A 69,852-nucleotide genomic window follows, 5' to 3' on the forward strand; every position below is an offset into this window, starting at 1 on the left:
GAAAGTTGACCACCAAAACAGACATTTTAAAGATGAATGGGCTGACCAATACATGTTCATTCTCCCGCAAGGCAGTACTAAACCTTTGTTGTGTCTTTTATGTGTTGAAACCGTGGTACTTCGAGGAAAAGTATCCCCAGAAGTCAGACGTTAGAGCGCGGAAAATGTCCGAGCTGAGAGCTCAGTGTGAGAGGTCTACTCGAGTCTTCACACACTCACTTACAGGCCAGCAACGTGCAAATGAATGCTCACTTAAGATTGCATGGATTTTTGCAACATAAAATAACTTTCAGTGACCGACTGTTGTGAAGGAGTGCTTGACCGCCGCTGCCGAGACGTTACTTGAAGGTTAACAAAGGGATGAATTGTGTGGAAAAAATAAAGCAAATCCCAATGTCAGCTGCAACGACAACCAGAAAATCCGAAATGTTATCAGATGACGCACTGTCACAGCTTGATGCGGCTGTTCGGAGTGCCCCATCCTTAGCCATCGATGAGTCTTCAGCTGTAAAGGATAATGCCTAGCTTTTGGTTTATGTGCGATTTTTTTCATCAAGACAAGAAAGAGATCTGTGAGGACCTGTTGGGTCTAACACCACTTGTGACACACACAAGACGAGAAGATATTTATGAGGCTATTAAGGAGATGCTGTCAAAGAGGGGGATTGAACTAACAAAGGTTGTCTCAGTCACTACAAATGGGGTATCTGTTTTGCTTACTTGAAATGTAGGCCTAGTGTACCTGTTTTGCTTACTTGACATGTAGGCCTAATGCACTTTTTATGTTTACTTGAAATGCAGGCCTAATGTACCTGTTTTGTTTACTTGAAATGTTAATATGCGTTACTTTGTCTTGTTAAAAGTAAGCTATTTGGAAATTGAAAATAAATACATCTGAAATTATAAGGAAATATGCCATGTTGATTGTATTTGACAAAAGTAGGCTATTAGGACGTGGTAGGTTAGAGGTTCGGACCTTTCTTGGAAGGATTTTTTAGTAACTGGACCCCTGCTCTATGAAATGTTGATACATCGACGGCTTGTGGTTTACCGCATTACCAGAACACGTATTGTGGTAGCACAGCGCCCTCTGCTGGCGCGTCGGATGCATGGCAAGTAAGTAAGTACGCAAGTAACTATCCATCCTCGGCGTTTTGGAAGATGATGGAACATATAGGTCGATGTAATTTTCCCCAAATTTCCCTACAAATCAATAACTCTGGAACTGGCAAGTCACATTTGGAGAAAAACAAATGGTGGCAACAAATGCGTTGTGAGCCGATCTTCAATGATTACAGGGTAGACAGTAGTTATCAGTTAGGATGGGCCAGAATTAACAATATGTGGCGCTATAAAAAGCCTTTGAAGTGCAACATACTCCATTTAATCCATTTAACATAATCCATTTCCACTAGGAAAGAAACTTCTTATAGATAGGATAGAAGATATAAATCTTTATTGTCATTGCACAGGATACATACATGGCAGTACTCTTGGTGCTTTTTAAAAATAGTTGTAAAAAGAATACAAAACAATACATTGTCCAGCTATTGTCATGAACAACTTTAAAGGTTAGCGATCCTAGCTCGGGGTCCTAGCTACGTGAACTTTGTGCTTCAGAGAACAATAAGACAATAAAAGGTCATAAAGGACTGTTAATGAACAGCTCTCTGGCCTCTGCCCCAACCTCAAGACATTTATTTCTTTATTTCATCAAGTTTAGTGGCATGGGTTTGATTTTTTAATTCTGTTTGAAAATATAATCTTTTAATATCAATCAATGTAGTCTGGGCTATAAAGAAAACATGTAGAGATAACCAAATTAAAAACGGTTAAGGACTGCTGTTGAATAAAGGGTGGATGTCTTTATGGAGGTGCTAATGATTGGGATCCATTTGAAGCATTTAGAATTCCTGAAGTCAACATTATTTCTTATTTTCCATTCTAACTCTGTATTAAGTCCTAATGTCTCAGAGCGTCCTCCTAACTTGAGTGTCGCAGGGACAACAAGATCTCTTTCAGGTCCACTTGGGGGATAGTGATCAGATCTGTTAATGATAAACCTGTAATCAGACAGTATTCATATCTTTTAATTTTTAACCTGGGATCAGAGTTCAGTCATTGGGACGGTACGGGGAGTTGGTCTCCTTCAGGATGAGAAGCCTTAGGTTGAAGAGGAATCACTTGAGGTGAGTGTTCAAAGGACCAGAGGGATCTTTTGCAGTAAGGAGAACCGTTTCAGTCACTTGACATCCAGTTCGTCGGTGGGCTGATTATCCACACATGAACCAAAGTGAGTAAAGTTATGTCATTGGTATTATTTATAGCCTCATATTCTGGGCAAGTTAATGTGTATTCAGTTTAGATAAAGTTAGAGAAGATGACTGTGTATACACATTACATACTAACTTTAATATTCTGGCATATATGAACACAGAACGCATATTACAAGATTACTTTAGGATTCTTGGGTATATTATCATATAAAATAACATTAAGTTGCCGATGATGGATAGTATTCTTAAGACATGATTGTATAGCAAAGGCCAAAGCAGCCTGTTCTAGCCTTAATGAGGATACAATGTATTGAATACAAACTTATCTTTATTGTTTGATGAGATATTGTTGTCGGGTTATGCTGATGAATGTTTATCTTTTCTAGACCTCCTGAATCTGTAGGGTACAGACCGCCTCTGGAGTTTATTAACAAAGAGTTCAGAACTAAGGAAGGATTCCGAAGAAACTTCCTGTCTAGACATCCGCTAAGATGGCTGAAGAAAACCCTCCTCCTCTCAAACATTTCCTGACTTGCAGCGTGTGCACTGAGATCTTCAAGGACCCGGTGTCTCTGAGCTGTCTCCACAGCTTCTGTTCCAGCTGTCTCCAGGACTTCTGGGCCCAAGCTAAGAACAAGAACTGTCCCGTCTGTAAGACGAAATCCTCAAAGGATGTAGTCGTTAACTTTTCCATCAAGGAGCTCGCTGACTCCTACGCTGGAAGACAGAGGTCTGCCCCCTCTGAAGAGGCCCAGGTGGTCTGCACTGAGCACATTAAGGATATCAAGTGGTTCTGTAAAGACGAGCAGAGAGCTGTGTGTCATGTGTGTGAGTTCCCTCACAACCAGGGTCACACGCTGGTTCCTCTAGAAGAACAAGTCCAGGAGCTGAAGCAGCAGCTGAGACCTGACCTCACGGCTCTACAGGCCAGGAGGAGGAGACACCAGGAGCTGGAGGAGACGTATGAGGCCATGGTTCCTCACCTCAAGGCACAGCGGGTGAAGACCGAGAGGCGGATCAGAGCAGAGTTTGAACAGCTTCACCGGTTCCTGAGAGAGGAAGAGGAGGCCAGAGTGGTGGCCCTGAGAGAGGAAGAAGAGCAGAAGAGGAAAAGGATCCTCCTGGAGAGGAAGACCCTTCAGGAGCAGATCCAGTCTCTCTCAGAGAGTCTCTCGGCTGTAGAAGCAGACCTGCAGAAGGACGGCCTGTCGTTCCTCAGCGCTTCCACGCGCTCCCGGACCAGGAGAGAAGATGGGGCAGAGGACCACCTTCAGCCCCATTATTCTGGACCCAAACACTGCAGCACGCTGGCTCTCTCTGTCTGATGATCTGACCAGCGTGAGAGTTAGCGATGTAAAGCAGAATGCTCCTAACAACCCAGAGAGTACGCTGAGGTTCTGAGTTCTGAGGGCTTCAGCTCAGGGGAACACTGCTGGGAGGTGGAGGTGGGAGACCTTCCTCTCTGGAGAATAGGTGTTGTTAAAGAGTCAGTGGGCAGGAAAGGAGAGCGTACTGGTTCACCAGATAATGGAACCTGGTGTTTACTCAATGACAGTGGAAAGTACAGTCAGGGTGCTGGTGAAACCCTGACATTGAAGAGGACTCCAGAGAGGATCAGAGTCCAGCTGGACTATGATGGAGGTGAGGTGTCCTTCTACGACCCTGAAGACATGACTCTCATCTACACCCATCAAGACACTTTCACTGACAACATCTTCCCTTGATTTAGTCTTGGAGCAGCAGGTGAAGCCCGGACCAGAGCTGTTAGAGTGTGTGGTGTCTCCTCAGGCACTCAGCTCTAGATTGACCTGTGTGTGTGTGTGTGTGTGTGTGTGTGTGTGTGTGTGTGTGTGTGTGTGTGTGTGTGTGTGTGTGTATGTGTATGTGTGTGTGTGTGTGTGTGTGTGTGTGTGTGTGTGTGTGTGTGTTTGCCTGTAGACTCTCTAAACCAGGGGTCACCAACACAGGACCCGAGGTCACCAGGGCGCCCGCGGGCCTGTTCTAAACATAGCACAACTCATTCTGGAACAACTCTTCCCACCAAGTCATTGTTGATAATTGTGAGAAATCATTAACATGATCAGTGTCTTCACATAGATTAGTAACATTGATAATAATATATAACTAAAGGCAAACTTAGCAAATGTGTTATTTCAGAAGTTTATCCAACTGGGTGCCCGTCGTATGACTCAGTACCCATGAAGCAGCTCTCAGGTTCAAAAAGGTTGGTGACCCCTGCTAGTATGTAGAAACAGGCGCGTCGTTAGAGGCTATAGCCCCGGATCTTTTGGGAATAGCCCCGGATCCTGTGCCGTCAAAACTAATAATAATAATAATAATAATGAGGAAAATAGCCCCGTAGAGTATACTTCTTCGTGGTTGCATTACCAGCAGCCATAGATGCAACATTATAGCCAGTGAAAACCGCAACATTCTGACGTGTCCATATATGGGCAGATTTAGAATAATTTGTTGCAAATTCAACGTCGGTATTCCTTCTTCTCTATGCATAGCGCATCTCGTCGATATTGCTGTTTCGTTCTGCTAGCCTTTTAGTGAGATCAGAGTGTTGAGAAGGAAAGTAATAAAATATCTTTGGTAAGATGGATATAAGAAGGGACCCGCTGTGAATTCAACCCGGTCCACTTGACATCGGGTAGGTGCATGACAGTGGTACCGTAACACTTCAATAGCCCGGGCTTTTATTTGTTTCAATCACTGAACTTTAGAACAAAACTCTTGCTAAGCAAAGATGGGAAATGCTATCAAATATAATTCACCGCGGGATGTTGTGACGGTCTAGTATGTAGAAACATAGAATCATATATGTAAATATAATATAATATATATTTATAGTATTGTGTATATATATATATATATATATATATATATATATATATATATATATATATATATATATATATATATGAGTGTAGTTTCATAGACAGTAGAGGATGGTCAGTGAAGGTCTCAGTGCAGCCTGTGGATCATTACCAGTGAGGATTTGTTGTTAGGGAGTTAGGGTTTCATTCCAGGGTTTAGGGTTTAGATTTACAGAGAAAATCAATTAGATGGGACATAATAATGAATGAATGAATTATTATGTTATTAATTATTATGAAATGGTATTATTCAGATTACTGTGTTTCCATTCCTGTCAACCAATTAAAAGTTTATTTCTTACAATAAACATGTGTCGGCCTGTTCTATGATTCATGTCTTTCATAACTCCTCCAGACGTAGTCTTCCTGACGCGTACAACAGGAAACCTTCTTCACACTTGACTCACAACCTTCGTCTCATCGGCTGAGGAAGTTTTCGGTCTCCATAGCGACGGACTAGTTTCTCTTCTCACTTACCGTTTCATGGTGCTGCTAACTGGACCTCCTTGGACCACACAGAAAATAATAAGCATAAAAAATATGAAGCTCATGATCCAATTTTATTTTATTATGCTAAACTGCATCAATAATAAACAAGCATCCACTATATCGTGTCGTGTTGCCCCCTAGTGGGCGACCCGTGCTAACACAGGGTGACGTCACCACGGGCCGCGCCCCTGTCTGCGTCTCATGTGCAGTCACATAGAAGTTATACTTTAGCCTAATATATATATATATTATTTTGTTCAATATGTAGACCCGTTCAAACCTGCACTGTGTGAGTTGGACAGAACATTGTTAGTTATTTTAAATCTAAATTAATATTTACTATCCGCACCTTTTTCTCTAAAGATTGAATCTACACATTTATCTCTCATCAAAACGTCACACTTCTGTGAGACATGTCATTACATTAAATAATGTTTACTATCATGTGTTCATTAGGCCACCCTACTCGCCATACTGTAATACCCCCTCATGGTTGCATTTGACTATTTTTTATTTTGCTTCATGTCATTTGTTTATTAACAACTTAACAGAGCAAACATGAAGTTGAAACAAGACTCATGAACTATTGTAATATATTAAATCTTTACATTCATGTAATGAAAAGGGCTTATATATAAAATGATCAAAGAGACGACTGATGGTTTAAGCTGTTCAATATTGTGCTAACTGACTCAAGAACTACAGTGATTAATAGTCATGTGGAGTGATGCAATTTCTAACAAACACAAATAGATGCAACAATTGTAAATATAAATAAGATATATATTATAAAAAACTGTGTAAACACAGTGTGCATTATTGTCAACAATCCTTCAGAAGAAGGTTACAATATCTGCAACATCAAAGCAAAAAGCATTTTTACTCATCTTTTGGTTTGTCCACCTTAGAACGGGGGGGGGGGTATGGGATCATGGTTTCCGGTCTTAGCTTGAAATTGAACCATGATTCGCAGAAGAAGCTTTTAATTTTTGCAAAGTGAAAACCAATATGGCTAAATGACTTGTTTCCATGGTTTGTGTGGTAATCCAGGCACACTCTCAAACAAGATGCATGTTTTCAGTCTGGTTCACAGGGGGCGACTGCCATGTGCGACCAGCTTAAGAGATACCTCAATTCTAAGAGAACCGCCAAGCAGAGCACACCCCTCCATAGCTCTACTCCTGCTCCAGATTGGTCTGACGACTCGGATGAAACATCCTGTGATCTATTTGGGCCGCTCAAAAGACGGAAGGTGGTAGGCGGAAGGCAGCAACCAGTGAAGGTTCTGGTGGAACTAGACGAGGAGACATGTGTATGCTAGTGATGCCTTGGTTAGCTCTGCAGCCACCTGAACCCTCACAATTTATTGACCCACTTGCAACCATTCTAATTGAGGTTACGAAGGGAAATGCATGTTACTTTGAACCCAAGTGCATGTATGTTAGGGCTGCTCGATTATGGAAAAAATCATGATCAAGATTATGTTGGTCAATATTGAAATCACGATTATTCAAACGTTGCGTGTTATGTCTCCGATTCCAAACCCAACTTCCTACGCTACAAATTTGAAAATAATCTGTTTGTGTGTGTGTGATCACACACGTGAGCTAATGCATTTATTCAACAGTGCATATGCACAATAGTTTTATTGCTGAATATCTGCTGAATAACTGTTGGAATGCGCCTTGGTCAATCATTTTACTCGGTCGGCTTTTGCATAATGACATGACACAAATATGTTGTATTTTGTGTCTGAATTCATTATTTACACCTGGACCCCTTTTATATCCTTGTTTAAGAGCTTATAGGATTGGTTGCTGCCATCAAGACGGCACTGGACAAAATACCATCGGCATGCACCAGTTCCACCCTCAGCCAGACCCTCCAACCCTCCGGGCAGATACTAGCGGTGACGACTTGGTAGGATGCGAAGACACACACTGTGACCGTACCCCGTTGCTGTTCTTCTTTAACAAATTGTTGTGTTATCACACCCTTGAAACCAAGACAATGCACAGGTACCCCACATAACTATACAGAAGTGTACTCAAGAAGTTCTTGAGTACACTTTGTACTACTTGAGCATACTCAATGGTATGCAAAATTGTAAATTATTGCAAAATTACAAACATTATTTGTTGCCATTAGAAATGCAGTGTACACTTGCATTACATTGATTTTGATTGTTACATTGATTGTATCACCAGCGTGTTTGAAGTTTACTTACTTAAAACATGTTAGTGTGTTTGTAATTGTGACCTTGTTTTAACTGGCCTCTTTGTGTTTTTAAAGACGTTTCAAATCCGCCGTCCAGGTCTCAAAACGGCTCTACAACAGAATTGGCAGCAGACGATTGTCACTTTTCACCCAGGAGCTGGCCACATTGATTTTGGAAAAGGGACCCTGGCCAAGTCTACTCTTACTGGGAAGGGGAAAAAAGGGGAGGCCAGAGATCAGCTTGACCCTGAAAAGGTTGAAGCCATCATAGGTACAGATAATCATACTACAATAGCAGGAATCTCTATGTATATGTCTGTCTCTCCGTCGATTAGCTCGACGGCTTCACACTCTGCGTTGTATTGCTCAGGACCCAAGGGATAGCGATGTTGAGTTTACATTTGTTTAAATAAGCGGTTCTCACAAAAGTTCTTAATTTACATCCAGGCGCAGTGTCACATCACGGCAACCATATGGTCAGGGAATGTGAAGTTAACATCACACGTGTTGGATTGTGGGCAGTGAAGGGGCCAGGGGGAAGTCGATCGGATCAGCTTCAGTTGGAACGCACGCTCCGATTGGGCACACGCTCCGAACGCACTAGTCTGTGTCAATGTAATACATTGTTTATCTTAAGTCTTGAATCACATGCTTCCTTCCTGTTTTCACAGACACCATGGTCAGTGAGATCCGGGCCCTGCTGTGGAGGAAATGCAACAGCGGGGGCCACGCCAAGGCTGCTCCTCAGTAACAGCTCATGTAGTAGGCTGAATATATTTTGATTTGTATAATAATATTGATTGATGCAAAAAAACGGTTTACAAGCTATTATTTTGAGTCAAAGGTATTTATTTAATGTGCTTATTTTGGTCATAAGCCATTCTCAGTATTTCCCTATTTTGTGTATCATTGTGACTTCGTTTTCTAACAGTTTACAGGATTCTATGGTGTATAACAGTACATGATTAATCTATTATCCTGTGATCAGTGTGTTTTGGTGAGCCGGCGACCAATTGCTCTAGTCTACATCCGGTCTGTAGGGGGCGCAGTGTGTTTGCTCTTCAGATCAACTCATGTTATGAGTTGTGTTATGAGATATTAAGAAGAGACACAGCGTCGTCTGAGTATTAATTCATTTAATGATCCTTTCACCCCTTTTACAGGTAAATACTGATAACAGATGGTTCACGGTCGATTATATATGTGTTGGGCATAATGGGGAATGTATTGAAGTGCATCAGCATGTTGAAATGGTCATGTTAGAGGGTTTATTCAGCTCAAAAGATGCTTGTTGAAGAACCACATGGCGGCCGGCGCCATCTTTCGCAGTACAGTGGTGCGTCGCTGCATGGCGTGTAGGCCTGGTTTACATGCATTTAATCCATTTTGGTTGTGTATAAATACAATGGGAAGGTTATGAGTAAGCTACAAGCTAAATACATTTGTCACAAGAGGAAGCTAAAAGCACTGTTGCATTTAAAAGGGATAAAAACAGTTTGAGTAATGCATTTATAATATTACAGTTAAAATGGAACAATACATGATGTTGACAGAAGCCATTGCATTTAAGAACATTTGCTGCACTTAATTATTTTGTTCTGGTATTGTAACACTTGCAGTGTTGAACCTATACATAAGTGCCTTCTTTAATGGGCTAGTGCCTTTATTAATGTTCATGAGTATGATGCCAGAGTTATAGTGTCAATGGTACGTTGTACAGTTGGTTTAATTGAGGCTACGGATATTTTCTGATGAATGTTATTTTGGAATAGTCGATGATAAAATGGAAACCGGGTTATTACAGTAGTGTTGTTGACATGATGCTGCTAAATAATTGTGAATGCATATGGAAGAATGTGAAATTGATTGTGAATGTGTTATTGCCATGGTGAATTTGTTATATAAATAGATCAACTCATGTTATGATATAATGCAATTGACTGCAAGCGTGTTTCGAATGCTAGAAATTAACTTCAGTACACTTAAAGGTTGTCAAAAGTTGTGCCATTTTAGCATAATGTTAACACTTGGAGTATATCAATAGTAGTACTTAAGGCAGGCCTATTCATACGGCGGCCCGCGGGCCACATCCGGCCCAGAAGCACCTTCTGAGTGGCCCAGCCCGTGGTCCCGCAAAAAGCGCATAGAAAAGTTAAAAAAAATAAAAAAATAAAATAAATAAATCGAACCTTGCCTTCAGAAATTCCTACAGTAGTACAGACCGTGAATGCAACACTCAGCGTAGCCTAGCAACAGGAATCTAGCATCATTCAACCCTCAATTCCGCGCGTTGTGTTTCACATGTCCATGGTCTGTCAAGAAAGTGATTGAAGGCGAGTCGTCTAATCTAATCTAACATGTCTTTGTGAACTCAAAAACGCCAAGTGGACACTGAAAACCGTCGGTTCAACCCAACCTGGAATGACAAGTATTTATTCATTTTGCCGCCGAATCCAAACGCCAAACCGATGTGTTTAATTTGTAATGAGTGTGTTGCGGTACTTGATTACAATGTGCGGAGACACCACATTGATAAACACCGGACTTTCCGCTCAAGCTTTCCCGAGGGATCTCAGGAGAGGGCTGCAAAGATGCAGAGTTTGCTGGCATCTTACAACTGGAGCTGTGCTACTATGATGCGGACATGCACGACCCAAGAGAGAGCTACATCAGCTTCCCTTCGTGTGTCATGGATCTTGGCATAAAAGAAAAGGCCATTTACAGACTCTGAAACCGTGAAAGAGTGCATGCTGGCCGTCGTGAATGAGGTTATAAATGACGACAAAGTAAAAACAAGCGTGACCTCTGCCATTACAAACGTAGCCCTGTCAGACACCTCAAATATTCGCAGGGTTCAACTTCTTGCTACTGATGTGTTCGAAACGCTTTTGGAAGACCTGAAGAAAGCTGATGACATGTCTATAGCAATAGATGAGTCCACAGATAAGACGGATACCGCCCAACTGTGCATATATGTCCGTTTTTTTGAAGGCAAATGCTTCAGAGAAGAACTGCTCAGCTTACTGCCGTTAAAAGGACACACAACAAGCGAGGTACTCTTTGAGAAGTTTTTAACTTTTTTTGAAGACAATGGCCTTGATATGAGACGTGTGTGCATGCTTGTCACTGATGGGGCTCCATCTTGACAGGAAAAGTTAATGGTTTGGCTGCACGTTGGTCCACCTCAAATGATATCCCTACACTGCATTGTGCATCAGATGGTATTGTGCGCAAAACTAAGCGGGGAGCTCAAGTTGACAACAGACAGCGTGATTGCGACAATTAATTTTATCCGCTCCACATCAAGCCTCCAACACCACTTATTCCGCATGCTGCTGTCAGAAATGTCTGCTGAGCACCATGACCTGCTTTTGCACAACGACGCCAGGTGGATGTCCAAAGGCGAAGCGCTCGAGCATTTCTGTGATCTAAGAGAGGAAATCACAGTCTTCCTCCTCCTCCGCAGCAGCAAGCATAAAAAGACCGAAATACACTTGAACCGAATGCTGGATGACAACTTCATTGGCAATGTCTGCTTTCTCAGTGACATATTCAAACACCTGAATGACTTAAATGTGGGACTACAAGGCAGAGACAAAACCGTCATTGAACTGGTGGAACAGATGCGCGCATTCCAAGTCCAACTGGATCTTTTCGGGACTGAATTGAGCAAAGGCCGAAGGTTGCATTTTCCGACGCTCTGCAAATGCATCTCATCCCCGGCACGCATTACCGCTGTGATGACAGATTTCGTTGCGAGGTTAAAAGAAAGCTTTGCTGGTCGATTGGATGGACTTGCTTTGCCAACAGAGGTGATGTGTTTTGCCAGAGACCCGTTCACTGTCGCAATAGAAGGGGCTTTATGCTTTTCCTTTGCTTTAGGGCCAAAGCAAAGGAGGTGGCCGTTCCCATTGACGAGGGGAAATTCATTCTCGAACTTGTGGACATGCGGTCATCCTCAACCATGCTACAGGAGCTGCGCACCAACGGGCCTGCCAGCTTTTGGACTGATGTCAACCCACATCAGTTCCCTAACGTCAAGAGAGTAGCAGTCCTCGTGCTAAGTATGTTTGGCTCAACATACACATGCGAATCAAGCTTCTCACACCTGAACTCAATTAAAAGCAGCTCTCGTGGCTCACTGTCTGACAGTACACTTCACGAATGCCTTCGGATTGCATTGACATCTTATGAGCCCAGAATCACTGCTCTCATTCAGAACAAAAGATGTCACATCTCCCACTGAGAACTCAGCAGTGAAACTGTTGCATATATAGCAACAAAAGGATGTGTAACTAAGTGAGTAACAAAGTCTTCATGTGTGTTAAGCTACTTAGTTATTTCTTGTTTTGGGTTTGTTTACTAAGCTTTAATATGCCTAGTTGTTTTTTTCATGCACTTTGGCACATTGATCCCAGGGGGGATATGCTTGTTTTAATATGTGACCCAAATGTTTATTTTATTTATTTAAATAAGGAAACCTCCGATAAATGTGCACTATTTTTTTTTCAATGCACCTTGTGTTTTGCTTATTGGTCAGACATGACAAATATTTATTTTATTTTGTTTCAAAAAGGAAACTATAATAATACTATAACTACTATAATATTGTGCATTATTTTGTTTTCAGAGTTTTGCCTAGCTCAGATTTCACCAAAGATGTATTAATGTAATTTTTCAGATATGACAATTAATAAAACATGTTTTTCAATACATTCATTTGTGTTGGTCCACAATTTGTCATTACTTGCTGCTGAAAATGTCTGGCCCAACTGAATTTCTTGTTTTGAAAATCTGGCCCAACTGAATTTGTATTTGAATAGCCCTGACTTAAGGTATACCTTAGTACATTTTGGTACACTTGAATGCGACGAAATTAGTACAGAATACAGTAACATACTAAAAGTGTACTTAGTACATCCTGTCAAAAGTGTAGTTGAAGTATAATATTTTTTCACATGGGGACTGTTAACAGAACTAACAAAAAGTTCCTCTTAGATTACTGTGTCTTCTTTTGATGGCTGAAATAAAAAGAGAAGAGAGAAGAGAGTGAGACGCAGAAACAGAGGCAACAGCAGAGGAGAACATTAGAACGACTCCTATTGGCTGCCACCTCATCATCTATTCATCCACAGAGATCATGGCTACATGTGGCTCAAAGTTAGATTTCCTTTATGGTGGGGAGGCAGTCGGTTGATCCACCTCCTTACAAAACAAAGCTTGCATCACTCATTCAATTTACAATGTTAGGGTGATTCATGTAACAATTACCCCAATGAATGCAATACCGCTGAATCAAACTTAAAGAACCGCTCCCAAAATGACACAACTGACAGATGTGTCCCTTACCTTTCTAGAGGAACACAGAGCAGCCTTTCTAGAGGAACACAGAGCAGACAGTGCAGATACAACAGCGAGTAAGGAGATGATGAACAGCAAGATGGATGCTACCAGCATGACAAATTCACTTCTTATCTGACAAAACAAAAAGAAAAGAATATTGTATTATATTGCATTATATTGTATATTATGTATTTGAAGTGGCAGACAATATTTTCAGTGGAAAATGAACATGGATTAAATGGAGACGATAAAAATAACCCCAAAACTAGAATATCATTTTTTAACAAAACACACAATAGTTAAACATTCTTACCAGATGTACCTGCTCTTGAAACCCAAATAATACAATAGCAAAGAAATGAAGAACACTTCCAGCGATAGCCGAGAGAGCCACCAGCACATTCATCCCCAACGCAGCGCCCACCTGAGACCATCAGGAACAACAGTTACAGCTAAACCTACCCAAAGAAGATGAAGTTAATGCTGAGGATTTAATACAACGAGGCCTCTAGCATACAAACACAGTGCTGAAGAACGTACCATATGAGAATTGGCAAGAATACAACAGAAAGTAAGAGTCATTTCCTGATTGTTGCTGGCTCACCTTGGCCCTGGTGGGTTTCCGGTCAGCAGCGATGGTCAGACCCCCAGCAGGGATGTACTGTAGGGGACAACATCACCAGAACTCTTTGGTTCCACTGGTAAACGGGAAGTACTGAGCAGTGAATCAGGATGTGTGGCTCTGCTCCACTCCTAGCAGGAGCTACTTTACAGCCACACGCCTGCAGGCTTCATAGGGCAAGAGAACCAGACTATACTAACCCTGACCTGCTCCTTAGTGGAGCTGAACTCACCACTCTCACCAAACTCACCACAACACTGGGAGACCAAACTCACCACAACACTGGGAGACCAAACTCATCACAACACTGGGAGACCAAACTCACCACAACACTGGGAGACCAAACTCATCACAACACTGGGAGACCAAACTCACCACAACACTGGGAGACCAAACTCACCACAACACTGGGAGACCAAACTCACCACAACACTGGGAGACCAAACTCACCACAACTTCAAGATACAAAAATATATAAGCTAAAGAGTACATGGACACACATGATATAGGCTACTAAATAGTGCATAAGCACATACACATTATATAGGCTACTAAAGAGCAACTGTGGTTGAAACAATGCATTGAGACTTCACCTAAAGGTGACTTACGATGAAGATTCCCCAGAAGATGATTGCTGTTAGGTCAAGGCCGACATCGACAGCCAGATACGCAATTACGGTCAGTGCCATGACGATCCCAATTGTCACTTCAATCGCCTGTTGGGAGACGACAGAATCAACGTTTTTATTATCAATAATCATCACTAATAATTCTTATTTATTGTTATTGCAGCCAGTATACTCGTGTGTGTGTGTGTGTGTGTGTGTGTGTGTGTGTGTGTGTGTGTGTGTGTGTGTGTGTGTTTGTGTGTGTGTGTGTGTGTGTGTGTGTGTGTGTGTGATCTCTTACTCCGAGTATTGTGGGCTTCAATCGCTGGAACTTTTCGAGGCCCTCAAAGGCTGTTGGTTCATTCTGGGGAGAAGCCAATTGTTCTCCTCTCTCTCCGCTCTCCATCCTCAACTCAAGGCTTTCTCCTTCAACAAGACTCCCAGACATCCCCAATGCAACCCAGATCAACACGCTGTCCTTTGTCTGGTCTAAGCGTCAAATTCAGAATACCGACCTGTTGATAAAGAATGAAACCTTGATGTTACCGCAAAGTTCAGTTTAAATGAGATCCACAGATGGTGGAGGCTTCATTCCATGCCTCTTCCTCTGATGCTTCATCCACATTTGCTTAATGATTACGCTTGCGTAATAAAGGATTTTACATGTGGAGGCAATATTAACTGGTAAACACGTCTTCCTACGTGTGGTTTTCTGCGATCAAAGGGGTAAGGTAAGGGTTAGGTCAAGGTTCGATTTAAGTCAGGGTTAGGATTAGGGTCGGTAGACTCTACAGGCATCTCCAAACGGCGGACTGCGGTCCGGACCAAGTGACGGTCCTATCCGGACTCATGACTAATTTAAAATAAAGCGTTTTTGTTTTTTTATATATATATTTCTATATGCAAAGCATGATTATGTTAATAAAGACATTTCTCACTGAAACACAAATTTAAAGGCAGAATAGTCCGTAGTACAGCGTAAAAACAGTAACAAGTAATGACATTCACAGAGTGAAGATCATGCACTCACTTACTTTTCCCCTTCCCTCTGTCTGTCACGGCATGTGCGTAATAGCGTCACTCAAAATATAGCCAATCAAATCGTTTGTTTACCTGAAGAGCGATTTGGAATGAGAAAATGGCTTGCTCGAAAATTAGGAAAGTTGACCACGAAAACAGACATTTTAAAGATGAATGGACTGACCAATACATGTTCATTCTCCCGCAAGGCAGTACTAAACCTTTGTTGTGTCTTTTATGTGTTGAAACCGTGGTACTTCGAGGAAAAGTATCCCCAGAAGTCAGACGTTAGAGCGCGGAAAATGTCCGAGCTGAGAGCTCAGTGTGAGAGGTCTACTCGAGTCTTCACACACTCACTTACAGGCCAGCAACGTGCAAATGAATGCTCACTTAAGATTGCATGGATTTTTGCAACATAAAATAACTTTCAGTGACCGACTGTTGTGAAGGAGTGCTTGACCGCCGCTGCCGAGACGTTACTTGAAGGTAAACAAAGGGATCAATTGTGTGGAAAAAATAAAGCAAATCCCAATGTCAGCTGCAACGACAACCAGAAAGTCCGAAATGTTATCAGATGACGCGCTGTCACAGCTTGATGCGGCTGTTCGGAGTGCCCCATCCTTAGCCCTCGATGAGTCTTCAGATGTAACGGATAATGCCCAGCTTTTGGTTTATGTGCGATTTTTTTCATCAAGACAAGAAAGAGATCTGTGAGGACCTGTTGGGTCTAACACCACTTGTGACACACACAAGACGAGAAGATATGTATGAGGCTATTAAGGAGATGCTGTCAAAGAGGGGGATTGAACTAACAAAGGTTGTCTCAGTCACTACAAATGGGGTACCTGTTTTGCTTACTTGAAATGTAGGCCTAGTGTACCTGTTTTGCTTACTTGACATGTAGGCCTAATGCACTTTTTATGTTTACTTGAAATGCAGGCCTAATGTACCTGTTTTGTTTACTTGAAATGTTAATATGCGTTACTTTGTCTTGTTAAAAGTAAGCTATTTGGAAATTGAAAATAAATACATCTGAAATTATAAGGAAATATGCCGTGTTGATTGTATTTGACAAAAGTAGGCTATTAGGACGTGGTAGGTTAGAGGTTCGGACCTTTCTTGGAAGGAATTTTTAGTAACTGGACCTTGTTCAATTTTAGTTGAAGACCCCTGCTCTATGAAATGTTGATACATCGACGGCTTGTGGTTTACCGCATTACCAGAACACGTATTGTGGTCGCACAGCGCCCTCTGCTGGCGCGTCGGATGCATGGCAAGTAAGTAAGTACGCAAGTAACTATCCATCCTCGGCGTTTTGGAAGATGATGGAACATATAGGTCGATGTAATTTTCCCCAAATTTCCCTACAAATCAATAACTCTGGAACTGGCAAGTCACATTTGGAGAAAAACAAATGGTGGCAACAAATGCGTTGTGAGCCGATCTTCAATGATTACAGGGTAGACAGCAGTTATCAGTTAGGATGGGCCAGAATTAACAATATGTGGCGCTATAAAAAGCCTTTGAAGTGCAACATACTCCATTTAATCCATTTAACATAATCCATTTCCACTAGGAAAGAAACTTCTTATAGATAGGATAGAAGATATAAATCTTTATTGTCATTGCACAGGATACATACATGGCAGTCCTCTTGGTGCTTTATAAAAATAGTTGTAAAAAGAATACAAAACAATACATTGTCCAGCTATTGTCATGAACAACTTTAAAGGTTAGCAATCCTAGCTCGGGGTCCTAGCTACGTGAACTTTGTGCTTCAGAGAACAATAAGACAATAAAAGGTCATAAAGGACTGTTAATGAACAGCTCTCTGGCCTCTGCCCCAACCTCAAGACATTTATTTCTTTATTTCTTCAAGTTTAGTGGCATGGGTTTGATTTTTTAATTCTGTTTGAAGATATAATCTTTTAATATCAATCAATGTAGTCTGGGCTATAAAGAAAACATGTAGAGATAACCAAATTAAAAACGGTTAAGGACTGCTGTTGAATCAAGGGTGGATGTCTTTATGGAGGTGCTAATGATTGGGATCCATTTGAAGCATTTAGAATTGCTGAAGTCAACATTATTTCTTATTTTCCATTCTAACTCTGAATTAAGTCCTAATGTCTCAGAGCGTCCTCCTAACTTGAGTGTCGCAGGGACAACAAGATCTCTTTCAGGTCCACTTGGGGGATAGTGATCAGATCTGTTAATGATAAACCTGTAATCAGACACTGATCCAATCTGTTAATTATATACCTGTAATCAGACAGTATTCATATCTTTTAATTTTTAACCTGGGATCAGAGTTCAGTCATTGGGACGGTACGGGGAGTTGTTCTCCTTCAGGATGAGAAGCCTTAGGTTGAAGAGGAATCACTTGAGGTGAGTGTTCAAAGGACCAGAGGGATCTTTTGCAGTAAGGAGAACCGTTTCAGTCACTTGACATCCAGTTCGTCGGTGGGCCGATTATCCACACATGAACCAAAGTGAGTAAAGTTATGTCATTGGTATTATTTATAGCCTCATATTCTGGGCAAGTTAATGTGTATTCAGTTTAGATAAAGTTAGAGAAGATGACTGTGTATACACATTACATACTAACTTTAATATTCTGGGATATATGAACACAGAACGCATATTACAAGATTACTTTAGGATTCTTGGGTATATTATCATATAAAATAACATTAAGTTGCCGATGATGGATAGTATTCTTAAGAGATGATTGTATAGCAAAGGCCAAAGCAGCCTGTTCTAGCCTTAATGAGGATACAATGTATTGAATACAAACTTATCTTTATTGTTTGATGAGATATTGTTGTCGGGTTATGCTGATGAATGTTTATCTTTTCTAGACCTCCTGAATCTGTAGGGTACAGACCGCCTCTGGAGTTTATTAACAAAGAGTTCAGAACTAAGGAAGGATTCCGAAGAGACTTCCTGTCTAGACATCCGCTAAGATGGCTGAAGAAAACCCTCCTCCTCTCAAACATTTCCTGACTTGCAGCGTGTGCTCTGAGATCTTCAAGGACCCGGTGTCTCTGAGCTGTCTCCACAGCTTCTGTTCCAGCTGTCTCCAGGACTTCTGGGCCCAAGCTAAGAACAAGAACTGTCCCGTCTGTAAGACGAAATCCTCAAAGGATGTAGTCGTTAACTTTTCCATCAAGGAGCTCGCTGACTCCTACGCTGGAAGACAGAGGTCTGCCCCCTTTGAAGAGGCCCAGGTGGTCTGCACTGAGCACATTAAGGATATCAAGTGGTTCTGTAAGGAGGAGCAGAGAGCTGTGTGTCATGTGTGTGAGTTCCCTCACCACCAGGGTCACACGCTGGTTCCTCTAGAAGAACAAGTCCAGGAGCTGAAGCAGCAGCTGAGACCTGACCTCACGGCTCTACAGGCCAGGAGGAGGAGACACCAGGAGCTGGAGGAGACGTATGAGGCCATGGATCCTCACCTCAAGGAACAGCGGGTGAAGACCGAGAGGTTCATCAGAGCAGAGTTTGAACAGCTTCACCGGTTCCTGAGAGAGGAAGAGGAGGCCAGAGTGGTGGCCCTGAGAGAGGAAGAAGAGCAGAAGAGGAAGAGGATCCTCCTGGAGAGGAAGACCCTTCAGGAGCAGATCCAGTCTCTCTCAGAGAGTCTCTCGGCTGTAGAAGCAGACCTGCAGAAGGACGGCCTGTCGTTCCTCAGCGCTTCCACGCGCTCCCGGACCAGGAGAGAAGATGGGGCAGAAGACCACCTTCAGCCCCGTTATTCTGGACCCAAACACTGCAGCAAGCTGGCTCTCTCTGTCTGATGATCTGACCAGCGTGAGAGTTAGCGATGTAAAGCAGAATGCTCCTAACAACCCAGAGAGGTTCACTAGGTACGCTGAGGTTCTGAGTTCTGAGGGTTTTCAGCTCAGGGGAACACTGCTGGGAGGTGGAGGTGGGAGACCTTCCTATCTGGAGAATAGGTGTTGTTAAAGAGTCAGTGGGCAGGAAAGGAGAGCGTACTGGTTCACCAGATAATGGAACCTGGTGTTTACTCAATGACAGTGGAAAGTACAGTCAGGGTGCTGGTGAAACCCTGACATTGAAGAGGACTCCAGAGAGGATCAGAGTCCAGCTGGACTATGATGGAGGTGAGGTGTCATTCTACGACCCTGAAGACATGACTCTCATCTACACCCATCAAGACACTTTCACTGACAACATCTTCCCTCGGTTTGGTGTTGGAGCAGCAGGTGAAGCCCGGACCAAAGATGTTAGAGTGTGTGGTGTCTCCTCAGGCACTCAGCTCTAGATTGACCTGTGTGTGTGTGTGTGTGTGTGTGTGTGTGTGTGTGTGTGTGTGTGTGTGTGTGTGTGTGTGTGTGTGTGTGTGTGTGTGTGTGTGTGTGTGTGTGTGTGTGTGTGTGTGTGTGTGTGTGTGTGTGTGTTTGCCTGTAGACTCTCTAAACCAGGGGTCTCCAACAAAGGACCCAAGGGCACCAGGGCGCCCGCGGGCCTGTTCTAAACATAGCACAACTCATTCTGGAACAACTCTTCCCACCAAGTCATTGTTGATAATTATTGTGAGAAATCATTAACATGATCAGTGTCTTCACATAGATTAGTAACATTGATAATAATATATAACTAAAGGCAAACTTAGCAAATGTGTTATTTCAGAAGTTTATCCAACTGGGTGCCCGTCGTATGACTCAGTACCCATGAAGCAGCTCTCAGGTTCAAAAAGGTTGGTGACCCCTGCTAGTATGTAGAAACAGGCGCGTCGTTAGAGGCTATAGCCCCGGATCTTTTGGGAATAGCCCCGGATCCTGTGCCGTCAAAACTAATAATAATAATAATAATAATGAGGAAAATAGCCCCGTAGAGTATACTTCTTCGTGGTTGCATTACCAGCAGCCATAGATGCAACATTATAGCCAGTGAAAACCGCAACATTCTGACGTGTCCATATATGGGCAGATTTAGAATAATTTGTTGCAAATTCAACGTCGGTATTCCTTCTTCTCTATGCATAGCGCATCTCGTCGAAATTGCTGTTTCGTTCTGCTAGCCTTTTAGTGAGATCAGAGTGTTGAGAAGGAAAGTAATAAAATATCTTTGGTAAGATGGATATAAGAAGGGACCCGCAGTGAATTCAACCCGGTCCACTTGACATCGGGTAGGTGCATGACAGTGGTACCGTAACACTTCAATAGCCCGGGCTTTTATTTGTTTCAATCACTGAACTTTAGAACAAAACTCTTGCTAAGCAAAGATGGGAAATGTTATCAAAAATATAATTCACCGCGGGATGTTGTGACGGTCTAGTATGTAGAAACATAGAATCATATATGTAAATATAATATAATATATATTTATAGTATTGTGTATATATATATACACATAGTACATGATTAATCTATTATCCTGTGATCAGTGTGTTTTGGTGAGCCGGGGACCAATTGCTCTAGTCTGCATCCGGTCTGTAGGGGGCGCAGTGTGTTTGCTCTTCAGATCAACTCATGTTATGAGTTGTGTTATGAGATATTAAGAAGAGACACAGCGTCGTCTGAGTATTAATTCATTTAATGATCATTTCACCCCTTTTACAGGTAAATACTGATAACAGATGGTTCACTGTCGATTATATATGTGTTGGGCATAATGGGGAATGTATTGAAGTGCATCAGCATGTTGAAATGGTCATGTTAGAGGGTTTATTCAGCTCAAAAGATGCTTGTTGAAGAACCACATGGCGGCCGGCGCCATCTTTCGCAGTACAGTGGTGCGTCGCTGCATGGCGTGTAGGCCTGGTTTACATGCATTTAATCCATTTTGGTTGTGTATAAATACAATGGGAAGGTTATGAGTAAGCTACAAGCTAATTACATTTGTCACAAGAGGAAGCTAAAAGCACTGTTGCATTTAAAAGGGATAAAAACAGTTTGAGTAATGCATTTATAATATTACAGTTAAAATGGAACAATACATGATGTTGACAGAAGCCATTGCATTTAAGAACATTTGCTGCACTTAATTATTTTGTTCTGGTATTGTAACACTTGCAGTGTTGAACCTATACATAAGTGCCTTCTTTAATGGGCTAGTGCCTTTATTAATGTTCATGAGTATGATGCCAGAGTTATAGTGTCAATGGTACGTTGTACAGTTGGTTTAATTGAGGCTACGGATATTTTCTGATGAATGTTATTTTGGAATAGTTGATGATAAAATGGAAACCGGGTTATTACAGTAGTGTTGTTGACATGATGCTGCTAAATAATTGTGAATGCATATGGAAGAATGTGAAATTGATTGTGAATGTGTTATTGCCATGGTGAATTTGTTATATAAATAGATCAACTCATGTTATGATATAATGCAATTGACTGCAAGCGTGTTTCGAATGCTAGAAATTAACTTCAGTACACTTAAAGGTTGTCAAAAGTTGTGCCATTTTAGCATAATGTTAACACTTGGAGTATATCTATAGTAGTACTTAAGGCAGGCCTATTCATACGGTGGCCCGCGGGCCACATCCGGCCCAGAAGCACCTTCTGAGTGGCCCAGCCCGTGGTCCCGCAAAAAGCGCATAGAAAAGTTTAAAAAAATTAAAAAATAAAATAAATAAATCGAACCTTGCCTTCAGAAATTCCTACAGTAGTACAGACCGTGAATGCAACACTCAACAGGAATCTAGCATCATTCAACCCTCAATTCCGCGCGGTGTGTTTCACATGTCCATGGTCTGTCAAGAAAGTGATTGAAGGCAAGTCGTCTAATCTAATCTAACATGTCTTTGTGAACTCAAAAACGCCAAGTGGACACTGAAAACCGTCGGTTCAACCCAACCTGGAATGACAAGTATTTATTCATTTTGCCGCCGAATCCAAACGCCAAACCGATGTGTTTAATTTGTAATGAGTGTGTTGCGGTACTTGATTACAATGTGCGGAGACACCACATTGATAAACACCGGACTTTCCGCTCAAGCTTTCCCGAGGGATCTCAGGAGAGGGCTGCAAAGATGCAGAGTTTGCTGGCATCTTACAACTGGAGCTGTGCTACTATGATGCGGACATGCACGACCCAAGAGAGAGCTACATCAGCTTCCCTTCGTGTGTCATGGATCTTGGCAAAAAAGAAAAGGCCATTTACAGACTCTGAAACCGTGAAAGAGTGCATGCTGGCCGTCGTGAATGAGGTTATAAATGACGACAAAGTAAAAACAAGCGTGACCTCTGCCATTACAAACGTAGCCCTGTCAGACACCTCAAATATTCGCAGGGTTCAACTTCTTGCTACTGATGTGTTCGAAACGCTTTTGGAAGACCTGAAGAAAGCTGATGACATGTCTATAGCAATAGATGAGTCCACAGATAAGACGGATACCGCCCAACTGTGCATATATGTCCGTTTTTTTGAAGGCAAATGCTTCAGAGAAGAACTGCTCAGCTTACTGCCGTTAAAAGGACACACAACAAGCGAGGTACTCTTTGAGAAGTTTTTAACTTTTTTTGAAGACAATGGCCTTGATATGAGACGTGTGTGCATGCTTGTCACGGATGGGGCTCCATCCATGACAGGAAAAGTTAATGGTTTGGCTGCACGTTGGTCCACCTCAAATGATATCCCTACACTGCATTGTGCATCAGATGGTATTGTGCGCAAAACTAAGCGGGGAGCTCAAGTTGACAACAGACAGCGTGATTGCGACAATTAATTTTATCTGCTCCACATCAAGCCTCCAACACCACTTATTCCGCATGCTGCTGTCAGAAATGTCTGCTGAGCACCATGACCTGCTTTTGCACAACGACGCCAGGTGGATGTCCAAAGGCGAAGCGCTCGAGCATTTCTGTGATCTAAGAGAGGAAATCACAGTCTTCCTCCTCCTCCTCCGCAGCAAGCATAAAAAGACCGAAACACACTTGAACCGAATGCTGGATGACAACTTCATTGGCAATGTCTGCTTTCTCAGTGACATATTCAAACACCTGAATGACTTAAATGTGGGACTACAAGGCAGAGACAAAACCGTCATTGAACTGGTGGAACAGATGCGCGCATTCCAAGTCCAACTGGATCTTTTCGGGACTGAATTGAGCAAAGGCCGAAGGTTGCATTTTCCGACGCTCTCCAAATGCATCTCATCCCCGGCACGCATTACCGCTGTGATGACAGATTTCGTTGCGAGGTTAAAAGAAAGCTTTGCTGGTCGATTGGATGGACTTGCTTTGCCAACAGAGGTGATGTGTTTTGCCAGAGACCCGTTCACTGTCGCAATAGAAGGGGCTTTATGCTTTTCCTTTGCTTTAGGGCCAAAGCAAAGGAGGTGGCCGTTCCCATTGACGAGGGGAAATTCATTCTCGAACTTGTGGACATGCGGTCATCCTCAACCATACTACAGGAGCTGCGCACCAACGGGCCTGCCAGCTTTTGGACTGATGTCAACCCACATCAGTTCCCTAACGTCAAGAGAGTAGCAGTCCTCGTGCTAAGTATGTTTGGCTCAACATACACATGCGAATCAAGCTTCTCACACCTGAACTCAATTAAAAGCAGCTCTCGTGGCTCACTGTCTGACAGTACACTTCACGAATGCCTTCGGATTGCATTGACATCTTATGAGCCCAGAATCACTGCTCTCATTCAGAACAAAAGATGTCACATCTCCCACTGAGAACTCAGCAGTGAAACTGTTGCATATATAGCAACAAAAGGATGTGTAACTAAGTGAGTAACAAAGTATTCATGTGTGTTAAGCTACTTAGTTATTTCTTGTTTTGGGTTTGTTTACTAAGCTTTAATATGCCTAGTTGTTTTTTTCATGCACTTTGGCACATTGATCCCAGGGGGGATATGCTTGTTTTAATATGTGACCCAAATGTTTATTTTATTTATTTAAATAAGGAAACCTCCGATAAATGTGCACTATTTTTTTTTCAATGCACCTTGTGTTTTGCTTATTGGTCAGACATGACAAATATTTATTTTATTTTGTTTCAAAAAGGAAACTATAATAATACTATAACTACTATAATATTGTGCATTATTTTGTTTTCAGAGTTTTGCCTAGCTCAGATTTCACCAAAGATGTATTAATGTAATTTTTCAGATATGACAATTAATAAAACATGTTTTTCAATACATTCATTTGTGTTGGTCCACAATTTGTCATTACTTGCTGCTGAAAATGTCTGGCCCAACTGAATTTCTTGTTTTGAAAATCTGGCCCAACTGAATTTGTATTTGAATAGCCCTGACTTAAGGTATACCTTAGTACATTTTGGTACACTTGAATGCGACGAAATTAGTACAGAATACAGTAACATACTAAAAGTGTACTTAGTACATCCTGTCAAAAGTGTAGTTGAAGTATAATATTTTTTCACATGGGGACTGTTAACAGAACTAACAAAAAGTTCCTCTTAGATTACTGTGTCTTCTTTTGATGGCTGAAATAAAAAGAGAAGAGAGAAGAGAGTGAGACGCAGAAACAGAGGCAACAGCAGAGGAGAACATTAGAACGACTCCTATTGGCTGCCACCTCATCATCTATTCATCCACAGAGATCATGGCTACATGTGGCTCAAAGTTAGATTTCCTTTATGGTGGGGAGGCAGTCGGTTGATCCACCTCCTTACAAAACAAAGCTTGCATCACTCATTCAATTTACAATGTTAGGGTGATTCATGTAACAATTACCCCAATGAATGCAATACCGCTGAATCAAACTTAAAGAACCGCTCCCAAAATGACACAACTGACAGATGTGTCCCTTACCTTTCTAGAGGAACACAGAGCAGCCTTTCTAGAGGAACACAGAGCAGACAGTGCAGATACAACAGCGAGTAAGGAGATGATGAACAGCAAGATGGAAGCTACCAGCATGACAAATTCACTTCTTATCTGACAAAACAAAAAGAAAAGAATATTGTATTATACTGCATTATATTGTATATTATGTATTTGAAGTGGCAGACAATATTTTCAGTGGAAAATGAACATGGATTAAATGGAAACGATAAAAATAACCCCAAAACTAGAATATCCTTTTTTAACAAAACACACAATAGTTAAACATTCTTACCAGATGTACCTGCTCTTGAAACCCAAATAATACAATAGCAAAGAAATGAAGAACACTTCCAGCGATAGCCGAGAGAGCCACCAGCACATTCATCCCCAACGCAGCGCCCATCTGAAACCATCAGGAACAACAGTTACAGCTAAACCCCCCCAAAGAAGATAAAGTTAATGCTGAGGATTTAATACAACGAGGCCTCTAGCATTCAAACACAGTGCTGAAGAACGTACCATATGAGAATCTGCAAGAATACAACAGAAAGTAAGAGTCATTTCCTGATTGTTGCTGGCTCACCTTGGCCCTGGTGGGTTTCCGGTCAGCAGCGATGGTCAGACCCCCAGCAGGGATGTACTGTAGGGGACAACATCACCAGAACTCTTTGGTTCCACTGGTAAACGGGAAGTACTGAGCAGTGAATCAGGATGTGTGGCTCTGCTCCACTCTTAGCAGGAGCTGCTTTGCAGGCTTCATAGGGCAAGAGGACCAGACTATACTAACCCTGACCTGCTCCTTAGTGGAGCTGAACTCACCACTCTCACCAAACTCACCACAACACTGGGAGACCAAACTCACCACAACACTGGGAGACCAAACTCACCACAACACTGGGAGACCAAACTCATCACAACACTGGGAGACCAAACTCACCACAACACTGGGTAAAGAGTGCATAGACACATACACATTATATAGGCTACTAAAGAGTGCGTAGACACATACACATTATAGAGACTATTAAGTAACAGCTGTAGTTGAAATAATGCATTGAGACTTCACCTAAAGGTGACTTACGATGAGGATTCCCCAGAAGAGGATTGCTGTTGGTTGAAGGCCGACATCGACAGCCAGATACGTAATTGCTGTCAGTGCCATGACGATCCCAATTGTCACTTCAATTGCCTGTTGGGAGATTACAGAATCAATGTTTTTATTATCAATAATTATCACTGGATTACAAAAATCTTGCGCGTGTGCATATGTGTGTGTGATCTCTTACTCTGAGTATTGTGGGCTTCAATCGCTGGAACTTTCTGAGGCCCTCAAAGGCTGTTGGTTCATTCTGGGGAGAAGCCAATTGTTCTCCTCTCTCTCCGCTCTCCATCCTCAACTCAAGGCTCACAGACATCTTGGATTCACACTATGACCTCAGATGTGGATCTAGAAAGAAACACCAAAAGCGTTTTGCATAGAGTCTGCAACATGGGCCTTTTCAATCATACAGCCTTGATGTGTTAGGGTTAGGATTATGTGGAGAAGGCTGGTTTTGGTCCAACATGGGAATGCAATCATATACTATGCATAGTATAGACTAGCCTACTAATTGCTCGCTGTTAATAGGCTACATACTTTATATGAATGATAAGAACTTACATAGGCAATTATATATGGGAATGAAATTGGCAACGCGAGCCAATGTAACAAATCAACACGCTATCCTTTATCTGGTCTAAGAGTCAAATTAAGAAAACCAACCTGTTGATAAAGAAGGAAACCTCGATGCTACCTGCGGAGTTCAGTTTAAATGAGATCCACAGATGGTGGAGGCTTCAATACATGCCTCTTCCTCTGTTGCATAATCCAAAATGGCTTAATTCTTACGCAATTGCGTAATCAATTATTTTACATGTTGCAATATGAACTGGTCAATATGTGTGGTCTTCCTAGATAAGAAAGGGTTAGGTGAGGGTTAGGGTCAGGGTTAGGGTCAGGAGTATTTCTCTTTCTTCAGGGTCCTCTCTTGGCTCTTCTGCAGAGGAGAACTCTGGAGCAGATTTTACAGCATGGGGGGGGTCTTCCTGTATTTGTGTTGCCTTCTTTTAAAGAACAACATCGTTTTCAGAACCTTTTTGTTCAGACTGCAGCCAACACCAGGGAGACGGATAAGAACATGAGTACAGCATCGAGCAGAGACTGCAGCGGTAAAACGTAGCATATCGATGATCCAACTGCACCAAGGATTTATCTCTTATTAGCAGAAAATAATAAAATAAACCAAGACATATTTTTTTATTAGGGATAACTATACAAATAATGCAAAGTGTAAAATGAATGCAATGAAAATGGTCAAATGTACAAGAGATACTGTATGGATATATATATATATATATATATATATATATATATATATATATATATATATATATATATTTCAGGCTAAAATATTGTCACCAACTCAATATTATAGTTTTGTGATTATATGAAATAAATGTTAATATAGCATGAATTAAATACAAATAAAAACAATTACACATAAATAGAACCCTGTGAAAAAACAAACATTTATTTTGAATGTGTTTATAAAAAATAGATAGGAAGTTAAATAGTCTTAGAGACACAGTACATATCTTTTAAAATACCTCAACGATATGAACAATGATACGAGACTATATCATGTCTAGTCAGTAAGAAATGTTACCTGTGTGTGAGTCTTAGCATTCTCAACACTTGTAAAATGTGTTGAGAATGTAAAGAAATGTAAGAAATGTATGTGAGAAATGTAAACAAATTAGTGCTTCTTGTTTGAAATCTTGGGCTGGAAGTGGCTCATCTGTCGTCCCTAGAAATAAAAAGGAATTACAATAAAATATAATAATAATAATAATAATATAAGATTAATATAAACCAGAATTTCATGAAAGCTATTAAGGGTTGCACTATATTAGTGCTACCCTTCATGTATTTTGTATTTCTTACACTAAAATATATAGTTTTATGTGACAAATGTGCTGAAGGTAAGTTCTAAGAACTATAATTTGAGTGTGATTTGTTAGACATGCCATAGCCATCTATAACCAAGCTTTATGGTACTGAAATCCTCGTTGAGAATATTTGGCTAATTTCTGACGAATCAAGGCATCTCTTCCCTGATTGGTCGGGGGAAATCCACATTGCCTGTCAATCACATATCATAGCTGAGCTCCAGCTCTGGTGCATGAGTTTATCTCTTCTCTGAGGAGGGGCAGCATCAGGAGGGAGCAGGGAGGAAGGGGACCCTGGGGCGTATATGTTATATTCTTGCTCTCTTCTGCTCCTTTCTACTCTGTCTCCCCCTCTTTACAACTCTTACATCTTACAGCAGCTCTAAACTCTGAGTGAAGCCCCTGTTTCAGCTCAAATCAAAAGACGATCAGGGAGTTCCAGGAGGGATGCTGGACAAGGCGATGAAAACACAACTCGAGTTGTAAGCAGAGAGCAACACTGGGGTAGACGGGCTGAATCAGAGCACTTTACACGTTTGCTCTGAAAAGAAACAATGACCAAATGGCAGAGATCACAATGTGGAGGATCATTTAAGACAGAGAAGCATGTTTAAAACTCAACAGAAACACGCTTGGCCTGACTGTCCCTTTAATGGTAGAGCATCAGTTGAAACACAGCAGCGGGCATATGTTGGTTCTTACTTTAGTTCATTTCTTGTTTTCATTTGGTTGCTAATAAAACCACAACAGACAATGCAACTTAGATGAAAGCATAGTAGGAGTGAACATGGAGGGATACTTATGAATTATAGAAGACCAGATTCCAATCTGTATCTATTCATTAACAATGAACCTTTAGAAAAGGCCTGTATAGAATATTCAGAAGGTTGACACCAACATCAACAAAAGGTTCCAGGCTGACCCAGCCCCGCCCCCCCTTCTGTCCTTGTATTTTCGACCAATGAAATGCCCTTCAGAGGGTGACATCACGGGGGAGATCTGCTGACCTCTCAAGGCGAGGAGCTCAGGGCTCTGTGAGCGAAGAACACGACCAGGAGCGCCACGACCAGCTCCACCCCGTGAAGCGCCACCAGGGCCATCTCACTGAGGCCCTGCAGACAGAAAGGCAGGCAGACAGGCAGGCAGACAGGCAGTCAGACAGTCAGACAGACAGAGAGCCACCAGGGCCATCTCACTGAGGCCCTGCAGACAGACAGGCGGGCAGACAGGCAGTCAGACAGACAAACAGTCAGAGAGCCACCAGGGCCATCTCACTGAGGCCCTGCAGACAGACAGGCAGGCAGGCAGACAGGCAGTCAGACAGACAGACGGACAGAGAGCCACCAGGGCCATCTCACTGAGGCCCTGCAGACAGACAGGCAGGCAGACAGGCAGTCAGACAGACAGACAGACAGAGAGCCACCAGGGCCATCTCACTGAGGCCCTGCAGAGAGACAGGCAGGCAGACAGGCAGTCAGACAGACAGACAGACAGAGAGCCACCAGGGCCATCTCACTGAGGCCCTGCAGACAGACAGGCAGGCAGACAGGCAGTCAGACAGACAGACAGACAGACAGACAGACAGTCAGACAGTCAGAGAGCCACCAGGGCCATCTCACTGAGGCCCTGCAGACAGACAGGCAGGCAGACAGGCAGTCAGACAGACAGACAGACAGTCAGACAGACAGACAGACAGACAGTCTAGGACCACATACTGTGTATCCTCTCTGTATACGAGACCCACTAAATGAACAGGACCAGAGGTCTCACCAGATAGAAGCAGACGTCGTTGGTGTGACAGGAAGGGTACGTGAACCCTACGTAGAAGTGAAGCACGGCCCCGCCACCAGCCGCCAGCACAGCCAGCACGCTGGTCCACAGCGCGGCCTTCACCTGGACACAGGAGCACGCTGAAGACAGCCGGAGGGAGCAGAGCTGAAGATACCTTAAGGGGGGGGCTCACCTTGCGTACGCTCAGTTTCCTGTTGGTGGAGATGGCCATGGAGCCAGCGGTGATGAACTGCATAAGGAAACAAGGTTAGGATCTCTGGCTAAATCTCTATGTTAATGTCATGTTTCTATACCTTCCATTTTTATAGTATAAGTATACACTACGGTTCAAAGGTTTGAGTTTTCAGCTGTGCTAACATAATTGCACAAGGGATTTCTAATAATCAATTAGCCTTTTGTACAATGAGACCCCAGAAGTGATGGTTTCTGGGAATGGACCTCTGTACACCTGCCGTTTCCAGCTACAGTAGTCATTTACCACATAAACAATGTGCAGACTTTATTTCTGATTGATTGAATGTTCTGTTCATTGAAAAATATGGATTTTCTTTAAAAAATAATTTCTATGGGACCCCAAACCTTTGAACGGTAGTTGAATTAACTTGTTTAATCCATCGATTCATTTGAGCAGTCGGTCCAAAGTCTAAATAAGATCGAGATAATGGACATCTGAGTAAGAAATGATACAGCTGAATATTAAATAATTCAGATTGTTCTTCAAAGTGCTTATTGAAAGAAATCTTTGTTTGCGTTCGTGAAGACGTCTAGTTTGACTCACAAAGAGGAAGCCCCAGTACGACGTGGAGTAGATCTGGAAGTGCACGTCGATGAAGAACATGGCCCCCACCTTCACCATCAGGATGATCCCGATCACGATCTGAACCGCCTGCCAGAAAACAACAACAGTAAACAATGGCACCACACAACCACGTGCCTCGACAACGTGTGTGTGTGTCTGTCTGTGTGTGTGGGTCTGTCTGTGTGCGTGTGTCTATCTGTGTGTGCGTGTGTGTGTGTGTGCATCTGTGTGTGTGTGTCAGCCCTTACTCCCAGTAGCGTGGGCTGGCCCCTCTGAAATGTCCTGAGTTTGACAAGGGCCTCTTGTTCCTCCTCTTCGTCCTCCGTCGCCGTCTTCACTCCGAAGCTCTCAAACTTCACCGATGACATAGTGAACGCTCCTGCTGTGTGACAAACAACCGGATGACATTTGTTTTAATTCAGTGATAATGCCGATGACACTGGATTAACAATGTACCAATGGACGTTTCTAATCTTTCAACAGGCGGCAGCATTCATACTTTGTATTATTATGTATTGTTATGATTATTTTATAACCAGGTTAGCTGTATATATAGTAGTAATGTAGATATGTGTTAAATAACTTCCAAACTGCACTCACACTATCTATCCATCTCAAAGTGTCCACACACCCCCGTTGTTGTCATACGGTTTTTAAATCTGAATTACCATAAGCACATTCCTGACCACACTGTCAACATTGTTTAATGTTTCACGGTAAAAGAAATAATTATACTAACCGTTTATCTCAAAGTAGCACTCGTCAAAACCTTTGTGAATAATAGCGTCCTTATCAACCATGGATGTTTAATAAATATGTCTTAATGCTTGGCTTATGGTTCCCACGCCGGGGAGGGGGTGGAGCCGACAGGACACAGCCAATCAGAGCAGCGCTTGGAGGAGGAGCCAAGGAGGTGTGGTCATGGTAGGAGTCATCAGAGGCACACAGGGGCGGGTTGGCCAGTGACCTCAGACCCTGGGCTGAAGGTCAGCAGAGACGTCTCATCCAGAGGCTCTAGGTCAGGGCTGCCCGATTTGGGGCCCGCGGGCCAAACTTGGCCCGACCGACTTTATTTGGCCCGCGCCTTACCCACTGTATATATTATTGTTTTCCGCAATCAGCGCTCGGAATCTGCGCTCGCTCTCATTGAATATTATTTATTGGTGCACTTCCATTCCTGACCCTAGAATAACATTGTGATACATCGATGGTAGGGTGGCGCTGTTGAGCTCCTATTCTGTTCAGCCGCCTCCCACATATTTGACTAAATATACTGAAAAATTTAAATTTTGGCCCACGAGCCTCCCCACGATTACATTTTGGCCCTCCACTGGGAAGAATTTGGGCCCCCCTGCTCTAGGTTGATATATATAACAGATGATACTCTTTTCTGTTTCTCATCTGTTGTTCTTTGCATCGGAAATGAAGGCCATGTTTCACTTCAACATTAAACCTCAATACTTCAAACCTCAAAACTCACGACTTCACAACAATATAAATGTTGTTAAATATATACAAATATATACTGTATATGCATTTCATTGGATTCAGGTCAGTCGTGGGATATTCCAGACCCTGTTAGTAATCTTCCCACATACACCAGCTGCAAACAAAACTAAAAGAGAAAATGTTTAGAATAACATTTGTTTATTCTGTGATGACCATAAATATCCAGGCACTCTCATAGGACATCCATAGGCCATCATTTACTTTAACATGTATGTATGCACACACACAAACACACAATTCATTTTCATTTGATCGTTTTGATGAAATTAAAAATTGGCAGGTAAAAAAACAACAAAAGAGGCGGACTGTCAAACGTTGGACAACAAAAACTAAAGATTAGGATGCAGAGCTCATCTCATCTGTCCAATCGTCAACTCAAACTCTTCTCTCTCTCTGAAAAAGAGGAAAAAATGAAGTTTTTAATAATGATTTTTTTACTTTTAATACGGATTACGCAGGTCTACAAAGGCCAGTAGATCTCAGGACTTACCTCTCACTAATACATCTTCCGTTTAGATACTTCTCCTCAGCCTTATTCAGTGAAATGTTATCAACACCAGCGATGGCAGAGATGATGGCCTGAATAATGAAAAGGATATTATAGCACACACTCACACAATACGTACTGGAAGTGACAATAGGCAAAAGAGTGGACAGAGAAGGATTCCCATGATGGATTTATCATGGATCGGCATATCAATATGAGACGTAATAGTTCCGATCTAATTTTATTGAGTAAATAGCTGCAGTAGAAAAGTTAGTGCAGGTTTAAAGATGCTGTGAGTTTGGTGCCGGAGATGTGAAAAGAGAAACGAAAAGAGTATAAGATAAATTTTTTGGTTTAACTGACAGATAACGCTGAACATTTGTCCCCTGTTTATAGACGCCTGCATCATTCGTTTTCATTGTTCCCGTTTTTGAGTCTTCTTTATAATAGCCATTTTGACCATATCATGCAAAATAAACAGTTTTCCACTACACTTCAGAAATTGTACATAGGACTATAAAAGAATGATGACATTGCATTGGTTAATGAGACAGCAAGATTCAGGTTCTCATTATGACAATACATGAGCAGGACAGGAAGCTAACTAAGACTGCGTTGCATGGTGCGTTCAAGTCACATCAGGAATTATAAACTGCTCCAGAGATATGACCAGGCGGTCTACGTTTTTTATCATAGGAATTAATGCAATCACACCAATCACATGGCTGATCTGCTTATTGATCTGTGAATGGATATAGATTCCCCCCAGGACTTCAGACGTGAGCAGACGAACCTCAGGCAGCAACACGTCCAGCACGAAGCGCACATCGTCCATGAACTTGACGTTGGCCAGGCAGGGGGCGTGGTCAGTGACGCGGTGGAACAGCTCCTTCAGGTACAGGTACACCTGGTCCAGCTGCCGGTCGTCCTCCAGGTAGGGCTTCACCTGCAGCCGCCGTCGCACCTTCAGGAACGAGCACAGCCAGCGGGAGGCCTGCTGCCCGCGGACCACCGCCTGGACAGACAGACAGACACATTCAGCCCACGCTTTATCAAGAGCCACAAGTAAGTATAACCACCGCCTGGACAGACAGACAGACACATTCAGCCCACGCTTCATCAAGAGCCACAAGTAAGTACAATAAGTACATTATACAGAAGAGAAACAACAATATATCGCTGTCTGTACAGTAAGGATGTTCATAGAACCAAGTGCCAAGCACTAACCATCACTAGGTTAACCCATTCCCCGTATGCATCAGAGAGAGCTAGGATAAGATGCTAGACCATGCTAAGTACTGTTTAAGTGTGATGAGGTACAACATAGTGTTGGGGGGGGGGGGGGAAGCTATGCAGAGTCCAAGTGAACTCTGAACAAGAGACTCGCGTTATGGACCTCAACCTTCAACACAGACCCCCGTTATGGATCTGAACGCTGAGTGTTCAACACGCGCTCCGGCTAAACGAGAACACATCATCAGCTTGGTTTGTATTTCTGCTCTGTTCCCGTCATAATTCTGTTTGACTTAAAGAAATGTGCTGTAAGTACGATTGAAGAGCAATTATTTGATTCATTTGTTAGAAATGGCAAAAGCCATTCGTCAGCTGTTAGTGAGTGAAACGCCCTGTGAGAGAATATCTGTGTTGTGAATATCTTCATATCCCTGCGGTAGATCCATAGACGTTTTTACAATGCCAAATATGCCCGTCTTATGCACGTCTTTTCCCGGCATGGCCCGAGCGTTTACACTGCCCGAGGTCAATCGCCGGCTTGAGCTAGCACTCCAATATACCCTCCCGGACCCTACACATATTGGCGGTTTCGTTCTGATGTAAACGCAATTAGACGGCTCCGCGGTTCCAGGGACGGGGCTTGGGAGAGGTGTCGCTGCGCTGTCTAGACAGAGACACCGCAGCGATATCAACACGAGTAGATCTAACTGGAGAGACGGGGAAATCCAGAAGCTGCTGATCATGAGAGGAGGTGATGCAGTCGCATTAAAACGAAGACGGGGAAAGAGGGTGCTATCTACGTGGAAGACGTTTTTTATCCTCTGGATAAAAAAGAAGTGGTCAGCAAAATAAAGAATATGTTGTCGTTTTGCACTTGGAAATAGTTAATCGCGTTTTAAGCCTACACTCAGGTGCGAACTCATTCTTGCATGCGAATCTCTAGAATCATAAACAATTATAACATTCGTTGTATGCAAATGATAGACCTGTTAAGAGGTCTACTCTCCGTGCGTAGCCCCGCCTTCTTCAGGGAACCAAGAAAGCCGGCTCCGGGACGACGGGGGATTTTACCCCCTCGGTTTTACACAGGCAAGACAGTGAAATTGCCGGGCGTGCAAAGCCACGACCGGACCGGCTTGGCAGTGTAAAGGTCTCATGAGACCCAGAGCGGCCTCACTAGACCAGGACCAGGACCAGGACCAGCCTCATGAGACCAGGACCAGGTCCAGCCTCAGGAGACCAGGACCAGGACCAGGACCAGGACCAGGACCAGGACCAGGACCAGGACCAGGACCAGGACCAGGACCAGGTCCAGGGCAGCGTCTCCTCACCAGCAGGTGCCTGTCGGCGAGCCGCTGGGACACGATGAAGGTCACCAGCTTCTCGTTGGCGCGGTTGTGGGCGGCGACGGTGCGGTCGGGCAGGAGCCTCTTGGCGCCCGGACCCCCCTCCTCTGGGGCCTCCGAGACGCTCTCCTCCCCCCCGCTGTGTGGCCCCCCCTCCTCCAGCTCTGGGCTGCTGGGCAGACCCAGCCTCTCCACTCGGCCCTTGGGGTACTTCCTCCTCACCGGGTAACCTTGGAGACGAGCAAACACCCGTGAGAAGGGGAACGGGAACGGATCGGAAGTTTGGAATTTGAAAATGTATTGGCAAGTAATCCCCTCCCCCAAGGATCTGAAGTAAATCTGAGTTGAACAAACTCATAAAATGCGACGAGTATTCGATGAAGGAGCCGGCGAACGAGCTGCAGGCTGCGGGAGGAAATGGAGAACTGCTTACAGAGCTGTCAATCAAATGTCAATCAACTGTCAATCTTGAAACATTGCTCGTTTCAAATGGAGAGAAAATGGTTTCTTAAACAGTGGGTGCTGATGAATACGACCTTACACGTCATGTCAGATATTATCCATCAGCCATTGACCTCAGCGGCCAGACTATCAGCATTCAAATGAGCACTGCAGTCGGTTTAATCATCTCGAGGCGGAACATGCATGTATTTTCTGCTTACCAATACGGAACACGTAGTCATTGATCATCTCCAAGGCCCAGTCGATGATGGCAGCGTAATTTGCCTTGGCTGCACACTACAACATAACCCATAAGGTGTGTTAGTATTAACGTGTGGATCACAGAGACACACTCGCTGTGTGACGCTGGTGTCGTTCTCACCACCAGCTGATTGGCCTCCTCACAGTCCAACGGTTTGAGGTTCCTCAAAGACACAGAGAACCTTTAACACAAGATGAGTGCCGTACATTAATACACGCAATACGACGGTGCACTTAGGTTTGTACTGCACAGTGCCCACCAGAATGGTATATTTATACCCGGACAGTTAGAATACTGTTTGCTTTGATGAGAATCAGCAGCCCAAAGCCGGACGCAAACTGAGACGAACTACGGAGTATCTGTAGTTCAGAGTAGTACTACTGAGTATCAGAGCTTGGATCTACAGTAGGGCTGGGCGATATGGACCGAAAGTCATATCTCGATATCTTCAAGCAGAATATCGATATAAGATAAATATCGATATTTGTTGACGCAATAACATTGTTGCCGTCGCCGCGCTCCAACTCGTCACTCTACATCGGTGGCGTCGCTGTACTCTCATTTCCAGCCTAACGAAGGCCGGCTGGAATGTCGAGACAGCTTAAGATTTTGGGTCGCTGAACGCATTTTTGAGCACGTTTTGCTGCTGCAAGTGATGGAAGACGTCGGTCGTAGCCTAATCGACCCTTTAGTTGCGACAGATTTGAAGCACTCTCTACAAAAAACCTGATTCTGTCATTCGTCAGACGCCTTGTACCCAAAACATTTCCAAACTATGGAGCCATTGTTCTCCTGCTTACATACAAGCTCCTCTGCGCCGCGTTTGCCGGCGGACACCATGTTTCGCGCCGTAGGGGATTTAAAAAAGTGACGTGAGTGGAACGGGGGCCGGGCCGTGTGTGTGTGAGCCGGAGGCAGAGCGGGAGAGAGATAAGCAGAGTTACGAAACAGCAGGCGGCAGTCGCGGTTCGAAACTGCTGTTATTTGGATAAAATATGCTGTACTTTCAACGCAAATTAAACTATATCGATGTTGACGACAGCGTCTCGTTCCATATCTCGTTTGAAAAGATATCGATATATTTCAAATATCGATATATCGCCCAGCTCTAGTCTACAGCTCTGTGCCTTTAGCTGCTTGGGGATGGAACAGTAACAGGCGGAACCACGACACACAGCTACAGCATGCTCTAACCTGCTGAGCCATCAGATCTTATGTCCACTAGTGCAGCCTCCAATCAGAGCATCGAAGAGGCACTCACCCCTTCCTCTTCTTGTCAATGGTCGGCTGATCGATCCAAACGATGCTGGCCTTTTTCAATTTAGGTTTGACACTCTTCACCTGCAGAACGACACATTAGAAGTGTTTAGCACCAAGCTTTCTTAATGTTACGTTACATACTAGGGTAGACTATGGTAGATATCAGCAGCACTCACCACGGCCGGCCAGAAGGGAAACAATCTGAACTTGCACCAGACAAAGTCTCCCTCTTTGATGCTCGCTGGCTCTGTGATGTGAAAAACAATCGGAATATGCACGTCACCACTGAACTGACAGACGAGTACAGGACTGATATTAATATCAAGCAGTGGTGGGTAGAGTACTGAAAATCTATACTCAAGTAAAAGTAAAATTACTTCCTTCAAAATCGACTTGAGTAAAAGTAAATATTCCAATTAGAAAACCTACTTGAGTAAGAGTAAAAAAGTACTTTGTTATAAAGTTACTCAAATTACTTTACATATTTGTATTGGAGTGTTTGGATCAGTGAAAAAGACATAGCGTGTTTGAGCGCGTGAGCGAGTGAGGGAGAGAAAGAGATCCACTCTTAAAACATTTCTTCATAAGTTGCTTCATTGTGTGCATTGTTCATTAAACATACATAGGCCTGCAACAATATGTACAACAAAAAATGTAATTTAATTTCAAACAAATTTACACTAAGCTCTGTGCATGTGACAAAAGGCAAGCGCTTTGTAGGAACACAACCAGTTAAACACCAAGGAGACTGGCTTGGTTAGCTGATTGGCCAATAGGATTTGTCTTGACGTGGTTGAGATCCAGCCTACACTCACAGAGCCAGACACAACAACAACGACGAACAAGTTCCTGAGCGGTCTGCAGAATACAGTGTACCATCGTATCTTTAGAATGATAGAAACTCTACGTGGACCGTAACCCCACACCCCCTGGCGAAAACATCTTCCTGCGCGCCTGCCTCCACGCGGGCCTAGTCCTCCGTCTCAACGTAACGGCCCACTCTTCTCCTCCACTCGTCCCCTCGGCTGTGAAACCGCAACCTAAGGGCGCGTCGAGGGCGCGTCGCTAACGTGTACTCTTGTATCACAGTCAACGAAGATAATGTCTTTATCGAAATTTTATTTTTCTTTATTTTCATTTTAATGAAGTCCCAATGGAGTATGTAATTGAGTATAGAGTAGAATTATAAATGAAATATTTACTCGAGTAAGAGTAAAATTAAAGACTTAAAAAAGGAACGTGAAAAGTACTCGTTATCTTTTGCTACATTTGCGTTACTTGTAACGCGTTACTACCCACCACTGATATCAAGGGACGCTTTACGTTTGGAAAGCTGCATCAGGAAGCCTCGCAGCTCTTCCTCCTCCTCTTCCTCCTCCTCGTCCCCCTCCTCTTCCTCCTCTCCCTCAAACGAGATGTTGATGAGCTCCTCCTCTGGTAAACTGAACTCTATGGAGAGGTCTGAGGAGAGCTGGGACTCATTTTGGCTGGGCTGGTCTGAAAACACATCAACTCCTCCATTGAATGCGCCTGGTGCAGTGACAGTGTATTACCACAGGAGAAGACGGACTGAGTGTGAATGCGTGTGAGGTCTTGTGTGTCTGACCTAGAGGGGAACTGCTGCAGGGCGGAGAGTTGCCAGGTTGAATCCCGCTGCTGCCCTGTCTGGGCGTGGACGCCGTTTGGGCCTTTGGTCTCCTGCCGCCGGAGCCCACGCGACGCTTGGAGAGCACCTGTTAGTGTCAGTCAGTACAGAACATTAATGCATTACAAAACCCTCAATACAGACATTTACATTCAGGGTGCTTAGCAGACGCTTTCATCCAAAGCGACTCACAATAAGTCCATCGGTCAGGAGAAAGAGAAACAACACTATATCTCTGTGGGTACAGTAAGGACGTTCATAGGACCAAGTGCCGAGCGCTAACCATCACTAGGTTAACCCATTCCCCGTACACAACAGAGACAGCTAGGATAACACGCTACACAAGTGCTGTGTGTAAGTGCCAGGACGTACAACACACAATAAGTACGTAAGAGGGGGGGTGGGGTGAAAAGCAGCCAACACATAAGTATCTTGATTTCAGCGGGGGTGGGAGTAACAACCCTTATTGGGTCGGGGGGGGGGGGCAACATGAACAGAATCAAACGAGATGGGCCTGAACCTTGGCTGGGGGGGCGAAGGGGGAGCTGGACCGGGGGGGCATCGATCTGAGGCAGCGGAGGGGCGACGCCACCGGGGGCTCCAACGGGGAGGCGGGGCTGCCGTCTCTCAGCGACCCCTTGGTGAGTCTAGTTTTCAGGGGGCTGTCTGACGGGCCCCCAAGGGATGGTCGGGAGGTATAAGGAGCGTCCCGCTCCGGGGCCCGCGGGGGCCCGGCGGCAGAGTCCAGGCTCTTTGGTTTCCGGGCGTGCGGTTTCCTCCTCTTGGCGCCCGGTCGCCGGCGGGGAGACTGCCCGCTCGCCGGCGCTCTCGCCGGAGCTCTCGCGGCGCTCCGGGAGCGGGGCGGCCGGTCGTTCCCCGCTCTGGGCTTCGGGGCGACGGCCCCCGCTGTGGCCGAACGCAGGCCACAGCGGGGGGGCCGTCTCAGGGTCATACCGTGCGGGGGGAGGCTCTGGTCAGGAGGAGCTCGGGGGGGAACAGGGGGGGGTCGGAGCTGGACCTCCTCTGAGTCTTTGGGCGCTTCAGGAGGCTCGCCGCAAGGAACGCCATGAGGACAGGAAGTAGACCGCTGCATCGTCCTCTTTATGGGAAACATTCATCTTCAGAAGCTGAAGGGAGAGAAATGGGATCTGTTGGTCGGGAACTCGGGAAGATACACAACCTGGGGGTTATTCCATCAACCAAGCTAAAGGCAAAGCCGGGCTTATTTCGCTTAGCCTCGCTGCTTTAAGCTAGAGTTGCGTTCCATCAACGTGATTTAAGGGAATATCCGCAAAGTAACCATGGCAATTCATCCGACCAAATGAACCCGGTCGGTACCTGGCTAACTGTCAGGCTTACCTGAGCGGTGTTTCAGAGAAGTCCCATCTGTCGGAAACAAGTACCATCAGAAGGTTCCGCCAAGCTTAGTCCCCACGACTTTGTCATAAATGTACATATATGAAGTACAAACAGCCTATATCTTCACTAAAGGTCTGATGAAATGATGCAAACAAAATAATTAAATGAATCGCTATCTATTTCTATCGTGGATATTTTCGAAACACATTTTTAGACAAAATTATGTATTCTATCAAAATTGGGAACCAGCAGTCAGTTGGGGGCTCTAGCATCCACCCTGTGGTACGGGCGACCCGAGTTCGCGTCCTGGGCACAATATTGAATTCTTATTTTTATAATTTCCTTTGTATCAGAGAAATCAGGCCAAACAATTGACTTTTTATAGATAAATATGTCTTACAATATCCCTAGAACCCAAACATAACTTGCAAAAACCCATGGTAAAGTTAATGTTAATATTAATGTTACTGCTAAGCCATTGTCACAATGACAAAGACACTGCTGCATGGGAAATTGCAGCCACATGAATTCCATTCAGGTGAGTTTCTCGGCAGGCAGCCAAGACCACTTCTGTTGAGAAAAGTACTTTGGTCAGTCAATTTAGAATATCCAAAGAAATGGAAAATAAATGGCATGAAAAGTTTTTTGATTTCTCCAGTAATCCTTCCTAATTTGCTAATTAGGTGGGGATTGAACCCCGGGTGCAAGTCCGACACGTTACCTCAAGACTATCTCCCTGATTACTAATCCTGGCCATTATTACATTTAAATATGTTACGCTTAATGCTACTTATTCATTCAAAAGATTAGCGATTTTTTTTTGCCAGGCGGCCTCTCTGTTTTTATTAGTGGTTACGGTGTTCCCCTTTTGACTTATTATATGCTTGTACTACTCATAGACCTGCACCAGCAGCTTCTGTTCGCCGCTGGAAAAGATCCCGCTCGGTCCTTTTCGGACATTTGATCCATGATTCGACATTCACGGTTCTGGGCTGGTTACATATCTCGTGAGCGCGCGTAATCCACGATAACGTTAGCCTGGCTTGAACTAACCTGAGCAAGGCGCGGCTGAACTGGGTTGATGGAACGGCTTTAGCCTCAAGTGGAAGTTGGCGTTAGTTCTAACCGGGCTTAATCAAATAAGCGCCGCTTTCGTTAGCAGCTTTGATGGAATACCCCTCTGGTCGATACAAGATACCCACATGTTACATAACGCAACGTTGCAGTTTCACACACGCAGCGAAACTCATTAAGATGCGTCCATATGTTTAATAGGCCTATGTATACAAATTAAAGTATGTAAAGATACAAATCATGGCGATCTGGCATCAGAACGCATATGTTAATATAATACAGCCTCTAGCATATTTTACGATTTCGTTAGCACAAAGCTCACATGCAGTGCAATGGATTTATCTCTCCACAGTATTATACCGAAACCAGTAGACTTTAAATGCAATTGCTTAAGAAGACCGATCCACATCCTGTAGATCCATATCATAACAACTCAAACCATCCATGCAGCGGGTCGCGGAAGGACTTCTCATTAAGAGACTTCTCCGACTTCACCTTCCCTCATCCTTCTGCTGCAGAAGTCTTCTTTATAACCCAGAGTCCTGATATAAAGCACGCTGAGATGTGTAATTGCTCACCAGTACAGCAGCCCACTGGGTCCTCTCAGACCAGTACAGCAGCCCAGTAGGTCCTCTCAGTGTGGGCGGAAGAGTACATTAACTCTGGTGCGCTCTGCTGTGCGTACTGCGCATGCTCCGGGGGTTCCGCTGGACGCGCCGGACATCGACCCCGCGGCGGCAGCGGGCAGGAACGGAGAGCGACGAGCCGATCGGTATGGCGAGTGGACAGTGCCAAGCCTAAGGACAACCAGGAAAAGCCGAAGGAACAGTCTAACCCTGTTAGGATGTGGCGCATCCAGGGCGACGGCGCGTGTTGATGACACCAGGGTCAGATGCGGGTCCCACCCACAGGGGACGGGGACATGGATATTGATGTCATCCTGGCTGATGCACCCGTTTGCTGGTTGAACTCCGTCAGATTGCTTGAAGCTTGGTCCACTACTTCCGATCAGCCCGACATGTAAACACGAGCAGAGTCTGTTTGTATGGGCGTGGGCTGGTGACGTAGTTTATCACAACACTTCCTGGTCGGGTCCATCCCCCCTTCAGACGCGGATGACGCATCAATAATCACAACAACCAACAAATCAACTAAAATCCCTGTATTATGCTGTGTTCCTGAATCCTCGAACGCCAGATTTCCGAGTCGAAAGTCGACGATCTCCCAGCTTTCTTGCGGCATTTCTCGAAGGCACGCCCCCTTTTTGTCTTCATCTTTCGAAAATCTGAGAGTAGACCGAGAGCAGTGGTGACGCTCTCAACAAAATGACTGCTCCCGTGAAGAGATTTTTTTTTGTATTTGTACCACGTAGGTCATTTTAATGTCGATTTTAAATGCTCTAACACACTTGATTACATTGCTACTTTATTCCAGTCTCCGCTTTATAAATTGCACGGTCTTGCTGTGCGTGCAATACAATGTCAAGTTGTGTTGTTTGTTTTCGGGCTGGTTTGCTAAAGAGGCTAATGTAGCTAACAATAAACAACGACTAGCCAATTTCATGCCGCAATCACAAAGACGAACAGGAACGCTATAAATGCTCCGAGACCGGAAGTGACGTCAAACGTGCAACTCGGAAGGCTGGCGTCCGAGGATTCAGGTACACACAAGCTTGTGAGCTCCACCCCTCTAGCTGTGAGCCCCGCCCATCCGGCTGTGAGCCCCGCCCTGGAGCACAGAGGGTGGTGCCGCCATCTAGCGGCCGTTCGGATCCACTGCAGCAGTACTTCCCGACTGGTGGCCCCCCTCCGCTCCGAGCTCAGATCGCTGCCTGGACTCCCATGTGAACGTCCTTCCGTCCGGCCGACCTGGGAATGAAATACATCTGAGCGAGAGAAGTTAACATCCCTACCTTCAGCAGGACGTCTTAAGGTGAGTGGTAAAGATAGGATAGATGAAATTAGTTAAGGTTTACTGGGGGTCGCGGTGGTCCGGTGCGCTGGGGTTTATTGACGTCACCACGGGCTTTGTGTCTCTGTACTTTGATTTTCTCCTCCTGCCTCATCTAACTTCCTGAAAACCACTTCCCACTGAACGTTCAGAGTCGCGTTGTCCTCCGATCCGAATCAGGGATATCGTTGCATCGGTTTCCTGAACCGAATCAGAGGTCATCCTGAGCATCACCGGAGAACCCCCGTTAGAGGAGGGGGGCCCGGCCTGGACGTTGCTTTAGCTCACCTACCCCCTGCAGCTCTGTGTGGGGTTCTCATCAAGGGTTCTTATGTGTGGTTCTGTTCTCCTATGGTTCTCCTGTGGGGTTCTCCTGGTCCTATGGTTCGTATGGATTGGTTTCTGAGTAGTGTAAGCCCTTCTTCCACATTGTTGATCCATTACGCATATGCTAATTATTAAATCTATCAAAGGTCCAAGCCAGTGAAGTGAGTTATGGGAGGTCTGAATGTGTTTATACCTCAGGGTAACACAGTGTTTATACCGCCTTTACTAACTGTTTATACCTCAGGGTAACTTAGTGTTTAAGACAGAGTAACTCAGTGTTTATACCTCCTTCACTTAGTGTTTATACCTCAGGGTTTATACTTTGTGTTTAACTTAGTATTTAAATCTAAGGGTAACTTAGTGATTAACTTAGTGTTTATACCTTAAGGGGTAACTTAGTGTTGATATCTTAGGGGTAACTCAGTGTTTACTGAGTTGTGTGTGTGTCTGTCTGTCTGTCTGTCTGTCTGTCTGTCTGTCTGTCTGTCTGTCTGCCTGTGTGTGTCTGTCTGTCTGTCTGTCTGTCTGTCTGTCTGCCTGTGTGTGTCTGTCTGTCTGTATGCCTGCCTGTCTGTCTGTCTGTCTATCTGTCTGTCTGTCTGTCTGGCCCTTCTGTCGGGGGTGGGCTGACCATATGTTAGGGGCCCTATAGCGGGCTCCTGTTAATGAAACTCAAACAACGCTTAATTGACACTCGGTCGTTAGCCCCTCTGGCTACAAAACAAACAGCTGGGAGGAGAGCGGTAACTCAGTAAACACTGAGTCAGCCATGCAAGGCGACAGCCAGCTCGTCAGGAGCAGTCAGGGTGAGGTGCCTTGCTCAGGGACACCTCAATACTCAAGAGTTACAACAGGATGTCGTGGCTGATAGTCGCTAGTTCGATCCCCGGCCCCTCCTCGAACTAGCGACTTTCCGGTGAATAGCAGATAAGTCGCTAGATCGGAAAGTCGCTAGCGACTTTCCGGTTACCAGCCACAACATGCTGTCGTAACTCTTAGTGTTGTCAACATGAAGGCTCACAGCCTCACTTTCTACTGAATGGTGATGCTAGACAACATGTCCATTGTTGTCCAGAAGTATTACAACAACGTGTCTTTGGTGTGCAGTGATCATGAAGTAAGAAATCTGAATCCATCCCTAGAATGGATTCTGATTCTCAACGCTGAAACAGAGCGGCTCTGTACATTTTTGTGAATGCATTTAGAGTTGGATGATGATAACACACAAGGTTAGAGTTTATCGACAGACAGGCAACTCAAAATGTAAAACTAAATGTTCGGTCATATGGTTTTTCAGTTTCATTGTTGGCTACAGGAAAAGACTGCTCACCGTAGAAGAGTTAGAAAGATTAGATTACAGTGAGTCAAAGTGCCAGGCTTTTACATGTTTGTAGGTGAAATGAATGACGCACTGAATAGGAACTTAGGGGGAACATAATCCTATAATGTTGGTACATAACCCAAACCTTCAACTAAATTGGCTCCACTCCTAGCAACTACATCAAAACATTTAAAATGGAATTAAATCAAGACATATTTCAAGAAAGAATGTATATACATATCTCACATAAATCAGTTAACCACCTGTAATTTGACACCGGCTTACTACACTCACGAGATCACCGTGCTCTGTCCGACAGACAAACCAGCCGGTAGACAAGGCGCTGGGTAGCCCTATCAGGCAGTGAGGCAGACTAGCAGAGCTCGTAGTCAGGCAGGTCTGGACTCGACTGGGAAGTAAGACAAGAAAATTGTGGGTTAGAAATCAGCACGGTGATCTCGTGTAGTAAGCCAGTGTCAAATTACAGGTGGTTACCTGATTTAAATGTGAGATATGTATATACATTCTTTCTTGAAATATGTCTTGATTTAATTCCATTTTAAATGTTTTGATGTAGTTGCTAAGAGTGGAGCCGATTTAGTTGAAGGTTTGGGTTATGTACCAACATTATAGGATTATGTTCCCCCTAAGTTCCTATTCAGTGTGTAATTCATTTCACCTACAAACATGTAAAAGCCTGGCACTTTGACTCACAGTGATCTAATCTTTCTAACTCTTCTACGGTGAGCAGTCTTTTCCTGTAGCCAACAATAAAACTGAAAAACCATATGACCGAACATTTAGTTTTACATTTTGAGTTGCCTGTCTGTCGATAAACTCTAACCTTGTGTGTTATCATCATCCAACTCTAAATGCATTCACAAAAATGTACAGAGCCGCTCTGTTTCAGCGTTGAGAATCAGAATCCATTCTAGGGATGGATTCAGATTTCTTACTTTATGATCACTGCACACCAAAGACACGTTGTTGTAATACTTCTGGACAACAATGGACATGTTGTCTAGCATCACCATTCAGTAGACAGTGAGGCTGTGAGCCTTCATGTTGACAACACTAAGAGTTACGACAGCATGTTTTGGCTGGTAACCGGAAAGTCGCTAGCGACTTTCCGATCTAGCGACTTATCTGCTATTCACCGGAGAGTCGCTAGTTCGAGGAGGGGCCGGGGATCGAACTAGCGACTATCGGCCACGACATCCTGTTGTAACTCTTGAGTATTGAGGTGTCCCTAAGCAAGGCACCTCACCCTGACTGCTCCTGACGAGCTGGCTGTCGCCTTGCATGGCTGACTCCGCCGTCAGTGTGTGAATGTGTGCATGAATGGGTGAATGAATGGTTACAAATGCCCTATATAAATGCAGTCCACTTAACTAATCCTTATAAGGACTTATCGGGACCACTTTTTAGGTCAATATAAGAACTTACCTTGATTTATATCCAGTCCTAACCCTTTGTTAACCTTTGTGTTCCACAGAATGGGAGCCAACGAAGATAAGGGCGGGACATGCGGGACCATCTTTCTGAAGTATCTGCTGTTCACGTTCAACTTCCTGTTCTGGGTGAGTGGGTTCAGAGACAACGTTCTGGTGTCGTTCTTTAACCTCCTGTTGTGGGTTCAGAGACCACGTTCTGGTGTCGTTCTTTAACCTCCTGTTCTGGATAAGAGGGTTTAGAGACCGTTCAGACGTATGGCCGTTACTGGGGATTTTCTACGACGTTTGAACTAAGGTTCCCCACAATAAGCTGCTGCCCATTGACCAATCAGCTGTCAGAGTGAATCCACAGCATGGAGGAGAAGGGATTGTTGCCGTTTGCGGACTCCCGGAGCTCTTTATCTATATAATATTATATAGTATAATAATAATAATAATAATAAAAATATAATATATAGGTATCTATATAATATAATATCTAATATCAATGCCAAAAGCTATGTGCGCCTCAGATGATATTATGAATCATAAAGAATGCGTCTGACGTCTCTGGTACTTCCACAACAAGTAAAGACTCGTAGTGGGGGATTTCTCGGCCAATGGTTGAGAAGGATTGGGTGAAAGGAACTTTGGCTTTGACTCTCTGGAGTCCAGATTGAACCGCCACATGGAGGAGAAAGGGATGGTACTCCCGGAGCCGAGCTGCCGGACTGTCGCCGAGCTCCCCCCGCTGGAGCTTCCGGACCTGCCAGTCTGGCAGCTCCGTCCGCTGGTCCACAAAATCGTCTCTCTGCTCTGATTGGAGGGGGGCAGGGAAGTGGGTGATAATATTCAAATGTGCCTGCTTCCTACGTAGGAGTAGGCGCCGAAACTGACTCGCTCGTTTGGTAACTATAGTCGGGGTACTTTCAGAAAAGCATATCTCACTCAAAAAATCATGTAAAGACTTATTTGCGTGTTGGAGCACCAGAGACCCAAAACAACAGCCCAAATCCCAGGACAAGTGTGGTTTTCATAATATGTGCCCTTTAAGAATAGTACTTAGGGTTAGCCTAGTGATTGTTAGTGCTTGGAACTTGGTTCTATGAACATCCTTACTGTATCGACATATATTGTGGTTTATCTTTCTTCTGACAAATGTACTTATTCTAAATCATTTTGGGGAAAAGCGTCTACTAAATGCCCCGAATATTAACGTAAATGTAACAGTATTCTCTCAGCCAAAGGAGTGTGAGGCAGTCTGTAAATCAGTCTGTAAAGCAGTCTGTAAACCGATGTTCCTGCTGAACCTGGTGTGCAAAGCAGTCTGTAAAGCAGTCTGTAAAGCGGTGGTCCTGCTGAACCCGGTGTGTAAACCAGTCTGTAAAGCAGTGTAAAGCGGTGGTCCTGCTGAACCCTTTGTGTAAAGCAGTCTGTAATGCAGTGTAAAGCGGTGGTCCTGCCGAACCCTTTGTGTAAAGCAGTCTGTAAAGCAGTGTAAAGCGGTGGTCCTGCCGAACCCTTTGTGTAAAGCAGTCTGTAAAGCAGTCTGTAAAGCAGTGTAAAGCGGTGGTCCTGCTGAACCCTTTGTGTAAAGCAGTCTGTAAAGCAGTGTAAAGCGGTGGTCCTGCCGAACCCTTTGTGTAAAGCAGTCTGTAAAGCAGTCTGTAAAGCAGTGTAAAGCGGTGGTCCTGCCGAACCCTTTGTGTAAAGCAGTCTGTAAAGCAGTCTGTAAAGCAGTGTAAAGCGGTGGTCCTGCTGAACCCTTTGTGTAAAGCAGTCTGTAAAGCAGTGTAAAGCGGTGGTCCTGCTGAACCCTTTGTGTAAAGCAGTCTGTAAAGCAGTCTGTAAAGCAGTGTAAAGCGGTGGTCCTGCCGAACCCTTTGTGTAAAGCAGTCTGTAAAGCAGTCTGTAAAGCAGTGTAAAGCGGTGGTCCTGCTGAACCCTTTGTGTAAAGCAGTCTGTAAAGCAGTGTAAAGCGGTGGTCCTGCCGAACCCTTTGTGTAAAGCAGTCTGTAAAGCAGTCTGTAAAGCAGTGTAAAGCGGTGGTCCTGCCGAACCCTTTGTGTAAAGCAGTCTGTAAAGCAGTCTGTAAAGCAGTGTAAAGCGGTGGTCCTGCTGAACCCTTTGTGTAAAGCAGTCTGTAAAGCAGTGTAAAGCGGTGGTCCTGCCGAACCCTTTGTGTAAAGCAGTCTGTAAAGCAGTCTGTAAAGCAGTGTAAAGCGGTGGTCCTGCCGAACCCTTTGTGTAAAGCAGTCTGTAAAGCAGTCTGTAAAGCAGTCTGTAAAGCAGTGTAAAGCTGTGGTCCTGCCGAACCCTTTGTGTAAAGCAGTCTGTAAAGCAGTGTAAAGCGGTGGTCCTGCCGAACCCTTTGTGTAAAGCAGTCTGTAAAGCAGTCTGTAAAGCAGTGTAAAGCGGTGGTCCTGCTGAACCCGGTGGGTGACGGAGCTTTCTGTCCCCCAGCTGGCGGGGGGCGTGGTGATGGGCGTGGGCGTCTGGACGCTGGTGGAGAAGAGCGAGTACATCAGCCTGCTGCCCTCCAAGACCTACGCAGCCTCCGCCTACATCCTGGTGCTGGCCGGCGCCATCGTCATGGTGACGGGCGTGCTTGGATGCTGCGCCACCTTCAAGGAGCAGCGGCGGCTGCTGCGAGTGGTGAGGGAGGCCGTCTCTATACACACACGCACGCACACACACAAGCACGCACACATCTATATACATGCTGCCCATGCATACGTGTGTCTGTTTGTGTTTCTAAACCCATTTATTAATATACTTCAAATAAGTGGTTAACTGTAGGATCTTTGCCTAAGATGCTCAACACCCCTTAGTCCGACTTAAGTGCACAGCGGGCCAGTGAGCAGTGCTGGCCGGTGGTTCAGTGTTATCTGGATGTTAGACGTCACAGCAGCACGGCGCCAACCGGAGCGCAAACGTCCCGTCAGCAGGAACACCGCGCACTGAATCCTTCTGTCGGGAGCGGCTCCGGCTGAGGTCCGCCTCCAGCCAGCGCCTCCTCCTCCCTGCTCCTCTTCCTCCCTGCTCCTCCTCCTCCCCCCTGCTCCTCCTCCTCCTCCTCCTCCTCCTTCTCCTTCTGCTCCTCCTCCTCCCTGCTCCTCCTCCTCCCCCATTCTCCTCCTCCTCCTCCCCCCTCCTCCTCCTCCTCCCCCCTCCTCCTCCTCCTCCTGCTCCTCCTCCTCCCCCCTGCTCCTCCTCCCCCCTCCTCCTCCTCCTCCTCCTCCCCCCCTCCTCCTCCTCCTCCTCCTCCTGCTCCTCCTCCCCCCTGCTCCTCCTCCCTCCTCCTCCTGCTCCTCCTCCTCCCCCCTGCTCCTCCTCCTGTCTGAGGGTGTGTCTGGTGGATCTTTGTTGGCTCATGCTGCAGACACTGAGGCCCTCTTTAAACACCGAGGGAACCAGCCCACACATGGGCCAAACACAAGCCACGCATACAGTGCATGCATGCAGTGAAGAAACAATTAGTTCAATAATCAGTTTATTGATCAATTGTAATGATGAATTTAATTTTGATCTTTGATTTATTAATTGAATTTAGTAAAAAATCCAACGACAACTTGCATATTTATGCCTTCAATCTTTTCAGGTCTTTATAAAATCATGTCAGACAAGGCAAGCACCTACAATGTCCCTTTTGGGCTGTGATACATAATAAATGATGAGGACTAATTATTCATAGACTTGTAGACAAGAGGTCTCTGGGTAACAGTGCAGGAACAGCAAGCAGGTCAAGGCTTATGAACATCATAAGCATTGCTATCAAAGGCCAAAATGTTAAGCGTCAGTATTGACAAGTATTGACACTTTATCTCCTTTGTAGACTGATAAAGTTCAACAAAGATGCCGCCGTGGGAAAAACTTGAATAGCTTCTTAACAAAGCCTATCTCCTGGCCTGCGACCTAAAGTTGGTTTGAGCGGTCTGAAAGTTAAACAGCTTTATCTCAGTCTCTCTCCGTTCAGTCAGAGCTCTAAACAGTTTCAGATTTTGCTGTGGTAAACGTTTTTCTACAAAGTCAGTTGACCGCAGCCGATATGCCACCGGTTTCCCTTCATCAATGAAGTAGCAGTTGAGATCATTTGACATACCTTTTCTTTCATAACGCGTCATATCACGCAGGTAATCATGCATACTATTCTGTCGAGCAGCCGGCCTTCATATACTCACTTAAGTGCTAACAATGTAGATTGGCCTGAAACTAGCCTTTCCTTTATTTGATCAAAGAATATTCAGAGGTGCCCTCACATCAGGAGGGCTGGAGGGCTGTTGAACTGAAGAGCTGATGCTTCATACTTTGAAGCATCAGCTCTATAACTCACCCCCTCCCCTCACCTGTGAAGCGTGAGGAAGGCTGTTCCTAAGGTGTGCTGCGCTGGTGAGTAGGAGTGACCCAGTGATGTGGTCACTGGGCCTGGTGTGCTTCCTGAAACAAGCCGATGGTGAATGAGTTCCCACTTGTGGACAAAGCCCACCTGAACGGCCTGAGCGGCCATCGTGTTACGAGCCTCTCTGTAGAGCATGTACCGGCCTTTTCTGCCTTCTGCAGCCCTCGATGTTTACATCGCTGTCTCACGAAATTGTGTTTTATACACTCTCTCTCTCTGTCTCTCTCGCTCTCTGTCTCTCTCGCTCTCTGTCTCTCTCTCTCTCTCTCTCTCTCTCTCTCTCTCTGTCTCTCCCTCTCTCTCTCTGTCTCTCCCTCTCTCTCTCTCTCGGTCTCTCTCTCTCTCGGTCTCTCTCTCTCGGTCTCTCCCTCTCTCTCTCTCGGTCTCTCCCTCTCTCTCTGTCTCTCGCTCTCTCTCTCTCTCTCTCTCTCTCTCTCTCTCTCTCTCTCTCTGTCTCTCTCTCTCTCTCTCTCTCTCTCTCTCTCTCTCTCTCTCTCTCGCTCTCTCTCTCTGTGTTTGTGAGACGTGTCCTCTGTCATTCCCTTGCCTGCGTTGCCCCCATGTGTTCCAGACGTGGTGCTGGTAGTTGTTCGTCCTTCCCTCGTCACCAGCGGTCAGAGCTAGCTGATTCACAATGCGGAGCCACTCTCCTCAACCTCAGACAATAACAACCTTAAGGTTTAACTCCCCGCCCGCCTGATGTAATCGCCCTCAGCCATCAAATCAAATCCGAACAGAGTTCACTCAGCCGGGATCTCAGCCCTGATAGCGAGGGGCCGACGGGATTCTGGCATTCTTCCGATTGTATCAGAAGTATTCGTCCTTTTTAAGTCGAAGGAAGTTGGCAGGTAAAAGCGCAGGGTTGCAACGGCGACCGCTGGGTCCCTCTGTTCAAGTGACTTTTAAACAAAACAGGAAAAAGTTTGACCACCTTTTGTATCTTTCAGGGACATTCCTCTTTTGACCTTCTGTTGTACACGGTCAGGGAATGCATGTGCTGTTGGTGGTTTAGTTAGCTGCCCACCGAACAGCATTCATAGAAAGCGCACGGTTTTATCTCCTATTTTCACTAAACCCTTCCTTTGACGGGTGTTGGACTAATAGCATCCACTAAAACAAATGATACTAGCTGTTCTCAGTTAGTCTATGTATATTGTTTCTCTTTATCACATCAAGCCTAAATATATCCAAACACATCGCACAATACTCTCCCTCTCATCCACATGTTTTATCACCTGTTCTACTGGTCTTTGTCCTCTCTCCTCTCTCTCTCTCTCTCTCTGTCTCCCTCTCTCTCCCTCTCGTTCTCTATCTCTCTCTCTCTCTCTCTCTCTCTCTCTCTCTCTCTCTCTCTCTCTCTCTCTCTCTCTCTCTCTCTCTCTCTCTCTCTCTCTCTCTCTCTCTCTCTCTCTCTCTCTCTCCAGTACTTCGTGCTGCTGCTGTGTATCTTCCTGCTGGAGGTCCTGTCTGGTGTGCTGGCCTACATCTACTACCAGCAGGTAACACCACCCTAACACCACCCTGACACCACCCTGACACCACCCTGACACCACCCTGACCCTGACATCACCCTAACACCCACCCTGACCCATCCTGATACCACCCTAACACCACCTCCCGGTCCCCTGGTGCCTGAGGTCCAGGCTTAGTGTGGTCCTGATGCTGTCTCCTCTGATCCTCCTGATACACACTGGATGCTCTGAGGCAGCCGTCGGCCGGCTTTCTGCTCTGCAGAGGGATCCTCCTCTGGGTTCCTTCATTGGTACTTCCCTTTTCAGCAGTTGCGCATTCAGCACCACATTGGGGTTAATTTAAGTGCACTTTATAGACAGGGAAGTACTCATGAACAGTACATTTACAGTAAACAGTATTTTCTGCCTTTTTATTTTTAGGCAAATGCAACTGTTTATGTGACTGCAAACTCAGAAGTGAACACTTATATTCACCCCCCCTGTGAGTGGGATGTGAGCGCTTATATTCACAGCCCTGTGAGTGGGATGTGAGCGCTTATATTCACAGCCCTGTGAGTGGGATGTGAGCGCCTATATTCACAGCCCTGTGAGTGGGATGTGAACCCTTATATTCACAGCCCGTGAGTGGGATGTGAACCCTTATATTCACAGCCCTGTGAGTGGGATGTGAACCCTTATATTCACCGCCCTGTGAGTGGGATGTGAACCCTTATATTCACAGCCCTGTGAGTGGGATGTGAACCCTTATATTCACAGCCCTGTGAGTGGGATGTGAACCCTTATATTCACAGCCCTGTGAGTGGGATGTGAACCCTTATATTCACAGCCCTGTGAGTGGGATGTGAGCGCCTATATTCACCGCCCTGTGAGTGGGCCGATAAATAACTTTCTGGTCGACTCAGGCGAACCCCGGTGTTGTTGTTCATCACATCAGCCAAGTGTTTCTATTTTAATCACAGACTCGTTAAACTGAGCATGTGATGCAGGAGCTCAATGGGGCCAGCAATGAGCCGACTAAAGGTTTTTAAGGGCAGAATTGGACATGTTTGCTGCTGAACGTGGTCAGACGTGAGCCCGCTGCCTCCCATGCTCCTCCATGTGTTCACAGGGCAGAGACGAGCTGTTACAACAGGATTACAGGAGGGGTTACCCCCCCCCTCTTGGTCCTGAGTCATCCTACCAACCCAGGAGTGGTGTAAACGCTTTTTAAGTCTTCATTCAGGGGAGAGGCCGCCACTTCTCCTCCTCCTCCTCCTCCTCCTCCTCCTCCTCCGGGCTGCTGTGAGCAGGAAGAGAGGCTCTTCCTCTTCCTCTTCCTCCCCCCGCTCACTGTCTCGTTGTTTAACGAGCGGTGTCTCGTGAAGCCGCTAATCGACGAGCTAACCAAAGTGGTGCGAGTGCAAAATGGCAGCGATGCTAGCATCCACCAGCCCACTCGCCCGCCCCCCTCTCTCTCCTTTCACCGTCCGTCCCTCTGTGGCCTTGGTCTCTCCTTCAAGCGTTACACTGGTTGCCATGCTCGCTTGTTTCCATAGAAACCCCCCCCCCCCACACCTCCTATTATCACCGTCACGAGTCCTGCGGCCTGTCTGCACTGCAGAACCACAGCAGAACCACAGCAGAACCACAGCAGAACCATAGAAGAACCACAGCAGAACCACAGCAGAACCACAGCAGAACCACAGGAGAACCACAGCAGAACCACAGCAGAACCACAGGAGAACCACAGCAGAACCACAGGAGAACCACAGGAGAACCACAGCAGAACCACAGCAGAACCACAGCAGAACCACAGGAGAACCACAGGAGAACCACAGCAGAACCACAGGAGAACCACAGGAGAACCACAGGAGAACCACAGCAGAACCACAGCAGAACCACAGGAGAACCACCACGTCTTCCACTCAAAAATATATTGTCTTTCTTGTGTGTGTGTGTGTGTGTGTGTGTGTGTGTGTGTGTGTGTGTGTGTGTGTGTGTGTGTGTGTGTGTGTGTGTGTGTGTGTGTGTGTGTGTGTGCGTGCAGCTCAACGCGGAGCTGAAACACTCCCTGAGGGAGACGATGGTGAAGAAGTACGAGCAGGCGGAGCAGGACCATGTGACCCGGGCAGTGGACAAGCTGCAGCAGGAGGTAGGCCACGCCCCCCGCCAGGCCACGCCCCCAGCAAGGCCCCTCCCTTAGACAGGCCCCGCCCCCCGCCAGGCCACGCCCCCAGCCTTTCACACAAAGCAGAGATTTTCTCGGACGCTTTTTATCAACCAAAACGTTTTCTGATTTGGGAAGTTACCGACTGGTCTGGAGCGTCAGTCCGTCATCGGGACGGACGGAGGCAGCCGCTCCTCGCTCCGGTGAACCCTCCAGTACGCTCGGCCATGTGCAGCTCTGTGTGTAGCTCTGTGTGTGTCTGTGTGTGTGTAACTCTGTGTGTGTGTAACTCTGTGTGTGTGTGTGTGTCTCGTTATGAAGTGTAACTCTGTGTGTGTGTAACTCTGTGTGTGTGTGTGTACCTGTGTGTGTGTGTGTAACTCTGTGTGTGTGTAACTGTGTGTGTGTGTAACTCTGTGTGTGTGTAACTGTGTGTGTGTAACTGTGTGTGTGTGTGTAACTCTGTGTGTGCCTTGTTATGATGTGTAACTGTGTGTGTGTGTCTCGTTATGAAGTGTAACTCTGTGTGTGTGTAACTGTGTGTGTGTCTACCTGTGTGTGTGTGTGTGTGTAACTGTGTGTGTGTGTAACTGTGTGTGTGTGTGTACCTGTGTGTGTGTGTGTGTGTGTGTGTGTGTGTGTGTGTACCTGTGTGTGTGTGTGTGTGTACCTGTGTGTGTGTGTGTGTACCTGTGTGTGTGTACCTGTGTGTGTGTGTGTGTGTGTGTGTGTGTGTAACTGCGTGCCTCCAGTTCCATTGCTGCGGGAGCCACCGGTCGGTGGACTGGGCGGACAGCGTGTGGGTCCGCTCGGCGGGGGCTAAGGGCCGCCTGGTGCCGGACTCCTGCTGCAAGAGCCCCAGCGAGGGGTGCGGCCTGCGGGACCACCCCTCCAACATCTACCTCGTGGAGGTGAGGGGGGGGCCCTAACCTGAGAACTGAGTCCAGTTCTGTCACAAGGAATTGGGAGTGTTGCAAAAAACCTTCATTCTAATAATCCAATAAAACAAGACGTAGAGACCAATGTAGCAGAAGAGATCCAATCGATCAATCTATCAAACAATCAATCAATCAATGTGTTTTGTTTTGATTAAATAATATAACCCACTTCCTCTGGTCGGTGTTCCTCAGGGCGGCTGCGTCAGCAAGCTGGAAGACTTCATCCTGGACCACCTGAAGATCATTGGGACGGTGGGCGTGGTCATCGCCTCGATTCAGGTGAGCTGAGGAACGGGCGTTCAGTGAGGAACGGGCGTTCAGTGAGGAACGGGCGTTCAGTGAGGAACGGGCGTTCAGTGAGGAACAGGCGTTCAGTGAACCACCTGATCTGGTATATCAATGGTAGTTAAATAGTATATCAATGGTAGATCAATAGTATATCAATGGTAGATCATTGGTAGATCAATAGTACAGTATATCAATAGTATATCAAGGCTATATCAATTCCCCCATATCAAACAGACAGCTTCTGTAGTACCTTTTGACAAGGTATTAAATAAAGAATGGGTTTATGTATTGTTTAGCCAGGCTTCCTTATTTCAGTCTGTTTGGGCGATATTTGGATAGAATAATGCCAACAATACAACAACAAGCATTAACTAATTGTATGAAAGATGGAATAGTGAATCAGTTGTTGAGAACCCCGTGCAGTATTGTAAAACATTTGAGGCATTCATTTGAGAAGGAGAACTGGCAATATAATGATATGAACAAATTAATAATAACTGATCCAGCAGAATCCTGGGCCGATGGCAATGTGTCAGACGCAAGAACTCACGCTTATTGTGGTTGTAAATGATGGCCGTTTATGGAGATAGTCTCCTCGTTTGAGAGACATTTAATATATTTGGTTTCAGACCGGCGCACACAATTATGTTTCCTAGAAGTGGTTTTACCCACGGTCGTCTAAACACGATTAACTAAGTTGTATGTTAAATCGTCTTCCTTTTTTTGCTTCATAATCTCAACAGCCAGTGGTTGAAAAGAGGGAAATAAATCTGAAATGGTTGATTTGATATGAGTTTTGTCTTATAGAGTCGTCTAAACACTGGACAGTGTTTCACACCTGTTGTAAACGGACTGAATTTATGTTGCGCTTTTCTACCGAGTGGTTACTCAAAGTGCTTTACAATACTGCCTCACATTCACCCGTTCATGCACACAATCACACACCGACGGCGGAGTCAGCCACGCAGGGCGACAGCCAGCTGGTCAGGAGCAGTCAGGGGGGGGCGTCTCGCTCAGGGACACCTCCACACTCCGGGGGATCTAACCAGCAACCTTCCGGTTACCGGCCAACCCACTCTGCCTGCTGGGCCACATGCCGCCCGATTTGTCCTCGACATGAAGAAAGGAGCAGCATTGAATATCAACAAGGGTCCTTGAGCCTGTGTCCTTGAGCTGCGTCTCATCCTTGAGTCTTTGCCTTTCCAGACATTTTTCCGCACTATGGGGCTGATCCACACGACCTCTTTGTGTCTCCTATGTCGCCACGCTCCGTTCCTACAATGCGTCTTCATCCTCTTTAAAGGCGCCTATAGATGTTGTCTCTGCGTTGCAGCGTGGGTCTCTGTGGGCACGCTGCACGTTGCGCTGCAGTCCGCTGAGAGGAGGATTGACTCTCAGGGGGTGTGCGCGGCCATCTAATGTGTTCCTCTCTGCTTCCCTCAGGTCACAGGCATGGTGTTCACCTGCTGTCTGTACCGGAGTCTCAAAGCAGACACTCTGTAACGCAGAAGGAAAAGGATTCTGGTTGATCCACTCTCTGCGTCAACACACTGTAGTCCACTAGCCCTAGCTTAGTTTCTTTATCCATTATGCAGAGAGAAATGAATTGAATTGGCAACAGAATAATGTATGTATAGAGATCAGTTTTTGGCAGCAAAGAGTGAGGAAACAGGGCTAATACATCGAGACGTCACATCGCCCGCCTCAATTTTGGAAGTATAGGAGCTTGAGAATGTTAAAGGGTAATTCCGGTGTAAAATGGATTTGGGATATGTTTTGTATGATAACGAGTTGAAACGTTCGTTTTGGAGCACAAAAACCGCATGTAGACGCTTTCTTCAGTTGGCTGTTTTTAGCCGATTCTAGCAAAACGCTATAAACTTGCAACGATGGGGGCACTGGTTATGGTAAAAACTAAATCGCTATTTTAAACCACTTAAATGGCTAAAAGTAGCCCGACACTTCTTTGGTAGTATAATAAGTGTCTTAACATATAAAACGAGGCATTGAGAACTTTGTAAGTGTACAGATTGTTTATTAAAAAGGACATTTTATACACACAATACCATCAGTAGATCACGCATCAACGCCATTTTGTTTTTAAGACTCGAAAGGTAGATTGAAGAACACAGAGATTGTGACATCCGTCAGCCACACGCAAACTCTGTGTTCCCCAATCTACTTATCGAGTCTTAAAAAAAAAATAGCGTCGATGGGTGATCTACTGATGGTGTTGTGTGCATAAAATGTCCTTTTTAATAAACAACCTGTACACTTACAAAGTTCTCAATGCCTCGTTTTATATGTTAAGACCCTTATTATACTACCAAAGAAGTGTCGGGCTACTTTTAGCCTTTTAAGTGGTTCAAAATAGCGATTTAGTTTTTACCATAACCAGTGCCCCCATCGTTCCAAGTTTATAGCGTTTTGATAGAATCGGCTAAAAACAGCCAACTGAAGAAAGCGTCTATATGCGTTTTTTGTGCTCCAAAATGAACGTTTCAACTCGTTATCATACAAAACATATCCCAAATCCATTTTACACCGGAATTACCCTTTAACGCTAGTCATGGTGTTTTGGTCATTGTTTAGTAATTAATTGTGAAATGATTCGTCATTAAGGGGGGACAGTGTTGTGTATTAAACATGAGAGTGTTTCTCATGCGAGACGTGGAAAAAATCAAAGTTCTGAACAGCCTAGGATACAGTATGTGTACGTTTATGTAGGCTTTTACGGTAATACAAATCTCTGGAGTCCTCTCAAAATGGCAGAGGATCGAAAACAAAAACTCCCATGATGCATTCTGATGTACAAGCCCTGTCCCAGACGGCTCACTGAGGTAACTACTAGCAGACGGCTCTCGCAGTCAAATCATCAAAGGTCCTTCAAAAACTCTGAAAGGTACACTGAAATGGCCATTAACCCGAGTTAATTTCCTTTATTCGTTTGGGACAGAGTGGTTGGGGCGGGGGGGTGTTAATCAAGTGGCCTTCTCCTATTGATCGGAGATGTTACCCCTCCTTCTCCTCAGCCAGCAGCCTCTCATTCCACTGTTTAGTCGCCAGTAATATTTTTGATAAGTATTTATGATGTGTATTTTTTTTACAGACTTTAAAAAAATTGAGTACGATAAATGTGTTGTTTTCTCTTGACTCTTGAGGAGCTTGCTTCATTCGAGATCTCCTTAGTATTAAACTGTGATCCGGGCTTAGCTCAGGTCGCTGGTTCTTGATCAATCAAATGATATCAGTATATGTTATGCCACCAAGCCTACATCAAGAATTCAAAACATACCTTTTAAGCCTTATCATATACATTTCATATCACTTCACACGGTAGACTTCCATCACTGAAACACGGTGCCTCTATACAACATTTAAATAGTCTTATTATAACGGATTATCCACCAGTGCCAAAGTAGTGACCTTTAACTTTGTGTCGACGCCTGCGGATTAAGATCTCGTCTTCAATATCTTAATATCTCCTCAGGGAGAACTGGTTTTATTGTTACCTTTCTTTTTATATATTTTTTAATGAAGATTGTATTCACTTTTATATAAGTCATGTGTTATTTTATTGTATTTAGCGGACCCATGAGAGGCTAGATCGGTGACCGACTGATCTTTATTCCAATGTGTGCCTAATGGACAACACTCAATTAATCAAAGATCTTCTGTATTGTGTCTTGGCTATGACTGACGATGGAACTTTAGCTTGAATAAAACTTGTTGAAAATGACTTTCCATTCATATTTTTATTTATTATCTCGGTTTATATGCCTATTAATGTTATGTCGTCAATGTTTATGTAAATCACTGAAAAATACTGTGTTACTATCTTCAAGCTGTCAAGTAAAGCAACCAAAGCTATCAGGTCACACCACCACAAAGACTTCCTAAGACCTCGGAGAATAAGCTTTACATATATAATGTATTACCTGAGCATTAATCTATAATCTATTAGCTGCCACATTGTGGCGTGAGTCGTTTTAGTTTGTCATCCGTGGACTACAGAAGGCTATCGAAGCCCATTGTAAACCATGATGGCTTCTCAGGCCATCAATCAACCCTCCGTCCTCATCCCAGACTAGCAGGTCGTGCTGCTTGGCTCGACGTGTCTTCGAGCCACCACTGCAGTTCCTCTGGGTGAACACAGGGGGGCAGCAGCGGACCGGCTCCATGGTGCTGACTGCAGAAACTGACGAGTAACAAACAGGGAGGAGAGGAGGAGGTCCAGGAGAGGAGCCAAGGAGAGGGAGGAGAGGACCACAAGGAGCCAGGAGAGGGAAGAGAGGAGCAATACAAGTTAATTCACTGAAAAATCGATGCAAATGATACAGAAACATACGTGGCGTTAGTGTGTGTGGAGGCCAATATTAGAATAATGGGTAAAGCATGGATGTTGCAGACCATCTTCAGAGTCTCTCAGCAATGGAAAGGAACTGCTCAACACAATTGTTGAGTTTTTCTACACCAGGGACCGCCCCCCTCCCGTGGCCCAAGGGCGTAGTCCCCGCCCCCCGGCAGGTGGGGACCAATCAGCCATCTTCTGCTGGCAGTGAAAGGCTGTTTCAGAACGCGGTACTTTGGGGGGTGGGACAGAAGAAGAGCGACACGTGAAGAGGTCACCTGATGCACAGGGCTACCTGTAGCACAGGTAAGACCACCTGTAGCACAGGTAAGACCACCTGTAGCCCCCACCAGGGGTCTGACTCTGAGAGACTGGTCCTCCCACCAAATAAAACTATTCTGGAGCCACAAAAACTATCCAACCCTTAAAATGGACACAGCATGTAAAGCCCTTCTTGATAAAAGACATCAGGTGGTTCAGAGCTACAGGGGGCCTCTGCAGGGAAGTGGAAAAGCTTAATTTAGGGGTCAAACTGGTCTTGTGGATCCAGATTAGCTTTATTTGGTGGGAGGGACCAGACAGTCTCCTGACGGTGAAGGTTGACCCCTGAAGGAGCTACAGGTGCTCCCTGAGCATAAGGTGTCCTCGGTTTGTATCGCTCGGTCTTCTGTTGTCTCCCGAGAGAACCGCGTTCTGAAGCAGCCTTTCACTGCCAACAGAAGATGGCTGATTGGTCCCCACCAGCCAGAGGGCGGGGACTACAGCGGCCAATCGGGACGCAGGGTGGGCTGGTAGTTCATTTTGATGATCAGATTCCGTCCCTGCATGAGGCAGAGAGAGGAGGTAAAGAATCGATTCTGAGGTTCTAGTGTGTCTGTTGCAGAGCAGAGCGATGACACTGTGAAGGTTGAGCTGTGAAGTACCACCTTGTCTCTGTCCAGGGTGGAGGGCAAGTTAAAAATACACATGTTGGCTCTATTTGTAGATCGTTTTTTGTTTGTATTGTAGTGCTTATTCTGCTCACCTTATATCCACCACCCTCAAGCTTCTAAGTGCATTACAATCAGCCCTCCAATGTTCCGTTTGTTTGGGTATCCAGATATCCATCTCTAGGTGATGGACACACAAAGCTCCTGAATCCTCGTCCATTAGATGACTTTATTAGTGTTTACGCCATTAACCCTAACATTTGAAAGAGTCACATCCTTCTACTTATTGATGATGTTATAATTGTCCCTATGCTACCACAAGGCCCCACATAGACCACAATACCAGATTAAATCAACTATTTGGGATGATTGAATCGATAAGGGGAACATTGATTCAATCATTCTTTTCTCAAAATGGAGACCATTTGACCTTTACCCTTTAAGTCTTCTGCACCCTATCATGAATCGGACCACTCACCTCTGACATAACTAAGGTGAAACATGGACTTTACTGAGAATACTGATCAGTCTATCGTTACAGTGGATGTGGTTAACATGAGTCAGAGTCGTCTCCCTGAGCCTGCTGTGCGCAGCGCCGCCTGTTGCGTGGTGAGCAGACCCTGTGTTGTGGTACAGTATTCCTCGCTGTACTCGTCCACATGCTCCACATACTACACACCGCAGCCGGTGGATCGTCAGGCGGTTGCATATGACTGGTGGGGAGCTGTTTGGGATGGCCTCCCGTCTCCTGCCTGGAGAAGACATCGTACCGTGCTTTAGAAGCTGAGTCACCTCAGAATCTGGCAGAATTGAGCGAGCGTGTTTATTGGGCGGAGAGAGCGGTAACAGATCTGTGGTGGGGTGAAGACGTTCCCCGAGGCCCGGACAGCTGTGGACTCTCTCTCTCTTGGAACAACCACTCGGGCCTCGATCGTTCCCCATGCGGCGTTATAACTATCTGACAGACACTTTCTATCCACCCGGTGTTTCCTCTGTTAATTAAAAACAAACCAAAGGCGTAAATACGCAGCACGTCGCTCCGATGGCTCGGGGCGCGATGCTCTGCTACCCTCTTGTGTGAAGCCTTCCCCGTATCCACCAATGAGCACACAGCCTCCCAAACACACCGATACATACCACAGCCTCATAGCCAGCAGCTGTTGGCTCCGTGTTGACTCTGTCTCCTCATCTCGCCGTTAGCCCAGTAAGCTCAGGATGGGCTATTCTGAGTGGGGTCCAGCAGTCCCTAACCTCTCCCCTCCCTGAGACGAGGTCAGAGGTCGACCTCTGACCTCTGAGTCCTGCCGAACACTTTGTCTTTCCCTGGTGACAGTAGGGCATGCAGGCATGCTGTGTGTGTGTGTGTGTGTGTGTGTGTGTGTGTGTGTGTGAGTGTGTGTGTGTGTGTGCGTGCGTGCGTGCGTGTGAGTGTTCGTGTGTGTGTGTGTGTGTGTGTGTGCATTTCTTCAAGTAAGAGATTGTGGAGCTATATCATGAATTGTATAAATAGCCTTGGCTAATTAATTTGATGATGTCACATAATGTGACAGGATTACATGTGTTGCGTATGTTTTGTGCTGGGGGTTTTCTGTGTGACAGTGTGTGACAGCGTGTGTGTGTCTGTGTGTGTGTGTGCGCGCACGCGCATTCCTGTGCATTCATAACGGGGAACCAAGATTAAGGGTAGTTTATTGACTTTCTGTGGCAAATACAACGTCTTTGATGTGACATGTCAGAATATATATATTGTGTGTGTGTGTGTGTGTAACTGTTTGTGTGTGAGTGTTTGTGTGTGTTTGTGTGTGAGTGTGTGTGTGTGTGTGTGTGTGTGCGTGTGTGTGTTTGGTGTGTGTGTGTGCGTGTGTGCGTGTGCGTGTGTTTGGTGTGTGTGTGTGTGCGTGTGTGCGTGTGCGTGTGCGTGTGTGTGTGTGTGTGTGTGTGTGTGTGTGTGTGTGTGTGTGTGCGTGCGTGTGTGAGCGTGTGTGTGTGTGTGTGGTGTGTGTGTATTCTGGGGCCCGTGCAGTAGGGGGCAGCAGCAGTCCTAACCAGTCGTCAGAGGAAGAGGCTTTGTTTTGTTTTCCTTGTCAGGCCTGCAAGGAAATTGAAATGAATTGGAGAAGCTGCAAAAAGATGGACTCATTAGTTTGGAAATGGATGTTCATGTTTGTTTTCCTCAAGGTGTCATAGAAAATATAGCTATGCATCATCGCATATATGATATTTACATATTGAGCTATCATATATACAATCTGAATGCATGTGAAAACACAAAAGGGACAAGTGAAACTCTAACCCAGAACAAGTGAAACTCTAACCCAGAACATGAGGTCTAATGACGGCCAGTAACCCACCAGACATATTCTGCTCTGCCAAACGGCCAAGTGACTCGCTGAACATGGCTAATTTATATGACCTGTTATACACCCGTTATCAGGAGTGTTCGTTAATGCTGACCTTACTGTTTTTGCCGAGCGGTTGGGAGGTGATAACGTAAGTGATTGGCAACGAGGAAAGTGTTAATGCCCTGATAGCATTAAACCGTCACCTCCCCTGCCATGCAAAGGGCCGCTCTGCTAAAGAATGAGAATCTCTTCTTCTTCCTCCTCCCTGAGCTCTTTACCCCCGGTGACTGCGGCCTGCAGCGGCTCTCTGCCAGACAGGAGCACCGTGGTTCTCCAAAGGAACCCAGTGTCTGTGATGTACCGCCTGCTCCATGTTGGAGTCTTTTCCTCATGCGGTCTGATGGGCGGGGCCGAGGGGGGCGGGGCCAACGAGGAGGCGTGGCCAACGGGGCGGGGCAGACGGCAGGGTGGGCGGGCCGAGGCCGACAGAGGGGCATGGCCGACGACCGGGCGTGGCTCTGTCACATGGGGGCCGATCTCTGTCTGTATCTGGGAGCCAGACATCTCAAACATCTGGATCTCCATTCTGGCTCGTTCCGGGTCACCTCCCAGGCAAACAGCCCTCCTCCTGCTCCCCTTCCTCTTTATTAATTAGAAGGTTATTTCGGAGCCTCCTTGCAGAAGGTCTAGCCGGCTCCAGATTTCCCTCCAGGGTGACTCCTGGCACTTCTTCCTTGGGGGGTTAGAGGGGGGGGGGAATTAGGACGACTTGAGTTCTATTCATTTGTGGGGAACTTAATCACAGTGGCACTAACTCTCGAAAGGCCCTCGAAAGGTTCTCCAAACGCCCCCGCAGCATAGAGCTCTCAGACGGACACGACGGGAACGCAGAGACCCACCCCAAGAACCACTGAGAGCTCCGCCCAGGGGAGAGGGAGAGGTGGAGGGTGAGGAGGAGGTGAGGGTGAGGGTGAGGAGGAGGTGAGGGTGAGGAGGAGGAGGAGGTGAGGGTGAGGGTGAGGGTGAGGAGGAGGTGAAGGTGAGGGTGAGGAGGAGGTGAGGGTGAGGAGGAGGTGAGGAGGAGGTGAGGGTGAGGGTGAGGAGGAGGTGAGGGTGAGGGTGAGGGTGAGGAGGAGGTGAAGGTGTGGAGGAGGTGAGGGTGAGGAGGAGGTGAGGGTGAGGGTGAGGAGGAGGTGAGGGTGAGGGTGAGGGTGAGGAGGAGGTGAAGGTGAGGAGGAGGTGAGGGTGAGGAGGAGGCGAGGGTGAGGGTGAGGAGGAGGTGAAGGTGAGGAGGAGGTGAGGGTGAGGGTGAGGAGGAGGTGAGGGTGAGGAGGAGGTGAGGGTGAGGGTGAGGGTGAGGAGGAGGTGAGGGTGAGGGTGAGGGTGAGGAGGAGGTGAAGGTGAGGGTGAGGGTGAGGAGGAGGTGAGGGTGAGGGTGAGGAGGAGGTGAGGGTGAGGGTCTGATTTGATTTATTAGGATCCCCATTTGCAACACACCGGAGCGAGAACGGTCTTCCTGGGGTCCGAAACATAAAATATAGACAACAGAGTGGGGTGGAGGTGAGGTGGAGGTGAGGTGGAGGTGAGGTGAGGTGGAGGTGAGGTGAAGGTGGAGGTGAGGTGGAGGTGAGGTGAGGTGGAGGTGAGGTGGAGGTGAGGTGGAGGTGGAGGTGAGGTGGAGGTGAGGTGAGGTGGAGGTGAGGTGGAGGTGAGGTGAGGTGGAGGTGAGGTGGAGGTGAGGTGGAGGTGAGGTGAGGAGGAGGTGAGGTGGAGGTGAGGAGGAGGTGAGGTGGAGGTGAGGTGGAGGTGGAGGTGAGGTGAGGTGAGGTGGAGGCGAGGAGGAGGTGAGGTGGAGGTGAGGAGGAGGTGAGGTGAGGAGGAGGTGAGGTGAGGTGAGGTGGAGGTGAGGAGGAGGTGAGGTGGAGGTAGAGGTGAGGTGAGGTGGAGGTGGAGGAGGAGGTGAGGTGGAGGCGAGGAGGAGGTGAGGTGGAGGTGAGGTGAGGTGGAGGTGGAGGTGAGGTGAGGAGGAGGTGGAGGTGGAGGTGAGGTGAGGTGGAGGTGGAGGTGGAGGTGAGGTGGAGGCTATAGGAGGTAAGTTGGGTGATGGGAGAATGAAATGAGCATCAAACTAAAACACTTGTTGTTGTGAACCTCAGGGACATTGCGGTCACCATGCTTTGGACGGACTGCCCCTAACACCGCAGTAGAGCGGTCCTCTCCTGTGGTGGTAGAGGCTGTCCATGACCCCCCCTCTCCTGGGGACCCGTCCCTCAGGAGGCCTTCACCTCCAGCCGGCGCTGATGGATGCTTCTCATACTTTATTTTACTTTCATTTGGCCCTGGGAAGCCCAGCGTCGATGTCAGACCTTGTCTCTCAATTCCCAGAGTGTGTGTGTGTGTGTGTGTGTGTGTGTGTGTGTGTGTGTGTTTGTGTGTGTGTGTCTGTGTCTGTGTCTGTTTGTGTGTGTGTCTGTTTGTGTGTTGATGTGTGTCTGTTTCTGTTTCTGTCTATTTGTGTGTGTGCATGCGTGTGTGTCAGTGTGTGTGTGTGTGTGTGTATGTGTGTGTGTCTGTGTCTGTTTGTGTGTATATGTGTGCGTGTGTAAGTGTGTCTGTGTTCGTGCTGTAATCTGTGTGCCTTTGTGTGTGTGTGTCTGTGTCTGTGTGTGTCTGTGTCTGTGTGTGTGTGTGTGTTTCTTTGGGTGTGTGTTACAATCGGGCAAAGAGTTGAAAAATAACAAAATGAGGGGCGGGTCGCGTGTGAGTCGCTCGGGCGGAACGAGTCCACTACGATTCATCAGCCTGGACTGCTCTGTGCTCCACTGTCGCTTCACCTCCCCCATCACGCCCCCCCCACCAGAGGCCCCACAGCACCACGGGAGGAGCATATCGCCATAGCTACCTGCAACCATCCAACCGCACACAAGTACGCACATCCACCAGCGAGATCACACACTAGGTAGGTGTGTGTGTGTGTGTGTTTGTGAGTGTTTGTGAGTGTGGGTGTGTGTGTGTGTGTGTGTGTGTGTGTGTGTGTGTGTGTGTGTGTGTGTGTTTGTGAGTGTTTATGAGTGTGGGTGTGTGCATGCATGTGTCAGGGGAAATTGCAGTAATATATTCAATGAGAAAAAAGGCAGACAAGTTGACAGCAACAACAGCCTCTGACCACGGAACACAGACACTGGTGGCCCCTCAGGCCCCACACACACACACACACACACACACACACACACACACACACACACACACACACACACACACACACACACACACACAGGTCATCAAACTCAACATGGTAATGAATGAGAGAATCTCGCAGCGAGCTGCATTAGATGCCCAACACGAGATGGGACTGGCTTGTCTGAGTCAAGCTGTCTTGTGCATTAAGGTTATGTAACTGAGGGTGTGTGTGTGTGTGAGTGTGTGTGTATGTGTGCGTGCGTGAGTGTGTGCGTGTGGGTGTGTGGGTGCGAGTGTGCATGTGTGTGGGTTCATGCTCTGTCCCACTCTCTTCAGAACAGCATCCTGACTGTTCTCATTTGAAGATTATGGAAGTGGCAGATTGCTTCCATGAGTATCATCTCTAAAGGTCATTTGTTATTTTCTGCCCTCATTCCCAACGACGCCAAAGAAAGACCGGCCTCCATCAGAGAACACCTCCAGGAGATGGTTCACTCGATAGAGACATGCCCCTATCACATGGGGTACAATTACCCTTTCAAATATTTGGGTAGATTCAGAAAATCGTGGTTTGTATGAGAGCTGTAGACCAAACTGAACTGCCTGGCATCGCTCCAGCTGAATAGTGATAGTCAGTATGCATTCGGTACGGACATTTGATTGCAATCCTTTCACTTTGTTATAATGTAGAAGATGCAAAGGTGAGAGTAGAGATTAACATAAACGGTTATTCAACAATATTCCTCCGTTCGTCAAACATGCTTGATTTCTCCATGTCCTCTGGAGTGATTAGATGTGTTTGTTTGTTTGTTTTTCTTTTGCTTAGACGCATGCAAACCTCCTGCGGACTCGGTGCTGCATTATTTCACTGTGTTTATTAAACCATAGTACATAGTTCCATAGTACATTGTACTATGGAAATACATTGTACAATGAAATACATTTTACTATGAAAATACATTGTACTATGAAAATACATTGTACAATGAAATACATTGTACTATGAAAATACATTGTACAATGAAATGCATTGTACTATGAAAATACATTGTACTATGAAATACATTGTACTATGGAAATACATTGTACAATGAAATACATTGTACTATGAAAATACATTGTACTATGAAAATACATTGTACAATGAAATACATTTTACTATGAAAATACATTGTACAATGAAATACATTGTACTATGAAAATACATTGTACTATGAAATACATTGTACTATGAAAATACATTGTACTATGAAAATACATTGTACTATGGAAATACATTGTACAATGAAATACATTGTACTATGAAAATACATTGTACTATGGAAATACATTGTACAATGAAATACATTGTACTATGAAAATACATTGTACTATGGAAATACATTGTACTATGAAAATACATTGTACAATGAAATACATTGTACTATGGAAATACATTGTACAATGAAATACATTGTACTTTGAAAATACATTGTACTATGAAAATACATTGTACTATGGAAATACATTGTACAATGAAATACATTGTACTATGAAAATACATTGTACTATGGAAATACATTGTACAATGAAATACATTGTACTATGAAAATACATTGTACTATGAAAAGACATTGTACTATGGAAATACATTGTACAATGAAATATATTGTACTATGAAAATACATTGTACTATGGAAATACATTGTACAATGAAATACATTGTACTATGAAAATACATTGTACTATGAAAAGACATTGTACTATGAAAATACATTGTACTATGGAAATACATTGTACAATGAAATACATTATACTATGAAAATACATTGTACTATGGAAATACATTGTACAATGGAAATACATTGTACTATGAAAATACATTGTACTATGAAAAGACATTGTACTATGAAAATACATTGTACTATGAAAAGACATTGTACTATGGAAATACATTGTACAATGAAATACATTGTACTATGAAATACATTGTACTATGGAAATACATTGTACAATGAAATACATTGTACTATGAAAATACATTGTACTATGAAAATACATTGTACTATGAAAATACATTGTACTATGGAAATACATTGTACTATGAAAAGACATTGTACTATGGAAATACATTGTACAATGAAATACATTGTACTATGAAATACATTGTACTATGGAAATACATTGTACAATGAAATACATTGTACTATGAAAATACATTGTACTATGAAAAGACATTGTACTATGAAAATACATTGTACTATGAAAATACATTGTACTATGAAAAGACATTGTACTATGGAAATACATTGTACTATGAAATACATTGTACTATGAAAATACATTGTACTATGGAAATACATTGTACTATGAAATACATTGTACTATGAAAATACATTGTACAATGAAATACATTGTACTATGTATTATTGTGGTACAGCAACACGTCCAACACGGCCGACGGCCCCGGGCTCGCCTGGACCTCCACCTCCACCCCTCCTCCGTCACTACACCCTGTGTGTTCCATTAACCCCAGACCTCCTCCTCCGTCACTACACCGTCACTATATGCTATAGATGCTTTATAGATTAGCGGGAACAAGCTAACCCCGGGGAACAGCTAGGCCTTCGACCCCCACCTCTCTGTCGGGTATCAGAGATGGTTCTGCTCTCGATGCTGATCTTAGGAGGACCTGGGTAGGCTAGCTGGATGGAGCTAGCCTTTAGGAGGACCTGGGTAGGCTAGCTGGATGGAGCTAGCCTTTAGGAGGACCTGGGTAGGCTAGCTGGATGGAGCTAGCCTTTAGGAGGACCTGGGTAGGCTAGCTGGATGAAGCTAGCCTTTAGGAGGACCTGGGTAGGCTAGCTGGATGGAGCTAGCCTTTAGGAGGACCTGGGTAGGCTAGCTGGATGAAGCTAGCCTTTAGGAGGACCTGGGTAGGCTAGCTGGATGGAGCTAGCCTTTAGGAGGACCTGGGTAGGCTAGCTGGATGGAGCTAGCCTTTAGGTGATCTGGGTAGGCTAGCTGGATGGAGCTAGCCTTTAGGAGGACCAGGGTAGGCTAGCTGGATGGAGCTAGCCTTTAGGAGGACCTGGGTAGGCTAGCTGGATGGAGCTAGCCTTTAGGAGGGCCAGGGTAGGCTAGCTGGATGGAGCTAGCCTTTAGGAGGACCTGGGTAGGCTAGCTGGATGGAGCTAGCCTTTAGGAGGACCTGGGTAGGCTAGCTGGATGGAGCTAGCCTTTAGGAGGACCTGGGTAGGCTAGCTGGATGGAGCTAGCCTTTAGGAGGGCCTGGGTAGGCTAGCTGGATGAAGCTAGCCTTTAGGAGGGCCTGGGTAGGCTAGCTGGATGAAGCTAGCCTTTAGGAGG

The 69,852-nt window shown here is 45.2% G+C and overlaps 5 protein-coding genes and 1 pseudogene across 8 annotated transcripts; 3 read left to right on the forward strand and 3 right to left on the reverse strand.

Moving 5' to 3' along the window:
* Window positions 1-2,767: 2,767 nt before the first annotated feature.
* Window positions 2,768-4,000, forward strand: LOC307076161 (nuclear factor 7, brain-like; annotated as a pseudogene). The gene has a single exon. The product of its transcript is annotated as a nuclear factor 7, brain-like (transcript).
* Window positions 4,001-12,255: 8,255 nt separating this feature from the next.
* LOC307076056 (uncharacterized protein) lies at window positions 12,256-14,946 on the reverse strand. 2 transcript variants are annotated; one of them, XM_079736904.1, is made up of 6 exons: window positions 14,739-14,946; window positions 14,438-14,545; window positions 13,812-13,868; window positions 13,521-13,631; window positions 13,214-13,241; window positions 12,256-12,885 (listed from the first exon to the last, which is right to left on the reverse strand). In XM_079736904.1, the coding sequence occupies exons 1-5, from the start codon at window positions 14,883-14,885 to the stop codon at window positions 13,218-13,220; spliced, it is 447 nt and encodes a 148-aa protein (XP_079593030.1). In that variant the 5' UTR covers window positions 14,886-14,946; the 3' UTR covers window positions 12,256-12,885; window positions 13,214-13,217. The 2 variants fall into 2 exon arrangements, with proteins under 2 accessions (XP_079593030.1, XP_079593029.1); XM_079736903.1 differs by having other exon boundaries at window positions 13,214-13,339.
* A 3,477-nt stretch (window positions 14,947-18,423) lies between these two features.
* On the forward strand, window positions 18,424-19,745 carry LOC307076162 (nuclear factor 7, brain-like; the record flags this gene model as incomplete). Its single annotated transcript, XM_079737045.1, is given in 3 exon segments — window positions 18,424-19,175; window positions 19,177-19,354; window positions 19,356-19,745. Coding segments are annotated over 3 exon segments (1,320 nt in total).
* A 9,487-nt stretch (window positions 19,746-29,232) lies between these two features.
* On the reverse strand, window positions 29,233-31,603 carry LOC307076163 (membrane-spanning 4-domains subfamily A member 15-like; the record flags this gene model as incomplete). Its single annotated transcript, XM_079737046.1, has 6 exons — window positions 31,552-31,603; window positions 31,061-31,194; window positions 30,792-30,899; window positions 30,186-30,242; window positions 29,993-30,115; window positions 29,233-29,334 (listed from the first exon to the last, which is right to left on the reverse strand). The coding sequence occupies exons 2-6, from the start codon at window positions 31,178-31,180 to the stop codon at window positions 29,233-29,235; spliced, it is 510 nt and encodes a 169-aa protein (XP_079593172.1). The 5' UTR covers window positions 31,181-31,194; window positions 31,552-31,603.
* An 851-nt stretch (window positions 31,604-32,454) lies between these two features.
* LOC307076233 (PWWP domain-containing DNA repair factor 3B-like) lies at window positions 32,455-42,148 on the reverse strand. Of its 2 annotated transcripts, none has more exons than XM_079737155.1 (13): window positions 42,007-42,148; window positions 39,516-40,122; window positions 38,957-39,083; window positions 38,674-38,847; window positions 37,527-37,597; window positions 37,352-37,431; window positions 36,211-36,271; window positions 36,050-36,125; window positions 35,742-35,792; window positions 35,373-35,617; window positions 33,602-33,823; window positions 32,812-32,900; window positions 32,455-32,714 (listed from the first exon to the last, which is right to left on the reverse strand). In XM_079737155.1, exons 2-13 carry the CDS (start codon window positions 40,107-40,109, stop codon window positions 32,672-32,674), a joined length of 1,833 nt encoding a protein of 610 aa, XP_079593281.1. In that variant the 5' UTR covers window positions 40,110-40,122; window positions 42,007-42,148; the 3' UTR covers window positions 32,455-32,671. The 2 variants fall into 2 exon arrangements, with proteins under 2 accessions (XP_079593281.1, XP_079593280.1); XM_079737154.1 differs by having other exon boundaries at window positions 38,650-38,847.
* Window positions 42,149-43,223: 1,075 nt separating this feature from the next.
* Window positions 43,224-59,439, forward strand: LOC307076234 (CD151 antigen-like). Its single transcript, XM_079737156.1, has 8 exons — window positions 43,224-43,360; window positions 46,522-46,606; window positions 48,923-49,114; window positions 52,283-52,357; window positions 54,357-54,461; window positions 55,229-55,387; window positions 55,607-55,693; window positions 57,146-59,439. Exons 2-8 carry the CDS (start codon window positions 46,523-46,525, stop codon window positions 57,203-57,205), a joined length of 762 nt encoding a protein of 253 aa, XP_079593282.1. The 5' UTR covers window positions 43,224-43,360; window position 46,522; the 3' UTR covers window positions 57,206-59,439.
* Window positions 59,440-69,852: the final 10,413 nt, after the last annotated feature.

This window comes from Pollachius pollachius (assembly GCF_949987615.1).
Source record: "Pollachius pollachius genome assembly, chromosome: 5".
Lineage (NCBI taxonomy): Eukaryota > Metazoa > Chordata > Actinopteri > Gadiformes > Gadidae > Pollachius > Pollachius pollachius.

Coding starts and splice junctions, on each gene's coding strand:
- LOC307076056 (XM_079736903.1), bottom strand. CDS start 14,885: ATGTCTGGGAGTCTTGTTGAAGGAGAAAGCCTTGAGTTGAGGATGGAG. Junction 14,546..14,738: donor TGAAGCCCACAATACTCGGA/GTAAGAGATCAC, acceptor GTCTCCCAACAG/GCGATTGAAGTGACAATTGG. Junction 13,632..13,811: donor GGAAACCCACCAGGGCCAAG/GTGAGCCAGCAA, acceptor TGATGGTCTCAG/GTGGGCGCTGCGTTGGGGAT.
- LOC307076234 (XM_079737156.1), top strand. CDS start 46,523: ATGGGAGCCAACGAAGATAAGGGCGGGACATGCGGGACCATCTTTCTG. Junction 55,388..55,606: donor CCAACATCTACCTCGTGGAG/GTGAGGGGGGGG, acceptor GGTGTTCCTCAG/GGCGGCTGCGTCAGCAAGCT. Junction 55,694..57,145: donor TGGTCATCGCCTCGATTCAG/GTGAGCTGAGGA, acceptor TGCTTCCCTCAG/GTCACAGGCATGGTGTTCAC.
- LOC307076233 (XM_079737154.1), bottom strand. CDS start 40,109: ATGTTTCCCATAAAGAGGACGATGCAGCGGTCTACTTCCTGTCCTCAT. Junction 39,084..39,515: donor CCTTCGCCCCCCCAGCCAAG/GTTCAGGCCCAT, acceptor TGACACTAACAG/GTGCTCTCCAAGCGTCGCGT. Junction 38,848..38,956: donor CTGCAGCAGTTCCCCTCTAG/GTCAGACACACA, acceptor ATGTGTTTTCAG/ACCAGCCCAGCCAAAATGAG.